The 72,089-nt window shown below is 44.9% G+C and overlaps 2 pseudogenes; both read right to left on the bottom strand.

Annotated features, from left to right (window-relative positions):
* Positions 1-6,481, bottom strand: part of LOC147116251 (uncharacterized) — a 13,069-nt pseudogene extending 6,588 nt beyond the window's left edge.
* Positions 6,482-37,504: 31,023 nt separating this feature from the next.
* On the bottom strand, positions 37,505-48,916 carry LOC147116250 (tyrosine-protein phosphatase non-receptor type substrate 1-like; annotated as a pseudogene).
* Positions 48,917-72,089: the final 23,173 nt, after the last annotated feature.

The following is a 72,089-nucleotide window of genomic DNA, read 5'->3' as shown; positions in this document are numbered from 1 at the left end:
AAAGCTTTTTCATAAGTAAGCCCAATCTTGGATAATAATCTATGCTGCATTCGGTCGTCCATTATTCCGCAAACTAGCCTATCTCTCAGCATTTCCTTCAGATCGTTCCCATACTTGCAATCTTGTGCCAATTTACGCAACACCACTACATAGTCCATTACACTCTCTTCCTCTTTTCTGTTCCTTGAATTAAACTTGAACTGCTGTACAATCTCACTAGGCTTGGGGTTGAAATGTTCTTTGAGCAAGGCCACTAATTAAACGTTGATTTGTCTCCAGGCTTTTCAGGACTGAGCAGATTCTTCATCAAACTCTAGGTTTGGCTTCCCACCGAACTAAGCAGAATGGCTTTCCTTTTTCCGGCATCATTTATTTCATTTGCTTCAAAGAAATAACCCACACTTCACAGTATTCCTCCCAGGTTTGTGCTCGAATATCAAAAGCGGAGACTGTTCCTACCGTGGCAGCCATGCTTCCGTCCAATTTGCAGCTAACTTTAGCTCATGAGTTTGTCCTTTAAAAGTCCCGGCAGACTTCACTTTTTCATGCAGTGTTCTTTTACCTTGTCGCCAAATGTGATAAATCCATGTAGTGAAACAAGAACTCAAAGCGGCAAGATATTAGAATTAGTCTGTGTACTTTATTAACAACTGCGTAGCAAACATATAGGCCTGCATCCTGGCATTCCACCTTTGCTGACCTTGGCAGGAAGCAATCCCCTGACCTTAGCTAGCAGCAGCACTAGCTACAGCACCACCTGGTGGATAACCTTAATCATAACATCCCAGGTTAATGGGCCAGAAATTCCAGAACGGGGCTTGCAGCGCGTGCAAGCCCCGTATTTGCACTTGCCCCGCGCTCCTGCCGATCAGCTTCTGGGACGCCTGAACTTGGAGAAATAGAAAGCACATTCCCGGGCAGCGTATGACGTCACGCCGCCCAGGAGTGCAGCCAGCGCGGACCCAGGAGCGTGCAGTGTAAGTGAGACACGCCCCTTGAGGTCTCAGTTTCACTGGACACGCCCCCAATGTTTCTGTCAAGCTGCTTTGCTTTTTTACATGCAAAGCAGCAGTTTAAATAGGTTTTTGGAAGTTTTTTGAAGATTTTGGTAACTTTTATAAACTTTTTAAAATGTTTACATTATTTTGAGTAATCTGAAGTAGTTTTAAAGAGAATTAAAGCAATTTGAAGACTTTTAAAAGCCCTAAAAGAATTTTTTTAATTCCATTTATTTATTTAGCAATGTCGTCGTCATACGGGTCTTCACACTGTTCCCTTTGGGGAACTGTATGAAGTGGTGGAAGGATTTATGTCCATGATTAACGCTCATTCCGTGACCGTAACCATCTTTGAACCAGCCATTAGGGCGGTTAGTCCTATGGCGGGAGGGTTTTACGGGCTCCCACAAGCTATACAAGGAGGGGGGCCACCCACACCCACGGACGCAAATATCCCACTGGATGTCAACCCAGAATTTAGGGCCGGAGCTCCGACTCCACTTGCCGGGACTGTCTGGAGCGGGGTTCGAAACCCTACCCTGATCTGGCCCAGCGGCGGGGATCCTACCGCTATGACAAAGGCCCAATCCGATTAGCAACGTGAAATGGCAGCATAGGGCTCCAGTCACGGGGAGGGAAAAGGCGCAGGAAACGTATGGGTGTCACCTTTTGTGCGGAGTGGGCCTTTTGCGTAGCAGTAAGCATCCCTGCCGCTGGGCCAGAAGGAGTAGGGTTTTGAACCCCACTCCAGACAGTCCCGGCAAGTGGAGTCGGAGTTCCAACTTTAAATTCTGGGTGGACATCCAGCGGGATACTTGCATCCGTGGGTGTTGGTGGCCCCCCCCCCTCAGATGGGTTGTGGGAGCCCGTAAAACCCTCCCGCCATAGGACTAACCACCCTAATGGCTGGTTCAAAGATGGTTACGGTCACGGAATGAGCGTTAATCACGGCCATAAATCCTTCCACCACTTCATACAGTTCCCCAAAGGGAACAGTGTGAGGATACGTACGATGATGACCTCTTGCGCAATGCACCTCCTTGGACCCTCAGTCGCAGATGCGAGGGGGCAAGTCGTGCAAGTGTTAAATTTTTTATTTTATTGACATGTAAAATGTTGGCCCAATAATTCCCTTCCAAATGCGCTAGTACGGTCGGGGTACTTACGCATCTGGCCGGATGAAATGCCGGTTTTCAGCATGCACAGTGCATGTGGGGAAAACCGGCATTTCCTGTCCTCTGAACGAAGCGGTTCAGAGGCAGAACGCGTGCGACTGCACATGCAGCGCGTGCGCAGTATAATTCGCCGCTTTCATTAATGCTTTCAGTGAGGTCCGGTCATTACAACTTACACATGAAAAAAGCATGGGTACAGTTGCTACAGAGGCTGCGGAGGAAGATATTTCTTATCGTGGAGCTTCTGTATGTCTGTATATATTCCTTTGCGTGTTATGTATATATTCCTTTACTTATGTGTATGAATGTATTATTTAATTATGACTTTCAGAGAAAGTAACTTATTGGAAAATCATAATTAAAAACATACATTCATAGTAAAGGAATATAAAACATACATACATATACGTAAAGGAATATATGTGGACATACATACATAACTCATTCTCACATTCCATTCACACAGCCACAATTGCTCCTTCTACCTACCGTTCTGAAAACCCTTTAAAAAAAAAAAAATTTTTACTTTAAAACTTACTTAAAATTTCTTAAAATAACTTCCCTCCCTTTCCCAAACAAAAATATTGCATTTCAAAAGCTCCACGATAAAATATATCTTCCTCCGCAGCCAATGAACCACTTTACACTTGCTTTTTTTCAGTGTAACTTCTAAGGACTTAACCTCACGGATTTCATGAATGAAATCCACGAAGTTTACTGCGCAAGCGCTGCCTGTGCAGTCGCACGCGCTCGAGGTCTGGAAATGCCGGCGTTCCCCGCATGCGCTGTTCCTGCTGAACGCCGGCATTTCCAACGTCCAGAAGCGTGAGTAAGCCGACCGTACTCACGCTTCTGGCCTGGAATTTCTGGTTACCTTTATTCTTCAAACTGTATCTCCTCCCAATGATGATCATTAGCACCAGAAACGCCAATCCACCCAGGGCACATCCAAAACCCCAGATGTAACAACATTTACCATCAGATTCTGCAAGATTAAAAGGATAGATATTGATTTCTAATTTGTGACTGTCGTTACCTGAAAAGAGACATCGGGATAACGTGTTGGCTAAACTGCTGCTCACATTTACAGCAACTACCCAGTATAGCACGAGATGATGGTCGTTTTGAAAATAACCTTACTTTATCTTTTTAGATTTGATATCAAAAGGAACTTCTCACTAAAGGGTGATACACGGCCGGAATAATCTGCGCGGGAGGGTATTCGTTTAGGATGTTCTGAGAGTTAGAGCTTGGGAGAGTTAAAATTCCAGATGAATGTTTTTCGATGGACAGCAAAGCTTGTTCTTATACTTGACTTTTCTTTTGCTCTTAAACTATTGTTTGATGAAATCGCGGCAATTCAGTGATTGGTGACTCGTTATTGCCGAAGGAAAAGGCGGATTGTATCAAATGGGGTATTAAATGCAAATTCAATTTTCTGCAGTGTATTTACTGAAATAAAATTGTCACTGAATAGGAAAGGAAACCCGCACACGGTTATTTGTTAATTACAGAAAAATAATTGTTAATAAACCGACGTCTTGCAAGTAATTGTAGTGCAAACAGATCTGGGTCACAGTCTGAATGAAATGTATGAAACGGGTTCCCGCTCCAAACCTCTGTATCACGGATCGGTTGCGTTACGGCCAGTCCACAAGGCTAATTTCTGACCAATTCAGAGTGAATCGCCCAACAGAGGCCGGAATCAGGAGCCGCACTGGGAGACTCGCGAGGCCAGACAAAAGAACTGCCGTTTCTAGTCCTGCAACTCATGGAAGGAAACCAGATAATGGGAAAGAATAAAATCAATTAAACAAGAGCACAAATTTGAATGTTTAATAATAAGCAAGAGATGTAAAATAATTGGATGGAAGTGCTACACCATCTGCTCATTTTTTTTTACAATTTGGCAGCTGCCGAGTTTCAACACGCAGTTTCTGGGTGGCCGGCGATAATATTACTTCCAGTTTTACAATAGCTTCGGGTTAATAGTATTTTACTTTGAAACATTGATTTTCTCTTTGTTTTGATATTTCCCGGGAGCTTTGTTCCAACTATCTTTATGGTTCTCAATATGAACAAACTCTATGAAATACCCTTTCATAATATAACAGTAGCTCATCTTACTTCTTGGCCTGTTGGCCTCGTACCTGGGTCGAAATTGGCAACTGTGTGGATGGCAATGGCGGGTGTCCGAGGGAGGTATGAGATACCAAACAGACGTAAAACAGTCCCGTTCGGCACAGGTTGCGTCTCTTCCAAAGAGCTGGAAACGTCATACAGTCCTTCAGTGTTCTGCCGTTTAGTGGAATTTATCCCAGTTGCGGTTTGAATGCCATTTTTATATCAAACGAGGGTTAATTCGCCCGGATAAAACTCAGCCGTTTCACACACAAGAATCAAAGACGCAGCTGGATTGCTCTCGGGTGTCCTGGAGAGAATCTTCAATTGAGTTGGGGTAGCTGCGGAACAGAGCATGGGGAAAGTCAGGGTACTGGGGAGATAATGAACATAAAATATGGGATAAGAATGGTATCCTCAGTCGCTCTCTGTTAGTTAATAATTCTAGGTCTGTCTGTCTGTAACTCCAAGAGAGAAATAAATAATCAGTCTATTACCGATAATAAAGCAGAGCCGAAGTGAATATCGGACACCTCACACAGCTGGAGCAGGAGAACGGCTGAGCGAATTTACTTTCCCTTCAACGCCAAAAGGCTGCAACAAAACAGTCTCTGGGAAATGTTTTATTTATTGGAGGCGAATGAGGCGCAACATTACGGCTCGTGCTCCAGTTTGTTGAGTGAATCCACTGACTAACAGATCATTTAAACTGATCTGAAGTCCGTCACCCGAATCAGCCTGTCAGTATGTGAGCATTAATTTCATAAGAGAGAATGTTAAACCTCACTTACAGCGACAGGGACAAACAGAGTAGCTGAAATGGATCAAGAACCGTGTATATACCGGGAGCGGAGCATTAACATAAAAGATTTTCAATTAGTTATCAATATATTTGGAATTTGTTCCGCAACTTCCATCATCAGAAGTCTGATGTAAAAATACATTTTGAGATGAATCGAGTAACATGTTACTGGCGACAAGTCATCGACCTGAAACGTTGACTCTGCTCCTCTCTCCACAGCTGCTGCCTGAACAGCTGAGGATTTCCAACATTTTACATAGAAACATAGAAACATAGAAGATAGGAGCAGGAGTAGACCATTCGGCCCCTCGAGCCTGCTCCGCAATTCAATGAGATCATGGCTGATCATCCAAGTTCAGTATCCTGTCCCTGCCTTCTCTCCATATCCCTTGATCCCTTTAGCCTTAAGAAATATATCTAACTCCTTCTTGAATATATTTAATGAATTGGCCTCTACTGCCTTCTGTGGTAGTGAATTCCACAGGTTCACCACTCTTTGGTGAAGAAATTCCTCCTCATCTCTGTCCTAAATGGCTTACCCCTTATCCTTAGGCTGTGACCCCTGTTTATATTTCAGATTTCCAACATCAGCAGTATATTGACTCAGCAACATGTTAATTACTCTGGTTAATATTGATGGTATTTTAAACAACTCAGCAAATGAAACGTCATATTGTGTCGTATAATTAGCAATTGTCTGCAGAGTTTCAGTGTAAATGTCTTAATATAATTGTTTTACAACATCAAAGACGGTGCAATAAAGCAATGATAAAGCATCATCCTTGTTACATTTGATACATTTGGACGCTCCCGCTCACTCCGGCCACTTAACGCATACAGTTAGATGTGATCCTGTTCCATTTCCAATAATTCTTCCCCGACGGACCACTGCGCAGCGATACATTCCAGAGCCCTGGAAAGTTACGTTCAGAAACCGCCTCCTTTATTTTTCAGAACAAATCGTTTTCTGTTATCGGCTCCTGTTTGCAGATATTCGTTTTCACCCTGTTTCCACCAACGCATTTCTACTCCTGAATTGTCTTGAGAAAGGGGGATTAGGCAGTGGAAGGTGATGTTTGTCTCCCTTTATTTAATTACTTGTTCGGGAGTTTGAGACACGCTGATCGTAGCAGCTGTTTGAAAATATATTCAAAGTTTGGTTAATTGTATTCTATGCGGAACCAGATACTTTAAAATCCATTTCTATATGGAAATGAAAAAGAGAAAGAAGAATACAGACGGACTAACTGTATTTCATTCATTTTGTGTGGTATCTACTTTAGATTTTTTATTGCGACGGTTGGGATAGATAATAAACAGGTACCTCTGTAAATGATCCCCGGGAGAGACAGGAACAGGAAAGGAAACATCACACTCGACAACATTGCGAGCAAAAGATTCAACTGATCAGTGGCTGCACCGACCGTGTGTTTACCACTGAAAGAAGTGATTGCTGATTGTTTAATCTGAAATGCGCCACAGTGACGTTTGACATCCTGTGACTGTTGTTTCACAAAATAGCTTTCGTTTGTGAAGTGACATTAGATGCCAGTTCTGCTCTTCGGCAGCCATCACGGCCAACAAAGAATTAGAATAATATATTGCCCTCATTTCAAATGGAGAATTTACCATCAATCGCTGAGCCAGTATTGGTTTCTCTTAGATTAAAATGTGGAATGTGCACATTCCTTGTGGTGAATCTCCTGAGGCAAATATTCTTGCAGTTCCCTTCGGTTGTTCGCTACTGTTAGCGTCACACAATATATTAGAAATGTAAAATCTGAACAAACTGGGAACATTTATAGATTGTTTATAATTCGTTCTTAAATAACAGTAGCAATATTTTATGAGGAAGGCTAAAGGTAAGAAATGAAAATGCTGGAAATACTCAGCAGGCCAGGCAGCATCCGTGGAGAGAGAAACAGTGTTAACGTTTCAGGTCTGGGACCTTTCATCAGAAAAGTTCATGTTGAACATTTAGGGAATAGGGATTTGATGATCCCATTAAGAGGTAGTGATATGTGCTTCGGGCCAGGGAATCTTTGCAAATACAATTTCCCGCTTCGAGCGGGTCCTGACTAAAATAATTGGGGTGAGAAAATCGTTACAGTCCCGTTTGGGGCGCTAATTTTGAAAGCGTGGAAAATTAGCTCCAGGTGCTAATGATTTTGAGATTCCCCTAAATTGGCTTTTAGCTCTCCAGGAAAGAGCTGGAGCGCGAACTCAAGCGCTAATGGCCTCAGTAGAGCGCTACAGTGGCGCTACCAGCAGATCGATCATGAATTTCAGGTGCAGTACAATCGGGGATAATAGTTCACGCTGGCTCCTTCCAGCTCTGAAAGGGACGGTTGCATCATTGTGCAGATCCTCATTATCAGCAGTGCTGGCTGTGAGAACGAACTTCAAGAAAATCAATCCCCTGCTCCTGTTGGCTCATCCAACTTCCAGGGAGAGAGCTCATCACATTGCGGACGAGGCATTGGAAGCATTTGTTGTGGGAGTGGAGCAAAGGAGGGCAGTGCTGTTCCTGAACACTGGAAGGAAGCTATTGTCCCAGGTCTTCAGGGCAATGTGGAGGGAAGTGGTCTCGGCCAGTAGTGTGGTTACCCCCAGCCTGACACAGTGCCGGAACAAATTCAATGACCTAACTCGGGTGGTCAAGGTGAGTAGATGCTTCAAAAGGTCCTGCATGCTAGCATCACAACATCAGTCTGTACATACTGCATAGCACAAGCCACCACAGTTTCACCACTCACCCACCAAGCATCTGCGCCTACTTAAACTCACATCCACATCTCATGCCTTGCCTACAATCACAGCTATTCAACTACGACAGTCATATCTACCAAACACGTAGCTGGACTCGGCCGCACATACATTCGTTTATCTTTCAGGCCAAGATGGTCCACAATAGGAGGGCACACCAGAGAACAGACATGGGTGCTGCGCAGCTACAGCAGCTTTCAGACCTGGAGGAGCGCGCTGCTACTCAGTCGGCAGCAGGTGGTGTGCTCCATGGCCCTCGGCAACATCAAACCCCTTGGGGGCAACAACCGTATGTTCATCCCCGCTCCTTGTCTCATCCCACTTCTCACTTACAGCACAAGCCTTTCCCACTTTCCAGCTCCTGATACTGTCTGCATTCCTCGTTCCCTTCCTGCCCCCCTGCCGTCACCTTAAAGCGAGTCTTGTGCCTTTATGCTTTCAGAGAATCAGCAAGCAGATGACCAGCCTATCCCTGAGCCTCCCTCTAAAAGTGAGGACGGAGAGGAGGAGGAGGAGTAAAGCAGCACATCACTGCATCTCTCAGCCGCAGGCAGCAACTCAGATACTGGCACTATGCAATCTTTAGAGGCAAGTTTAGTAGAGGGGTCTGCACTGGGTGATGCACCGGGGATGAGCGGGCTTCAGCAAGGCTAGGGGAAAAGGATAGCTAGGGAGCCATCCTCCCGTAGGGCGAGTTTGTGCATGAGTTCTGCTGTGCAGGACTCAGATGAGGACATTGGTGTGGAGGCATTCACAAGAAGGGCGATGGGCATGCACACTGAGATGATAGGTGCAGTGGCAAGAGTGATGAGAGGTTGTCGGCAGTGTAAAGAGCATGGAGGAGTCCACCTCCAACATTGCACAGAGCTCTGCGCACACCATGGAGCCCATGCTTGGCAGTCTGCCAAGGATGGTGGACTCCCTGAGAGATCATGGAGACCCAGATGTCATGCCGCATGTCATGGGCGATATGGCATCATCCATTGCAGCACAGGCGGAAGCCACACAGCATCGTATTGCTGTAATGCAGTCAATGGTTGATGCCATCGATTCTCAGACTGCTCTCATGCAGCTTGACTGCTGCTAACATCGCTGGGTCCACCTCAGTCCGTTGGGGGGTTTCACGGTGTCGCAGCTGCCCAGTAAGTTGTGTTGCAGCAGATTTGTAGGGATGCTGAGGTGCTGCACTGAGGGTGTGTCAGTGGAACATGAACCTGCTGCCCTCTCTCAGGATGGCAGCCTTATTCCGCCCATCACTGCAATTCCAACATCGGTAGTGGGGGAAATGCTAGAGTCCATTATAAAAGATGGAGAGCACTTGGAAAACAGTGACAGGATCGGACAAAGTCAACATGGATTTACAAAAGGTAAATCGTGCTTGACTAATCTATTGGAATTTTTTGAGGATGTAACTGGTAGACTAGATAAGGGAGAACCAGTGGATGCGGTGTATTTGGATTTTCAGAAGGCTTTCGATAAGGTCCCGCATAAGAGATTCTCATGTAAAGTTAAGGCACATGAGATTGCGGGCAAGGTACTGACTTGGATAAAGAACTGGTTGGCAGACAGGAAGCAAAGAGTTGGAATAAATGGCTCTTTCTCCGAGTGGCAGGCAGTGACTGGTGTGGTACCGCAAGGATCGGTCCTAGGACCCCAGCTATTCACAATATATATAAATGATCTAGACAAGGGAACTAGATGTAATATCTCCAAATTTGCAGATGACACAAAGCTGGGTGTGCATGTGTGCTCTGAGGAGGATGCGGAGCAATTCCAGTATGATTTGGGCAGGTTGGGAGATTGGGCAGTAGCATGGCAGATGCAGTACAATGTGGATAAATGCCAGGTTATCCACTTTGGTGGCAAAAACAGGAAGGCAGATTATTATCTGAACGGCAATAGATTGGGAGAAGGGGAAGTGAAACGAGACCTGGGTGTTCTTGGCACCAGTCACTGAAGGTAAGCATGCAGGTGCAGCAGGCGGTTAAGCAGGCAAATGGTATGTTGTCCTTCGTAGCGAGAGGGTTCGAGTACAAGAACAAGGATGTCTTGCTGCAGTTGTACAGGGCCTTGGTTAGACCACACCTTGAGTATTGTGTGCAGTTTTGGTCGCCTTATCTGAGGAAGGATGTTCTTGCCATGGAGGGAGTGCAGCGAAGATTCACCAGACTGATACCTGGGATGGCAGGAATGACGTATGAGGAGAGATTAGGTCAATTGGGCTTATACTCGCTGGAGTTTAGAAGACTGACGGGGATGTCATTGAAACTTATAAAATTCTAACAGGACTGGACAGACTGGATGCAGGAAGGATGTTCCCGATGGCCGGGGAGTCCAGAACCAGGGGTCACATTCTAAGGATAAGGGGTAAGCCATTTAGGACAGAGATGAGGTGGAATTTCTTCACCCAGAGAGTGGTGAACCTGTGGAATGCTCTACCACAGAAGGCAGTGGAGGCCAATTCATTAAATATATTCAAGAAGGAGTTAGATATGTTTCTTAAGGCTAAAGGGATCAAGGGATATGGGGAGAAGGCAGGGACAGTGTACTGAATTTGGATGATCAGCCATCATCTCATTGAATGGCGGAGCAGTCTCGAGGGGCCGAATGGCCTACTCCTGCTCCTACCTTCTATGTTTCTATATTTTCTATTGCACTTGCTGCTGCCTGTCATCCAGCCAATCCTGAGGTGATGCAGTGTACAGTTGGGCCTTCCAGGCCAAGTGCTGGTCGAGGACGTCTTGCAAGGCCACCTGTAGTCTCTGGCACCGACACGCAGTAGCCTTCCACCTGCTCTGCTGCAGCCACTGGGGAGACACGAGGTAGGAGCAGCAGATTAGCGAAAGGTACTGCGAAGAGGGTAAATAACGGTTTGCACAAGGGTCTTTAATTAATATTGTTGTATATATGTGGTTATTGAATTGGATACATTTTTTATTGAAATCTCGCAGAGATGGTGCTGTGTCTCATTTCAGCTTTGGGGTGTGGTATGGAATGAGAAATTGATGGAATGATGGGGACTGGATGAGAAACTGTGAAGTGACCTCGAATTCATTGGAACTGAAGTCACGGATCACCCTTGCATAAGGTTGATGCATTGGCTGTCTCCTCCATCGCTGCTGTTCGTGTTCCTGTTCCTCCTCGTCCTCCTCCTCATCCACCTCCTCCTCATCTCCCTCTTCCTCTTCCTGGGGTGGTGCGGCTATGCCTGGTGGTAATGACTGCGCCCTCATGATGGCCAATTTGTGCAGCATGCAGCAGACGATGACGATAAGGGACACCCATTCAGCTGAGTATTGGAGGGCTGCTCCCGAATGGGCAAGGCAGCGGAACCATTGCTTGAGCTCTCCGGTGGTCTGCTCATTTATGTTCCTGGTGGCAGCATGGCTCACTGTATGAGTAATGGGCACAAGTGTTGGGATTGTGGTGGGGAGTGATGAGCCAGGTGGTGAGTGGATAGTACTTGTCTCCCAGCAGCCATCCACAAACTTGATGTGGTGGCTGGAACAGAGCAGGCACAGGATGAAGGCATCGTGGCTGCTGCCAGGATAGTCGGCATTGATGGTGAGTATGTGCTGTGTGTGGTCACACACCAACTGCACATTAAGTGAGTGGTAGCCTTTACGGCTACGGAATACCTCAGGATTGTTATGAGGTGTCCGCAAAGCCACGTGGGTGCAGTCCATGGTGCCCCACACCATCGGGAAGCCTGCTACCTTGGCAAAGCCAGATGAATGCTCATGCTGCTTCTCTCTGGTCATGGGAAAGGAAATGTAATCACTTCTCCTTCTGTAGAGAGCATCTGTGACCTCACGGATGCAGCAATGAATGGCAAACTGTGCCATGTTAGATATGTCTCCTGTTATACACTGGAATGATCTGCTGGTGTAGAAATTGAGGGCCACAGTCACCTTGACTGCCACTGAGAGAGCCGTGGTGATCCTGAAGTGAGGCTCGAGGTCTGGCTGCAGGAGGTGACAGAGATCCATGACCAGGTCCTTGGTGAAGTGAAGCCTTCTAAGACACTGCTCCTCAGTGAGATTGATGTATGAGAAATGCTGCCGGAATACCATGGGAGGGTAAGTCCTCCTGTTTAGTGCCCTGTTGGCTCCTCCCTCTGGTCACATTTTGCAATCTTTCTCTCTGCCTCCGCTGCCTCCAACATTAACGCTGGAGGGCGAGGGCCAGTGCCAGAACAGCCTCCATTACATTATGGAAATGTTGCACTTATAAATCTCAACGAAATGGAAGTGATAACGTTTCCTGAGGCAGAAGACTCCTTCAAGTGGAAAACGCTGAAATCGCTCAAAATGCCTGTTTCCCTATGTCAAACTGACAAGGCAGCATTCGTTGCCGACTAAAGAAAAACCTGATGTTGACACCTTTATATAGGCTCGTGCAGCGCTCATCTGACTGCATATCACCTCCTCTACCTGTCCTTGCTAACGGCAGTTGCTCAGGCAGGGGCCGAGAGTGAATTTCAGAGCTGGGGCGCTACCGAGATGCTGCATGCCTGGATGACGTTGCGATCTCAGAACGCAGGATATCGTGGCGCTATTGGCTACCACCGCCGCAAACCTCCACCTCAACTTGGTGGGCGTCGGTACTACTGCCTCCCCCATTTGCACCACATTAGTGCCCCCCGGAGGAGCTAAGGCAATGAATTTCTCCCAGTTGGAGCCAAATAGTGGAAGCCATGATTAAACTGTGCAAATTGTTTTGATAGCGGGTATATTGGCCCAGAAATTTGGGTCGAGGGCTTCCCGCCGGTGCAAGCCCCCGACCTGCATTTACCTTGCACGCCGACCGTTGAGCTGTGGGCCCTTGTGGGATTCCGATCCAGGGCCTGGTCCAGCTGCCGGCGCGCAGTGCTTGCACATCCCAGGGGCACAGTTAGTTCGATGCGTCCCCTGGGATCACGTGGGCCATGGGGAGCCAATCAGAGCAGGGAATGCTCCATTCATAAGTCTGACAGGAAGTGCTGTCAAGACTTATAAATACTACGGCCCCAAAATAGCACTAAATCTTCAAATAAATTTTTAAAAAACAACAAATTTTTACAATAAACTATAAATTACATGAAGTAACTATTTTAAACAATAATTTAAATTTTTGAATAAAATAATTTTATTTTCTAAAGGGGCTAAAAATAAACTTACCTTGCTTTAAAGTATTTAAAAATAATAAACCTGTGGAAAAATGTTTTAATTTTAATTAATTTACAACTTACCTAGTATAAAGCAGGCCTGAACTCACATCTTTCTCCAGTTTCTCTCCGATCTCCCCTCATGCCCTCTCCGTGATCATCTTGTTCATGAGACCCACTTCTGCTGCCTCGAACCTATTCCCAACAAACTGTTGACCACCCAAATTCAGTTTCCGGCTCCCAAGTTAGCTGACATTGTTAATGGTACTCTCTACTCAGGTACTGTCCCCCCTTCCCCTCAAATCATCCCTCTCCTCGAAAAAACAACTCTTGAACCCTCCATCCTTGCAAACCACCACCCCATCACCAACCTCCCTTTCCTCTCCAAAGCCCTTGAATGTTTCTCCCAAATCCGTGATCATTTTTCCCGCAACCCCTTGTTTGAATCCCTCCAATCAGGTTATCGCCCCTGCCACGGTACCGAAACGGCTGTCATCAAAGTAAAAAATTACATCCTTTGTGACTCTGACTGTGACAAAGGTAAACTCTCCCTCCTCGTTCTTTTTGGCTTGTCTGCAGCCTTTGACACGATTCACAACTCCATCCTTCCCCACCATCCTCCAGCTGGGTGAGACTGCACTCCCCTGGTTCCAATCTTATCTATGTTATCATCGCCAAATAATCACCTGCAAAAGCTTTTTTCCCAGTCCTGCATAGTTACCCCTGATGTTCCCAAGGATCTATCCTTAGTATCCTTTGATTTTTCATCTACATTCTGCCACTTGGCGACATCATCGGAAAACACAGCATCAGTGTCCACATGTACGCTGATGACACCCAGCACTACCTCACTGCCACTTCCCTCGACACCTCCACGTTCTCGAAATTGTCAGACTGCTTTTCCAATATCCAGTTCTGGATGAGCAGAAATTTTCTCCAGTTAAATATTTGGAAGACTGAAGCCATTGTTTTCGGTCCCCCCACAAACTCCGTTCCTGAGCCACTGACTCCATTCCTCTCCCTAACTTATGCCTGAGGCTGAACCACACTGTTCGCAACCTTGGTGTCATATTTGACCAGGAATTGAGCTTCCGACCACATATCCATTGCGTAACTGAGACCGCCTATTTCCACCTCCATAACATGGCTATCTCCGCCCTTACCTCAGCTCATCTGCTGCTGAAAATCTCATCCATGTCTTTGGTACCTCTAGATTTTACTATTCCAACGCTGCCCTGGCTGGCCTCCCACATTCTACCCTATGTAAACTTGAGGCCATCAAAAACTCGGCTGCCCATGTCCTAACTCGCACCAGTCCCATTCACCCATCACCTCTGTGCTCGTTGACAAACATTGGCTCCCAGTTAAGCAGCACCCAAATTTCAAAATTCTCATCCTGTTTCCAAATCCCTCCATGGCCACGCTCCCCCTATCTCTGTAATCTCCTCCAGCCCCACAAACCCCCGAGATATCTGCGCTGCTCATAATTCGAACCTCTTGAACATCCCTGATTTTAATCGCTCATCCATTGTTGGTCGTGCCTTCTGTTGCCTAGGCCCTAAGCTCTGGAACTCCCTACCAAAACCCCTCTGCCTAGCTACCTCTCTTTCCTCCTGTAAGAATCTCCTTAAAACCTACCTCTTTGACCAAGCTTTTGGTCACCTGCCCTAATTTCACCTTATGTTGCTCGGTGTCAAATGTTTTGTCCTATATAACTCCTATGAAGCGCCTTGGGACGTTTTACTACGTTAAAGGTGCTATATAAGTTGAAATAGTTTTTGTTGTAGCGCATCGTATCAGAGGTCACTGGCTCTGCTTATGTTATGTATGTCTTCATCAACCATTTTTTAAAAGTTAAGGTAAATGTTAAAAAATATAGTCAATCTCCCATAGTGCTGCACAAGGCGAGACTAACTGGGCTGTGGTCATCAGGTGTAGCAGGGTTAGAGGCTGGGTGGTATTTGGACTAGTCCATCCATACCTATCTCGATACCCATTTAAAGTCATATAGATTGTGTCCTGTGAATTTATTTTATAATGAACATTTCCCGTCTTAAACCCGTTAGGGTGCAGTTACGCCCGCCTGCCAGTGATGGCGCTGCAATGTGCCCAATGCGGAGAGGGTGTAATAACAGCTTGACAAACTTACAGAAGCAATTGCCATATTAAATGCGGGTAAATAAATTGATAATGGTAAAGTTGACAGGTAGTATGCACGGATGTAATATATTGTAGTGAGGGAATTTTGCACGGTTTTAAGTGCTGTCTTTAAGATTAACTAAGGACCCATCAGCCTGTATAGGTAGAAGTAAAATATCCCATGGCATTTTTGAAGAAGAACGCACAGTTCCCCCAGTTTCCTCATTAGCAAACCATACAAAATTAACAGGTCATTCAACTTATTTGGTGTTTGCGCACCGTTCATTCAGTGTTATTGAATATATGACGCCACAGTTAATACCTGCACATCGCTAAATTATATCCATGATGTGGAGATGCCGGTGTTGGACTGGGGTGGACAAATGTAAGAAGTCACACAACACCAAGTTATAGTCCAACAGCTTTATTTGAAATCACAAGCTTTCCGAGCGCTGCTCCTTCATCAGGTGAAGTGGAGAGATGAATACTGCCAGATGATTACAGGTAATCTTTCTAACTGCCCTTTATCACACCTCGGCAGAGAGATAATCACTGCAATCAAAGGTGTGAATGGTGTCCAAACAGGTCAGTCAGGAAAACATTACATCAAAGAACAATGAGGTGGTGTCCCAAGGGGTCAAATGTTGCAGATGCTGGGGTCTGTATGAAAAACAAAAAACAGACAAAAAACTTTTTTTGCTGGAAATCACAGCAGGTCTGGCCACATCTGTGTAGAGAGAACAAACCAAGTCTGGATGAATCTACATCAGGTGGGGTTACATGTAGCGTGACATGAACCCAAGATCCCAGTTGAGGCTGTCCTCATGAGTGCGGAACTTGGCGATTAGTTTCTGCTCGATGATTTTGCATTGTCGTGTGTCTCAAAGGCCGCCTTGGAGAATGCTTACCCGAAGATCAGAGGCTGAATGTCCTTGACTGCTGAAGTGTTCCCCGATTGGGAGGGAACATTCCTGCCTGGCAATTGTTGTGTGGTGTCCGTTCATCCGTTGTCACAGTATCTGCATGGTTTCGCCAATGTACCATGCTCCGGGGCATCCTTTCCTGCAACATATGAGGTAGACAACGTTGGTCGATACACATGAGTATGTACCATGTACCTGGTGGGTGGTGTCCACACGTGTGATGATGGTACTTGTGTTGATGATCTGTCATGTCTTGCAGAGGTTGCCGTGGCAGGGTTGTGTGGTGTCGTGGTCACTGTTCTCCTGAAAGCTGGGTAATTTGCTGCGAACGATGGTCTGTTTGAGGTTAGGCGGCTGTTTGAAGGCAAGTAGTGAAGGTGTGGGGATGGCCTTAGCAAGGTGTTCGTCATCATCGATGACATGTTGAAGGCTGTGAAGAACATGGCGTAGTTTCTCCGCTCCGGGGAAGTACTGGACAACGAAGGGTGCTCTGTTGGTTGAGTCCCATGTTTGTCTTCTGAGGAGGTCTATGCGATTTTTCACTGTGGCCCGTCGGAACTGTCAATCACCGAGTCGAACATCATATCCCGCTCTTATGAGGGCGTCTTTCAGCGTCTGTGGGTGTCCATCACGTTCCTCCTCATCTAAGCAGATCCTGTGTATTTGCAGGGCTTGTCCATAGGGGATGGCTTCTTTAACGTGGTTAGGGTGGAAGCTGGAGAAGTGGTGCATTGTGAGATTGTCCGTGGGCTTGCGGTAGAGTGAAGTGCTGAGGTGTTCGTCTTTGATGGAGATTCGTGTGTCCAAGAATGAAACCGATTCTGAGAAGTAGTCCATGGTGAGCTTGATGGTGGGATGGAACTTGTTGATGTTATCGTGTAGCCTTTTCAGTGATTCTTTGCCGTGGGCCCATAGGAAGAAAATGTCGTTGATGTATCTAGCGTATAGCGTTGGTTGGAGGTCCTGTGCAGTGAAGAAGTCTTACTCGAACTTGTGCATGAAATGTTGGCCATTGGGGTGTGAATTTGGTCCCCATGGCTGTTCCATGAGTTTGGGTAAAGAACTGGTTGTCGGAAGTGAAGACAATGGCCCAGAAATTGGTGTTGGGGGCTTCCCGTGGGTGCAAGCCCCCGACCTACACTTACATAGCGTGCCGACAGTTGAAGCATGGCCCTGCGTGGATTTCCTGTCAGTGGCCCGGCTCAGCTCCCGGCACGCTGTGCTTGCGTGATCCAGCGCCGTAGTTAGTTCGATGAGGCAGCTGGGATCACGTGAGCACTGGGCAACCAAAAGTTCATTCATGAGTTTGATAGTAAGAACTGTCAAACTCATGAAAACTCCTATCGCCCAAAACAGTACGTAAACTTCAAATAAAATTTTTAAAAAATCCCACTAATTAAATGAACTATTAATAAGTGTAAAAAACTAATTTAAACAATTATTCAAAATTTTAAAAAAACTAATTTTTTAACAAATCGGGTCTAAAAATACACTTACCTTACTGTAAAGTCTTTAAAAATAATAAACCTGTGGAAAAAATGTTCTAACTTTAATTAATAGACCACTTACCTTTTGAAACTAAGTACTTACATCTGCTTTTTTCTCGCATAAAAACTGGAGGCCTTATCGCATGGGCAACCCTGTACAAAAAAAGGAATTTCAGCGCACACGCACAGACTCCTGCGTGCACGCGTTCGACCTCTGAACCTCTTGGTTCAGAGGAAAGGAAATGCCAGTTTTCCACGCATGCGCTGTGCATGCTGAAAACCGGCAATTCCATCGGGCCCACGCGTGAGTACATGGTGCTTACTCATGTGTTGGGACCCGAATTACTGGGCAATTGTTGTCAAGGATGAAGCGGATGAGTTGTAGGATGGCGTCTGGAGATTGGCTGTTGTTGGTGTTGAGTACTGAGGCTGTCACAGTGATGCCGTTATCGTGAGGGATACTGATGTAGAGTGCCGAGACGTCCATTGTGGTGAGGAGTGTTCCTGTTTCAACTGGTCTGTGGGTGCTGAGTTTCTGTAAGAAGTCTGTAGTGTCGCGACAGAAGCTGTGGGTTCCCTGTACGATGGGTTTCAGGATGCCCTCAACGTATCCAGAGAGGTTCTCACACAGGGTTCCATTGCATGATACGATAGGACGCCTGGGTGTTTTGGCTTTGTGTATCTTTGGGAGGCAGTAGAAGTCTCCCACGTGGGGAGTACGTGGGATGAGAGCATGTAGGATACTTTGAAGGTCTGGATCGAAGGTCTTGATCAGTCTGTTGAGTTGGCGGGTGTGTTCTTTGGTCGATTCTGCGGGTAACCGTCTGTAGTGTTCCTGGTTGTCCAGTTGTCAGTATGCTTCTTTGCAATAGTCCATTCTGTTCTGTATAACGATGGCTCCTCCTTTGTCTGCTGGTTTGATGATGATGTTGCGGTTGGTTTTGAGAGCGTGGATGGCGTTGCATTGTGCTCGGGTGACATTCTGGACTGTCTTGTGAGTGCGGCTTATGAATCTGGCATTGATGCATCTCCTGACAGCTTGAGCATACTTGTCCAGCTTAGGGCAGCGACCCTACGGAGGGGTCCAATTTGACTCTTTCTTTTTCGGTTGCTGCACTGCGGATCCCTCTGTCTGCTGTTCCAGATCATTGATTGCCTCATTGAGTTCACTGCTGACATCTTGGGATTTGTGGAAGAATTCCCGGAGCCTCATTCTCCTGATGAATTCCACTGTGTCTGCCGCGAGACCGATGGGGTCCATTTTGGTGGTGGGGCAGAAATTGAGCCCTTGGCTGAGAACTTCGATTTCGTCTGGTTGAAGGGTGTGGTCGGACAAGTTGACAATGGACTTCCCTGTGGTTTCAAATGGTACCGGGGGAGGCTTGGTGGCTGCTGGTGCTGATGCCGAGTTTCTCAAGCTTCCTGTTCTTGGTGTGCATGTAGGCAGCGTAGTTCCATTGCCTTGTCTGTTTGGCAGTGTCTCGTAGCTGGCCTGCTGTGTCCTGAGCACAGGCTGAGAACATGGACTCTATCTTGGTTTTGAGGTTGTGGCGTCTGCTGTAGAGCAGGTGTACGAGATGGTTGAGGAGTGTGCGAGAAGTACGATGGCAGAGTCTCTCAGCCTAGTCTGTGTTGTAAGTCGACTTGAGTGGGTTTGTGATCTGTAGTCCTTTCGGGATTTTGTCTGCTTTCCTGCATCTCTGTAGAAGCTTGATGTCTGTGTCGATGTGCACGATCTTCTTGGAGATCCTCTCCACTTTGAGCCGGCAGTTTGTGGTGTCAATAGTAGCCATGATGTGGAGATGCCGGTGTTGGACTGGGGTGGACAAATGTAAGAAGTCACACAACACCAGGTTATAGTCGAACAGCTTTAGTTGAAGTCACAAGCTTTCGGAGTGCTGCTCCTTCATCATCCTTGACCACAATGCCTTCACCTTCGACAACCAGTTCTTTACCCAAACACACAGAACAGCAATGGGGACCAAATTCGCACCCCAATACGCCAACATCTTCATGCACAAGTTCGAGCAAGACTTCTTCGCTGCACAGGACCTCCAACCAAAGCTATACACCAGGTATATCGATGACATTTCCTTCCTATGGACCCACGGCGAAGAATCACTGAAAAGACTACATGATAACATCAACAAGTTCCATCCCACGATCAAACTCACCATGGACTACTCCTCAGAATCGGTTTCATTCTTTGACACACGAATCTCCATCAAAGACAGACACCTCAGCACTTCACTCTACCACAAGCCCACAGACAACCTCACGATGCTCCACTTCTCCAGCTTCCACCCTAACCATGTTAAAGAAGCCATCCCCTATGGACAAGCCCTGCGAATACACAGGATCTGCTCAGACGAGGAGGAACGTGATGGACACCTACAGATGCTGAAAGACGCCTTCGTAAGAACGGGATATGACGCTCGACTCGTCGATCAACAATTCCGACGGGCCATAGTGAAAAATCGCATAGACCTCCTCAGAAGACAAACTTGGGACACAACCAACAGAGTACACTTCATCATCCAGTACTTCCCAGAGCAGAGAAACTACGACATGTTCATTGCAGCCTTCAACATGTCATCGATGACAATGAACACCTCGCTAAGGCCATCCCCACACCTTCACTACTTGCCTTCAAACAGCCACCTAACCTCAAACAGACCATCGTTCGCAGCAAATTACCCAGCTTTCAGGAGAACAGTGACCACGACACCACACAACCCTGCCACGGCAACCTCTGCAAGACATGCCAGATCATCAACACAGGTACCATCATTACACGTGTGGACACCACCCACCAGGTACATGGTACATACTCATGTGTATCGACCAAGGTTGTCTACCTCATATGTTGCAGGAAAGGTTGCCCCAGAGCATGGTACATCAACAAAACCATGCAGACACTGCGATAATGGATGAACAGACACCGCACAACAATCACCAGGCAGGAATGTTCCCTCCCAGTCGGGGAACACTTCAGCAGTCAAAGACATTGAGCCTCCGATCTTCGGGTAAGCATTCTCCAAGGCGGCCTTCGAGACACACGACAATGCAAAATCATCGAGCAGAAACTGATAGCCAAGTTCCGCACTCATGAGGGCGGCCTCAACCGGGATCTTGGGTTCATGTCACGCTACATGTAACCCCACCTGATGGAGAGTCATCCAGACTCGAGTCGTCGTTGGTTTGTTCTCTCTACACAGATGCGGCCGGACCTGCTGTGATTTCCAGCAAAAAATAGTTTTTTGTTTGTTTTTTGTTTTTCATACAGACCCCAACATCTGCAACATTTGACCCCTTGTGACCCCACCTCATTGTTCTTTGATGTCATTTTTTCCTGACTGACATGTTTCGACACCATTCACACCTTTGAGGTGTGATAAAGGGCAGTTAGAAAGATTACCTGTAATCATCTTGCAATATTCTCTGACTATATATGCTGTGCCTATATGTATCTCTCCAATTCACCTGACGAAGGAGCAGCGCTCCGAAAGCTTGTGATTTCAAATAAAGCTGTTGGACTATAATCTGGTGTTGTGTGACTTCCTAAATTATATCAGCAGTTGTTTCTGTGTCTACTTATACTCAACACATTAAGTGAAATCCGAAATATAACCTGATTTTCAATATTTCTGAATTTAATATAACTTAACTTCAAACGCCATTTCCCCCTTTTCATAATCGGTTGCGTGAATTTTGTGTTAATCGCTGTGAATGGTGTGAGGGCTGAGGAGCCGGATGATTTCCTGCTTTCCTTATGTAGTTGTCCACTGCGTGCGATGTATAACAAAATTCCGACCCCGTTTATAACGAATCGGTTTTCAATTTGTTCCATTAATAGAGGCAATTTCATGATGTCAGCATGACCCTGAAGCAAGGCAGGCATGAGTTCACCACATGGCTCAACCCCAACCTGAGTAGAAATCTTGCATGTAGACCAGTAAGATGTTTTTCATTCCCATACTAATTACCCTGTGGTTTTTCTCAGTGAGAGTGACAATTACTTCCAAAATCGGCGATTTTGTTCTGTGACCCATGCCCAACAGGGACAGGCCAAAACTGTTTCGGACGTTTACTGACAGGGTGAAAATAACCTCTGCCACGAAATTTCAATATCACAGAAGTGCATGTTGCTACTGAACGGAATTGAAATAAATTTCGTGAGAGCTTTTGAAGCAATTGTTTTAATTGGTTTCGGAACATGATTAATTGAACTAACAAATTAATCAATCAATCAAATGGCGTTTTTCTCACCAATTGCGTGGATATAAATAAATCACGTTGTTTCAATCACATAGCACAGTAACATAAATCATTAAATAAGTGTATGAAATATCTGTAGTTACATAAATCACTAGCCGGTTGAAACTTGTTCCTTAAGGACGTGTTCAAAACTTCATTCTTTGCATTGCCATTATGTTCCATGCAAAAAAAATGCAACCATAGTTAACGTATTCAATGAGGCAAATAAAGGCTTATTTACCTTTCTGTTGTCATGATTGCGCAGCAATGTCTCTTTCTTTGTTGTACAGATTTGGTGGCGGGGGTGGGGAGAGGGAGGATTTTTTTTTATAAAACACCAGGTCTGGCGTCTTCTGAGAAAGGTTCAGTTCACTGAACTCAGAAACGTGCAGCAGAAAGTGCATGCTCGCTATTCTCTACACAGACTATTACGGGCAGTCACAGTGGCGCATGTTGGGAGCTGTCGGCTCCTGCCTTTTTGGGCTTGTTTTCCGCTGACAGAGTGATATCGCTGGAAAGCCCTTACACTGTAAGCGCGGGCTTTCTAGAGAGGTGCAAAATTCCGTCGTAAAATGTTCTCCAAAATCTGATGAAAACACAGAAAGTTCTATTGTAACAATTGGGTAAAATATTTTCCTGTAAATTTTGGAATTCGGATGTTACAAGCCTTGTTTCCAGCTGTAAACCTCAGCTTAATGGTGAAACGAAAAACAAAGGATTTTCAAATAATTGAGTAATTTGATTGTTTCCACTTTATTTAATTTGCACTATGTGTTGCTTTTTAGAAATGAAAACCTAATTTAAACACGTCAGATGTAAGTGTTATACAGCGATGCAATCTTCGAGATAGCGTGTGATGGTATTCTCCTACCAGAATGGTGAGGTTTTAACTTCCCAAAGTCATTAAAACCGACAGCCTGAGAATTCGTTAAATTCTGGAATTTACCAACTCTCTCGTGTTTCTGTCAGTTCTGAGTGCATTTGGTCCAGGTATTGAGTATGTGGGTGAACCAATGTTGTCACGTATGAGAAACTAAGATCCACCTTCAAGTTTGAATAGAATGATGGAACAGACGAGGTAAATTAGAAATCAGGATACTAAAGTGTATTTGTAACATTAATAGGTAACTGTCTACATTCTGCAACGCTGGTTCTGGATACAGAGATGAAATTACAATGAATACAGGCTGTTACTATAACTCACGCCTTACATAAGAACAAAAGAAATAGGAGCAGGAGAAGGCCAATTGGCCCCTCGAGCCTGCTCCGCCATTCAATAAGATCATGGCTGATCTGATCCTAACCGCCAATCCACTATGACAGGACTATCTCCTGAATCTAACAGAATTAGACACACGAAACAGGAGCAGGATCAGGCTACACGGCCCCTGGGCCCGCTCCGCTACCCACAGGGCCATGACCGATCCGCACCTAAACTCATGTCCAAATTCCTGCCCGCTCCCCGTAACCCTTAATTCCCTTTCCTTCTAGGAAACTGTCTATTTCTGTTTTAAATTTATGTAATGATGTAGCTTCGACAGCTTTTTGGGGCAGCATATTCCATGGACCTACCACCCTCTGAGTGAAGTAGTTCCTCCTCATCTCAGTTTTGAAAGAGCAGCCCCTTATTCTAAGACTATGCCCCCTAGTTCTAGTTTCTCCCATCATCTGGAACATCCTCCCCGCATCCACCCGATCCAACCCCTTCACAATCTTATATGTTTCAATAAGATCGCCTCTCATTCTTCTGAACTCCAATGAGTAGAGTCCCAATCTACTCAACCTCTCCTCATATGTCCATCCCCTCATCCCCGGGATAAACTGAGTGAGCCTTCTTTGTACTGACTCGAGAGCAAGTATGTCTTTTCTTAAGTATGGACACCAAAACTGTATGCAGTATTCCAGGTGCGGTCTCACCAATACCATGTACAACTGAAGCAATACCTCCCTATTTTTATATTCTATCCCCCTAGCAATGAAAGCCAACATTCCATTGGCCTTCTTAATCACTTGCTGCACCTGCATACTAACCTTTTGCGTTTCGTACACCAGGACCCCCAGACCCCTTTGTACTTCAGTACTTTCCAATTTCTTGCCATTAAGATAATAACTTGCTCTACGATTTTTCCTGCCAAAGTGCATAGCCTCACACTTTCCAGTATTGTATTCCATCTGCCAAGTCTCTGCCCACTTACTTAGCCTGTCTATGTCCCCTTGCAGGTTTTTTATGTCCTCCTCTCTCACTACTTTCCCTCCCATCTTAGTATCATCTGCAAACTTTGATATGTTACACTCGGTCCCCTCCTCCAAATCGTTAATATAGGTTGTAAAGAGTTGGGGACCCAGCACCGACCCCTGCGGAACACCACTGGTTACTGATTGCCAGTCTGAGAATGAACCATTTATCCCAACTCTCTGCCTTCTGTTAGATAGCCAATCCTCTATCCATGCCAGAATATTACCCCCAATCCCGTGATTTTTTATCTTAAGCAATAATCTTTTGTGTGGCACCTTGTCAAATGCCTTTTGGAAGTCTAAATACACTACGTCCACTGGTTCACCTTTATCCACCCTGTATGTTACTTCCTCAAAGAACTCCAGCAAATTTGTCAAACATGACTTCCCCTTCATAAAACCATGCTGACTTTGTCTTATTAAACTATGATTATCCAAATGTCCTGTTACTGTCTCCTTAATAATGGATTCCAAAATTTTACCTACCACAGATGTTAGGCTAACCGGTCTATAGTTTCCAGCCTTCTGTCTACTGCCCTTTTTAAATAAGGGTGTTACATTAGCAGTTTTCCAGTCTGCTGGGACCTTTGCTGAGTCCAGGGAGTTTTGGAAGATTATTACCAATGCATCCACAATCCCTACCGCCACTTCCCTCAAGACCCTTGGATGTAAGCCATCAGGTCCAGGTGATTTATCCGCCTTGAGTCCCATTATTTTACCGAGTACCACTTCCTTAGTGATTTTGATCATGTTTATCTCCTCCCCCCCTATAGCCCCCTGCTTGTCCAGTGTTGGGATATTCTTGGTGTCCTCTACTGTAAAGACTGATACAAAATATTCATTCAGTGTTTTTGCCATCTCCATATTTCCCACCATTAATTTCCCGGTCTCATCCTCTAAGGGACCAACATTTACCTTAGCCACCCTTTTTCTTTTTATATAACTATAAAAACTCTTACTATCTGATTTTATATTTTTTGCTAATTTACTTTCATAATCTATCTTCCCTTTCCTAATCAATCTTTTTGTTATTTTTTGCTGTCTTTTAAAGTTTTCCCAATCCTCTATCCTCCCACTAGATTTGGCTACCTTATATGCCCTTGTTTTTAGTCGAATACTATCCTTAGTTTCTTTACTTAGCCACGGATGGCTGTCTTTTCTTTTACACCCTTTTCTTCTCAGTGGAATAAACTTTTTTTGGAAGTTGTAAAATAACTCCTTAAATGTACACTACTGATCATGTCCTCTTAACATCTTGAGTATTCACAATGATACTAGATACACCGATTATAGGATGATTTTATAATTCATAATAAAACACTTAAAATGATTAGTTCTGTACAGTACCTTCCAGCTGTGAACGTGTGATGAAACTGGATGTAAATGGGAAATAATTAATATTGGTACAACATAGTCATTGTCCAATCATTTATTTTGATAACCCCTCACTGACACGTACTTTTTGAAATTGCGCATTACTATGTTAGACCGAGTATCAACGCTACTGATTCTGTTTCTTCTAACTCAAATATTGACGTCATTGTCCCAAACTTGCTCTTGATTGGTTGTCAATGAGTTAGTCATCACGCCCTGGTGCCAATCCATTAACTTCGTATCTCCGAATTCAGATTTTTTGCCCTGTAATTCCGCGGTGCTCCCACCAGCCGCTGGCGAGAGAAAGATTGCAGCCCCAGGGACTCTATTCTCTGGGGATTCCAGCGTCTCCGACCAGTGTGACATACAGCACTGCTGCTAGTGCCGTGGAATATCGGTAATGCTTGGTAGAATTTCTGCGGGGGATCTCCAGAACCAACATCGGCAGCATATCACAATCTCTGTCACCTCTTCCAGCCCTACAACCCTCTGAGAACTCATCGTTCCTCCAATTCCGGCCCCTTGTGCACCACTGGATTAAGCTGCCTATGCTCTAAACTCTGGAATTCAATCCCTAAGCCTCTCTGCCTCTCTACCCCTCTCTCCCCCTTTAAGATATAGGACCTATCACTTTGACAAAGCTTTTGGTCATGTGTCGTAATATCTCCTTATATGGTTGTGTGTCAAGTTTTGCTTGATAGCTCATCTGCGAAGCCATTTGCGGCGTTTTACTACATAAAACGCTCTATATAAATGCAAGTTGTTGTTAATGTGGCAGAATTCATGGAGCAATGATGCGAACGCCTTAAAACGCATACATTTGGAGCATAACTGGAACTAGTGGATAAATACTGGGGTGCAGACTTTGATTGTGGTTCAAATTGGAACTTTAATGAAATCCCTTATGTTTGTTCCTGGTGATGTGTTTTTGATTCATCAATATTTTGCCGCCGAAGTACTGCTAGGGGTTTATCCGGTTGACCACCTTCACTTACCGATCGACAGAAACTTCAGGAAAATGGCATGATAGGTAATGTGGAGAGGGTAAAAGTACATAATGGTGGACGTGAACTATTCGGAGGTAGCCAGGGTGAAAAGAATCGTTTCCGTTCAAAATATGTAGAATTTCTTAGAATCCACCCTATATTATTTCCTTTGCGAGTCCAAAACGGAAGGGTGTAGTGCAAGTTTCGGTTAGGGGCAGTAAAGCAGGATTAGTTACTGAGCTGAAACCAGAACCTTATCTGCTCGGTGCAACTATTGGGAATTTGGGACGGGATGCTGCCAATTACTGCCCAAATCATGTTAATGGATAAAAAGCATGGACTGCACATGTTAAAGTTTCTGATTTTCCCAGTCTTTCGTTAAAGCTCGAAAATTGGATGCATGAACTCTGAAAATTAGATCCTTCTGTATCAAAGGGAATGGATAGAGAGATGGCTTGGTCATAGAAAGCAAAGAATAGGGGTTAATTGGCAGTTTTTGAACTAGGAAGGTACGGATAATGGTGTTTCTTGGAATCTTGTCTAGGTATCTTTAGTTTCACATTTGCATAAATAAATTCAGCACATGCATGTCCACAGCTATTGTAACCATGCCCCTATTGTTTTAAAACTGAGCAGTGTTTAAATAGTGTGTTAGGAATATAGAATGATACATCCTACGGAGCTCGTTACAAACTCGGTTTTCCTGTCGTTTGGTTACTGCGGCGAAATCAACTACAACAAGGAAGCCAATGGCTTGTGTGGGTCAGAGGTCCCGATTGTAAACTGTGGAAACCATTTGCTGGATATAATGATTGCTCAATTTTTCCCGACTCAGAATTATAACGATAATCTGCAACAAGCGAATAATAGGAAATCGGCGAATTAAATGCCTTTCTGAGTGGGGTGGAGGGTGGTGAGGAAGTAAAACGTGTTGGCACGGAGTCACTGTAGCGACCATGCAAAGAATTTCAATCTGTTTGAGTCCGTTAAGTGTATTATCCATTCTTGTACACGCATTAATGCATAGAAATACTCAGAATTTACAGCACAGAAACAGTCCATTCGACCCACCTGCTCTATGCCGGTGCTTATGCTCCGCACGAACCTCCTCCCACCCTAATTCTTTTAACCCTATCAACATATCACCAGACTTCGTCCTTAATTTTTTTATGTGCTCATTGTAATATAAAGCAAAACTCTTTAATTGCAGCAATGATTATTAAACATTGCACCAGCAGCAAAAAAAAATTATCTGCAAATCTACCAGGACGGAGAAAGCCAAGCGGTCCTCCCACAGCCACTATAAATTTGGGTCGTGCATGTTAACAGTTCAACCCTCTTGTATATAATCGCAAACAGTGTATTCAGTAAGAGGAAGTGCAATCTTCTGACCTGTCCTGTATTCATTCAACAAAAGCAAAACTTTGCGGATGCTGGAAATCTGAAATAACAACAGAAAATGCTGTAAAACCCTCAACAGGGCAGGCAGAATCTGAAGAGAGAGAAACAGAATTGATGAATGGTCATCGGCCTGAAACGTTAACTCTGGTTTTCTCTCCATAGATGCTGCCTGGCCTGCTGAGTTTTTTCCAGCAATTTCCGTATCGTTATTCCTTTAAAGTTACAACGGGGAACACCTGTCCACTTATTACCGTCTGCCAGTCACTCTTGTTATGATGCTGAACTGCTGGTTACAGGCAGTCTGGGAACATGATTTCCGTCTGGAAATGCCGGTTCTATGACATCCCGAATGATGGTGTCTTGCCTCTGCCAACTGTCCTGATGTGGTTGAAGCTGAACGGCTTGATACCGCATTAGAAATGCTTTGTAAAACATGCTCCTTCATCGCCTCCAACTTTTAGTTCTGAAATGTAAAATGCTGTGATAGGAACATCTTGAAATAGTGACATTCCTCACAAAATTGTAGGTTCTGAACAAATGTCTAAAATGCAACAGAGTTCGGGCAGCAAAGCACAAATTATGGAGACATTTCTGCTTCACTGTTCGAGCTCTTTTGGATTTTAGACATTTGTCCAGAACCTACAGTTTTCTGAGCCGCTGTAATCAATGTTGCAGTATTGTAGTACATGAAGAAATTACATCGAGTGTCAGGGATTTAAACAATGTTACCATATTGAAACTGTATTTTGGTGAATAAATAAAACGTGCAGCATGAATCTAAGTCATAACCTGACCTGGAGAAGTTAGTCTCACAGATGCCGCATTAGAAATTCTTTGCAAGTAACATTCCTCTAAAAATGATTACAATTATGGAGCGATTAAATAAGATGCGCACCATTTTATATTTCTCTATTTATATTTTGGAAAATATACACAGCTGCAATTTGGGAGCCAATGTGATCAATATTATACTATTGCAATGCATAAAGAAATTGCACCGAATGGCAGCGATTTAACCAATTTGAGTGACCAGAACTTCTGTGTGGACGAATAAATAAAACGCCAGAAAATGCATTCAAGAATAATTTCTGCGGCTTGCCTTGCACTTAATATATGATATGAAAATGGAAACAATGGAACACGCATAGACGCCTTAAAGCGGATCGAATAAATATTGCAGACTGTTTCATTTGTGAGGTTGATATGTTACAAAGGCAAATATGAAACGGAATCGCTGTTAGATCTGAATAGCATATGTTGTTACAATTACATTAATAACCACCATTATTCGACACTCAATTCGTTTTCATGATGTTGCAATTAACAGAGCTAAATTTAAACTTTGAACAGTTGGTGCTTCGAGCTGAGCTACTGAGCCATGTTGTTTACTTAGCTTCAGAAAACAATACGCTCGTCTCAATAGTTAGCAAAACATCTCGTGCAGCTAAAAAAAGATTGGTCAATGCTTCCTTTGATATGTTACATTCTATTAGAATCCAGGACTGATAGGATGCCCATATGTTCATGTTTTTACTGCTGTACGTGAATGTGTTACTTTCGTTTACGTAACTATCAAAATAATTGATTTAATCTCCATCTCGAAGCAAACAAATTGGTATTAGATGAGAAAATAGCACGTTACATATATTACAACATAATGCGAGGTAAACAGTTGCACATTTACTTGCATCCCGCAGGCCCATTGTCATAAAACTGCTAATCTCTTGCAGAATGCTGAACTAATCAAGCTCAGTCAGCACGAATTTCTAAAAGGCAGCTCGTGCTTTAATTACAGAATTCACTGAAGAAATAACAGAGGGAATAGGTAAATGAAATGCATCAGATGGAAGTCAAGTGGATTTTCAAAACGCATTTAATACGGTACCACCTACGATAAAAGCACACGGAAATAAGTGCTCCATGGCCAGATGGATAGGGAGATGGTTGGAAGAGATAAAGCAAAAAAGTTTAAGGACAAAAGGACGTTTATATTAGTGGCTAGATGTGCCGAGTGGTGTCCCACGGACACTGTGTTAGGCTTTGAACATCAATGATCTTGTTGGGGAATTGAGGGAGCAACAATAGCATTTGCAGATGATAATTAAAGGGAAGTCGGGAAGGCAATTATGATGCAGATCCTGAAATGGTGCAGGCGACATCGATAATTAACTCGAAGGGCAGGTGGATGTTTGATGTAGAATGCAGAGAAATGCAAACACTAATACAATTTGGAGGTAAAAGTAGGAACAGGAAATGCATTTGAATGGTGCGATTTTTAAAGATGCAGAGGAGCAGAGAGACCTCAATGAATGATGGCAACATAAGTTTATTATGCAATAAAAGTGCAAAAGGAATGTCTTGGTTTAGTGTTGGATTGTATAGAATACAGCAGCAAGAAATAATGCCCAACTGATGAAAGAGTCTGTGTAGAACTCATAGAATCATAGAGTCATAGAGTCATTACGGCACAGAAGGAGGCCATTCTACCCATCCAGTCCGTGCCGGCTCTCTGTAGAGCAATTCAGCCAGTCCCATTCCCCCGCTCTATCCCCGTCATCCCTGCAAGTTTATTTCCCTCAAGTGCCTATCCATTCTCCCCTTGAAAACATTGAGTGTTTCACCTTCCACCACTTCCGTCGGCAACGAGTTCCAGGTCCTCACCACTCACTGCGCAAAAAAGTGTTTCCTCACATCCCCGCTGTATCTCTTGCCCAACACTTTAGCTCTGTGTCCCCTCGTCCCTGTACCATCAACTAGCGAGAACAGCATTTCCCGTCTAGCCTACCAAATATGTTATAATCTTGCACACCTCTATCAAATTACGCATCAACCTCCTTTGCTCTAATGAAAACAAATCCAGCTTCTCCAACTTATCCTTGTAGCTAAGATCCCCCATCTCTGGAACCATTCTGGTAAATCTCCGCTGCACCCTCTCAAGTGCATTCACATCCTTCCTAAAGTGTGGTAACCAGAACTGGACGTAATGATCCAGTTGTGGCCTAACCAGCGCTTTATAAAGGTCCAGCATAACTTTTCTACTTTTGTACTCAATACCTCTATTTATTAAGCCCAAGGTCCCATATGCTTTGCTAACCACTCTATCAATATATCCCGCCACCTTCAGGGACCTATGCACATTAACTCGCAGGTCCCACTGTTTAAGACTCTTTAAGATGGTGACATTAAGTGTATATTGCCTTTCCCTGTTCCTTCTGCCAAAATGCATCACTGCACACTTCTCTGTAGTAAATTCCATCTGCTACTTGTCTGCCCATTCTGCTAGTCTTTCTGTGTCCTGTTGTAGTCGTTTGGTATCATCCTCACTGTTTGCCACCCCCCAAGTTTGGTGTCATTGGCAAATTTAGAAATTTTAGTCAGTATTCCAATATCCAGGTCATTTATATATATCAAAAAAGCAGTGACCCCAGCACTGACCCTTGGGGAACACCACTGTGTACCATCCTCCAGTCTGAAAAAGAGCAATTTACCACAACTCGCTGTTTTCTGTCCTTTCACCAATTCCTTTTCCAAGCTGCCACTGACCCACCTATTCCATGAGCCTCAATTTTGTTTCCCAGCCTTCTATGTGGTATTTTGTCAAACACCTTCCTAAAATCCATGTAGACAACATCCATTGCATCCCCTTCATCAATCCTCCCTGTTACTTCATCAAAAAATTCAATTAGATTAGTCAAACACGATCTGCCTTTTACAAATCCCTGTTGGGTCTCCTTAATTAGCTTAAACCTCTACAAGTGCCCGTTAATTTTCTCCTTGATTATTGTTTATAAAACTTTACCCACCACTGATGTTAAATTGACTGGCCTGCAGTTACTAGGATTGTCCTTACACCCTTTCTTGAACAATGGTGTCACATTTGCCACTTTCCAATCCACAGGCACGGCCCCGCATCTAGGCAAAATTGGAAAATTATGGCAAGCCCTTCCGCTATCTCCTCCCTCAACTCCCTTAGAAATCTGGGATGCAAGCCTTCTGGACCAGGCGACTTTTCCACTCTACGCATACCCAATCTTTCTAATACACCCTGTCTAGCAACTTTCACCCCTTCAATTGCTTCTACCGGTTCCAGTTCTACCGATATTTTGTCAGCATCCACCTCCTTAGTAAACACCGATACAAAGTACTCATTGATTATTCTAGCCTTGCCCTGCACCTGTAAGAATATATCACCTTCTTTATCCCTAATACGTCCCACCCCGCCTCTTACTATCCGCTTACTGTTTACATGCTGGTAGAAGATCTTTGGGTTCCCTTTTATGTTATCACCATTCTACTCGCATATTCTCTCTTTGCCAATCCTGTTATCATCTTCACTTCCCCTCTCAACTTGTTGTATTTGGTCTGCTTCTCCTTTGAAGAATTCACCTGACATTCATCATACATCCTCTTTTTTTGGTTCATTATCTTCTCAATCTCCCTCGTCATCCAAGGAGCCCTTGCTTTAATTCCCTTACCCATCCCTCTTGTTTGAATGTACGTAGACTCTACTTGGAACATCTCCTCCTTGAAGATCACCGATTGTTCCATTACAGTTTTTCCTGTCAGTCTTTGGTTCCATTTTACCCTGGCTAGTTCCTTTTGCATCCTATTGAAGTTAGCCCTATTCCAGTTTAGAAGTTTCACTCTAGATTGTTCCTTGCTCCTGTCCATTGCTAATCTAAATCTTATGATATGATGATCACTCGTACCCAAGTGTTCTCCCACAGACACTTGGTCGACCTGGACCACCTCATTCCCCAGCAGCAGATGCAGCAATGCCTCCTTCCTAGTTGGGCCAAGAGCAAACTGATCAAGAAATTCTCCTGAAAACATTTCAGAAATTCCTCCTCCTTCTTTCCAAATACCCTAGCATTATCCCAATCGATATTTGGGTAATTAAAGTTCCCCAATATCACCACTCTATAGCTCTTGCATGTCTCTGCGGTTTCCCTGCAGATTACCTCCTCTACCTCCCTCTCACGATTTGGAGGCCTGTAGAATAACCCCAATAGCGTGATCATACCCTTTTTGCTCCTTAACTCTAACCAAATGGATTCTGTCCTTGTCCCCTCAAAAACATCCTTCCTTTCTAACACTACAATGTCTTCCTTAATCAGCACTGCCACCCCACCTCCCTTTATTCATTCCCTATCTTTTCTGAACACCATGTACCCTTGAATATTAAGTGCCCAGTCCTCACCGTTTTTAAGCCACGTTTCCGTTATTGCCACAACATCATATTGTCACACGGCTAATTGTGCTTGTAGCTCACCAACCTTATTCACCACATTTTGTACGTTTATGTACATGCATTCTAAACCCATTTTTGAATTTTTCGTAGTCTTTCTTAGTCTGCTCCTTTCTAATATGGTACTATTTCCGCCTCCAGCACTACCTTCCCCTCCAGTACCATCCAACACACTCACTCTTCCATGCAACCCATTCCTCCCCTCCACTCCTACACGGTGGCGTCCATCCCCCTGCCAAGCTCGTTTAAACCCTCCCCAACAGCACCAGCAAATCTTCCCATGAGAATATTGGACCTGGCTCTGTTGAGCTGTAATTCGTCTCGCTTTTACAGGTCCCACCTTCTCCTGAAATGATTCCAATGCTTTGGGAATCTAAAACCCTCCCTCCTGCACCATCTCTCCAGCCACGCATTCATCTGTTCTATCCTCCTATTCCTGTACTCATTAGCATGTGGCACCAGGAGTAATCCAGAGATTACTAACTTTGAGGTCCTGCTTTTTAATCTCTTTCCTAGCTCCCTATACACTGCCTGCAGGACTTCATCTCTCTCTCTGCCTATATCGTTGGTACCAATATGGACAACGACCCCTGGCTGCCCAACCTCCTCCCTCAGAGTGTCCTGCAGCTGCTCAGTGACATCCTTGACCCTGGCACCAGAGAAGCAACATAACACTCTGGAGTCACTAATGCATCCACAGAAACGCCTATCTGTTCCCCTAAACAATGAATCCCCTAGCACTATTGCACTTCGACTCTTCTTCCTCCCCCCGCCCCCAATGTGCAGCTGAGCCACCCATGGTGCCATGGCCTTGGCTCTGGCTACTCTCCCCAGAGCAGCCATCACCCCCGCCAGTTTCCAGAACTGTGAACCGGTTAGCGAGCGAAATGCACTCTAGGTTTCCTGCCCTAGCTGCCTGGACCTCCTTCTCTGTCTGGTTGTCACCATTCCATCGCTGCCTGCACATTCTGAGGCTGCGGGGTGACCACTTCTAGAAACCTGCTTTCCAAGTATTTCCCAGCCTCGCGGATGCACTGTCGTGACTCCAGCTGCCACTCAAGCTCCAAAACCCAGAGCTCCAGTTGCTGCAGTTGGCGACACTTCCTGCACATGTGGTCGTCCAGGCCACAAGAAGCGTCCATGATATCCCACATGGCACAGAATGTGCAAATCACGGGACTGAGCTGCCCTGCCATGCCTCTATTTACCAGATTTTGGAGGTAATTTAGCAGAAATAAACTTAACAAGAAACATTCAACAGCTACCCACCAATCAGCACCTCCGCTATTAGATATGCTATGAACTATTTAGCAGAAGTATACTGAAAACAGAACAAGAAAAAAACAAATAATTACCCTATACTCATCTCTCAGCTCCCTTGTGCCAGGGACACCTTTGCATTCTGACGACACTCCTTCGTTGTGTCACTTCCCGACTGTTTCCCTCGCAGGTAGTCTGCTCGCTCAGACTCCACCTCTCTATTCCTCGCTGCCTTTATTCCCGGTCTCCGACTCCGTTCCTCCTGCAGGTCCGCTCGCACAGACTCCCAGGTCTCTGCTCCGCATTACCTTTAATCCCCGGTCTCCGACTCCGTTCCTCCCGCAGGTCCGCTCGCTCAGACTCGAAACTATGAAAGAATACAAAGGCAAATTACAAGGGGCGGTCTAAATAACTTAGAATGGAGAGTTATTACTAGGGAAGCACGGACTTTTTTCACTGGAGCTGAAAAAGTTGATGAGTGACCCGATAAAGGTTTTCAAGACTATGAGACGTTATGATAAGCAAACAGTGATAGAATATTTCCAATGGCCAGTAGACGGTGACGCGTGAGCATATTTTGAACATAATCGCAGAAATGAAGAGGTAAAATACTCTTTGCACAGAGGCTGGTTAGAATATGAGCTGTGGACATTCTCTGCCACAAAATATTGTTGAATCACTGCCCAGGAATTCTTTTGGAGTGAATTAGATGCTTGAAAAAGATGAATATTAAATATATTAGAAATCTAAAAGGAAAATGGAACTAACTATTTCATATGGGGAGCACAAAAAGTACAGATTTTTAGAGCTGCGTGATCTGAATCTGTGCTGTAACATTCTACGATTCTAAAATGCTTGTTAATGCCCACAGACATCAAACAGAACAGTTAGGCCGAGCAAGAGGCAATGACCTGGGCTAGAGGCAAAGTAAAAAAACCATAATGATTATCTTTAAATTTGGAGCTAAAGGCTAAGTCACTGAAACGGTTGGGCTGCCTTTCTTCCAGTAACTAGCCGTAAATATTCTATCCCTATAATTCAAGTGATCTACTTCCTCAATACTCACAGTTTAATCGTGGAAACGGCTAGTTAACTTTCAGCTGACGAGGCAGCCACGCTACAATAGAGAAGTGGTTGTAGTTCTGTTCTCTTTCTTAAGGCTTGTGAATTCTGAACCTCTAGTTGCGTGCCAAACCTCACAACCTGCTAATCTCGACATTATCCACGTCTCTGAACTTTTTAAACCCTGCATCACCGTTAATTCGGACCCTCCCCCAATAAAAATGCATTCAGCTCTGTAGGGATTTTCTCAAAACTTCAGTACTATATCCCGGATTCATAATTGTTGCTCGTCTGAGAAATCTATAGAAGCACTACCCTTTTGAAGACAAAATCTAATAAGAATAATCGAGGCTATTCCTTTGGTAGCACCTTGAAATTGTCTGGGCGCATCGCTTCAAATAGGAATGGACAGTCGTACAGAATTTAAAGAAAGGCACCTCATGCTCCATCACCTGCACGCTGTGTTCAGAGGGTTTATGGATGGGTCCAAATCAAGCGAATCCCCTGCACTTGAAGTCAGGACGGAGTAACGCAACACAAAAATCAAAACACCCAAAGAAAATCACGAATCGTTGATTGATAAGAAAAGAGAGAGCTAATAATCTTTATTTTTATTGAATTGATGTATGACGATAACTCGATATAGGAAAACAATTAGCGTATCATTGCAGATATTTGTCATCTATTACATATAACAGATTCATCAAAAATGTATAAGCAATGTTCATTTTACCACAAGTATTAAATGAAAATTCCTCAAATATTTAAGCAATAACAAACAATTACACCTACATTCTATGATATAATACTGGAATACGTTACGCTGTGTTCATTTGTTATTTTTGGATATCCTCGATTTTTTTGGAGCCTGACAATTCTAGCGTCGCGTAAGTCCTTTGTTCGGTACATCCGTGTTTGGAAAGACTGTTTATGGGCCGGTTTGCCAGTTCCTTGGCTGCTGCTCAAAGTAGTCATCGGAATAACACACAAACTGCCTGAGCTACAATACACGACTAGAGTCAGCCAACCTTATATTCTCCATTATCGCATGAATGTTGGTGCTACTGTGGTGATCTCTGTCTGTTTCATCCGCTTCTCAGCCCCGCCTGAGGGTACGCGGCCCTCTCCTGTTGAAGCTCAAGTCTTGGAGTTTACAAAGTGCTGTTCAAATCTATTGCAGCATGTTAGCGATTTGAGCCTTTGCTTCCTATATGGCCCAGAAACAAAATATGTTGTTATGTGTCTGTTTCACTGCTTTCACCAGTTCACGTACTGCTGGGGAAACATTGAACAGAATGACCTGGGCTAGAGATAAAGCAGAAAAACCATAATGAATATCTTTAAATAAGTACGAATATATAGGCCGATAATTACTGTAACTAATATTTAAACATGTCGATGTTCTCTCTACAACACAGTTACAGACATCTTTAAATGTGCAGCAGTTCTAGAACACGAATTCATTAAGCATTTCTCCCCCCCAAAAAACCAAATAATATTGATTCTATAAACAATTATTACCGAGGTACAGTTTCAACGAAACTGACAGTTTTATTTTGTGCTTTTTAGCCATTTATAACAATACGCATCGGGAGCGGGGGAGAAATTGGTCTTCGGCGGTAGCGCGAAACGGGCGCTAGCGAATCGGCAACCCGTTTTACACCGCGCCCGACTTTGTTTTCGGAAGACCAACTTCATCCCCGAGATCCCGGTGTTAAATATTTTTTTTAAAAACGATTTGAATGACCCTTTACGCGGGACAAATAGTTTTAGAAAATAGACAAACTGTTCTGACATGATTATGATAAAATCTCTCCATTACAGCATTCCTTCTTCATATTTCAACCCTTTGCGGAGGTGCATGAATGAACGTTTCGGCTCTTCACTGCGTAGCGGTCCCTTTACACCTTTTTCACCTGTGAATTAATGACGTTTAATCATAATGAATGATTGAAGTATTTACTCAGTTTCAATATCAGCGTTTTCAAAGACATTTCTAGAGAAGGTGCAACGCCGAACATGATTCTCAATTTCAGATTTTGCCGACAGTGTTTCAAATCCCAGCCCCTGTAGCGAGAAGCAGTCGTCTTCAGACATTTCTGGCCGGAGGCTCACCGCTTCACTCTAACTAATTCCGGAATCCCAACGGACTGGTTTGGAAAGTGATTGTTTGTCACAGCAAATTTCATTTACCACTTGCATTAAAGTGGAAATTTCTGTTGCATATATACAAATAATCAGATCCATTTTTAATTTGATTGTTGGAGTATTTCTGCGCTTTGAGGTGTAGAATGTATTACTGTCTTGGACAATCAGTGGACCCTGAAAACAGAAAACACTGACTTCAAGTTTAAGTCTTAAAATAAGTCACCTTACTCTGTTACTCGTAGACTCTCAGTCCCCCTCTCCCGTCAGCTCTCTGGAGTGTTGTACTAAAATCAAAGGCTTACAGCAGATCTTACCTTTATTAATCTGAAATTGGCAGTGCGTCCCAATGATGATCAGGAGAACTAGAAGCGCCAATCCAGCCACCGTATATCTAAAACATGAGTAGTAAGGGGGCATACCGACATTATCTGCAAGATTAATAGCAGCATATATATTAAGTTGTATATTATGGTGGGTGTTTTGTAAACAGAAGCCTAAGCAGAGTTCATTGGTTAAACTAATGGTGTTTTCAGTAACTCCACAGTATAGAACGGAAAATGAAGTTTAAATTAATAATTGTTTACATAAAATATTATAGCGAACTTCATCATCGAATGGATGAGACGCTTCTGCAATAATATGCGAAGCGGGTCCCGAATTTAAGGCTTTCGAACACTGTGGCACAGGAGGTAGAATACGAGAGGGACAAGTTTCCCTTTGACGGTGAAAATTGTTTCGCCGTTGCCAGCATAAATGCCGAATTGCAGAAATCGGTTAAACTCCTAAATCACACTGCATGTATTGAAGTAAGAATGTCACTGAATAGTAAACGAGATCAATGCGCGGTGGTTTATTAAGCATTGTCTGGTGAGGCAAACAGTTGTTATTAAAACCATGTAAGCGGCTGTACTGCAGCCAGGCTGTTAGCACAGTTTAAATGAAATATATGAAACAGGTCCAACCTGCAATGCCATGGAGGGGTAAGGGGTACGTGTTGGCCAGTGGGTTAACTTCAGAACTCTTTACGAGGGTTCGACGGAAGGGAGATCATGATCTGGAACTGCATTGGGAGAAGCCCGGGCGCAGGCAGCTTCAATACAACTCCTGATAACAGACTTGATGCAGGAAACCAGATAATTTAAACGAATAAAACCATTTTAACATGGAAAGAAACAAAAAAATATTACTAACGGGCAGAATGTGAAATATAATGGAGCAACAAAGATAAAGATCTTGGTGGTATTTAGCTGAAGTATCCGAAAGTGGGGTCAGGATCAGGAACTGCATTGGGAGTAATCTCAGCGCAAACAACATGACTCTTGGTAACAGTCTTGCAAGGAGGTCAGACAATGGTAAAGAATAAAACAATATTAACATAGAAACAGACGAAACTGGAAATTATTATTAATAATAAGTAGGTGAGGAAATGTGATCGGACAAAATATACAGTGCTGCTTATGTTTCCTTTCCAAGAGGTTGGAGTATAAGGGTAAGAAAGACTTGCTGCAATTATATAGGGCTTTGGTGAGACAGCACCTGGGGTACCTTTTACCGTTTTGGCCTCCTTACCTAAGAGAATAGCTGATGTTGAGGGGCTGAGAATAGAAATTGGGAAAATAAAATGGGCAATGATATTGGCAAACAATGAAATGAAACAGCAATGGGAATCATTTAAAACTGTGTTCAACAGAGTCCAGGAAAAATATATTCTGCTAAAAAACAAGAACAAACTATACAGTAATGAGACACCATGGATGAATAAAGATATAATGGAAAATTGAGCGTAAGGAAAGAGGCATACAGTAAGTACATGGACAGCAGAGGAGAGCATGATAAGGGAAAATACAAAGAGGTTAAGAGATAAGTCAAAAAAAGATAGGCATAGAGGAACTATGAAATTAAATTTTCAAGGAACATAAAACAAAATAATAAAATATTTCACAGGCACATCAATAAAGAGGAGGTCGGGATGTGAATAGGGCCACGAAGGGATGGAAAGGATAATACCACAGGCAGTGATAGAGAGACGGCAGAAATATTAAATAATTAATGTGCCGCTGTATTTAACAGGGAGATAGAACTGGTCGACATAAGAATAAAAGAACATAAGAAATAGGAGCAGGAGTAGGCCATTCACCCTTCGAGACTGCTCCACCATTCAACGAGATCATGGCTGATCTTCTGCCTCAATTCCATTCACCGGCCCTATCGCCATATCCCTTGATGCCATTACTAGTCAGAAATCTATCGACTTCTATTTTGAATATACTCAATGACTGAGCCTCCACAGCCCTCTGGGGTAGAGAAGTCCAAAGATTCACCACTGTCTGTGTGAAGGCATTTCTTTTCATCTCAGTCCTGAATGGCCTACCCTTTATCTTGAGGCTGTGGCCCCTGGTTCTAGACTCCCCAGCCAAGGGAAACATTCTCCCAGCATCTGTGACATTGGATCATGAGATTAGTAATTAAATTGCTGCATTAAAAATAACAAGAGGAGATATATTAAATAAACTGACCAAACTCAAAGAGGAAAAAAACCCTGTTCCAGATGGATTACATCTGTGCATTTTAAAAGAATCCAGGGAAGAGATACCAACATTCTATAGCCTATGGAACAGTTCCCATGGATTGGAGGGTACCTAATGTAACCCCACTATATAAAAAAGGTGGTAGAGAAAAAACAGGGAATTATAGACCAGTAAGCCTCACATCGGTAGTGGGAAAAATGCTAGAGTCCGTTTTAAAAGATGTAATAGCAGAGCACTTGGAAAACAGTGACAGGCTCAGACAAAGTCAACCTGGATTTTAAAAAGATAAATCATTTCTGACCAATCTACTGGAATTTTTTGAGGATGTAACTGGTAGAATAGATAAGGGAGAACCAGTGGATGTGGTGTGTCATAAATCTCATGCTCATAAAGAAACTACTCATGAAATAACGCTGGACAGCCAGCTGGTGGCGCGGTCCAAGGAATATAGGGACATTTTGTAAGACAGGAAGTAGTGAAGCACAACTAGACCTCCATGTTCTGAAGCAAGTTGATTAAAGCCTTGCATTATACTCAAACCAAGTGCGTAGTGAGTTTTATTACGTCAATTTAAGCAACTTGTTTCAGAACATGGAGGTCTAGTTGTACTTTACTAGTTCCTGTCTTACAAAATGTCCCTGGTAAGCTGGGCCGACACCCGAGCATTTATTCTCCTTGCACCACGCCACCAGCTGGCCGTCCAGCGTTATTTCAGGAGTAGTTTCTTTATGAGGATGAGATTTATGACATGGTATAGTTGGACTTTCAGAAGGCTTTTGATAAGGTCCCGCATAAGAGACTAGTGTGCAAAGTTAAAGCACATGGATTGGGGGTGAGGTACTGACTTGGTAGAACACTGGTTGGCAGACAGGAAGCAAAGAGTTGGAATAAACGGGTCCTTTTCCGAGTGGAAGGCAGTGACTGGTGGGGTACCACGGGGATCGGTGCTAGGATCCCAGTTATTCACAATATATATTAATGATCTAGACGAGGGAACTAGATGTAATATCTCCAAGTTTGCAGATGACACAAAGCTGGGTTGGCGTGTGTGCAGTGAGGAGGATGCAGAGGAACTCCAGTACGATATGGACAGGTTGGGTGATTGGGCAGATGCATGGCAGATGCAGTTTAATGTGTGTAAATGCGAGGTTATCCACTTTGGTGGCAAAAACAGGAAGGCAGATTATTATCTGAACGGCAATAGATTGGGAAAAGGGGAAGTGCAACGAGACCTGGGTGTCCTTGTGCACCAGTCGCTGAAGGTAAGCATGCAGGTGCAGCAGGTGGTTAAGAAGGCAAATGGTATGCTGGCATTCATAGCGAGAGGATTGGAGTACAGGTGCAAGGATGTCTTGCTGCAGTTGTACAGGGCCTTCCTGCGACCCCACCTTGAGTATTTTGTGCAGTTTTGTTCACCTTATCTGAGGAAGGATGTTCTTGCCATGGAGGGAGTGCAGTGAAGATTCACCAGACTGATACCTGGGATGGCAGGAATGACGAATGAAGAGAGATTGGGTCGATTAGGCTTATATTCGCTAGAGTTTAGAAGAACGAGAGGGGATCTCATTGAAACTTATAAAATTCTAACAGGACTAGCCAGACTAGATGCAGGAAGGCTGTTCCCGATGGCGGGGTAATCCAGAACCAGGGGTCACAGTCTACGGATAGGTGGTAAGCCATTTAAGACTGAGATGAGGAGCAATTTCTTCACCCAGAGAGTGGTGAGCCTGTGGAATTCTCTAGCACAGAAGACAGTTGAGGCCAATTCATTAAATATATTCAAGAAGGAGTTAGGCATATTTCTCAAGGCTACGGGGATCAAGGGATATTGGGAGAAATCAGGGACAGGGTACTGAAGTTGGATGATCAGCCATGACCGCATTAAATGGTGTAGCAGGCTCGATGGGCCAAATGGCCTACTCCTGCCCCTATCCTCTATGTTTCTATGTAAAAGCATTACTGCACATATTTAATAATCCATTAGAAAAAGGTGTAGTGCCAGAGGACTGGCAGATAGCTAACAGAATACCTATATTTATGAAGGGAGATAGAACATGTCCAGAAACTATGGTCCAGTCAGCTCAACTTCGCTGGTAGGAAAAATAAAGGAATCGCTACTAACGGAGAAAATAGAAGAAAATCTAGAAGCCAAAAATATAATAATGAATAGTCAGCACGGATTTCAAAAGGGAAAGTCTTGTTTGAACTACCTCATTGAATTTTTTTGAAGAGTTAACAGGGAGAATGGACAAGGGAAATGCAATAGAATTAATTTATCTAGATTTTCAAAAGGCCTTCTATAAGGTACCACATAATAGACTAATGAATAAGGTCAGAGAATGCGTGGTCAGGGGACAAGTAGCAGAATGGACAGCGAACTGGCTTCAAGAGAAAAAAGCAGAGAGTAGGGGTAAAGGGTAGCTATTCACCGTGGCAGAAGGTGGGTAGTGGTGTTCCACAAGGATCAGTATTGGGACCACTGTTGTTCACAATTTATATTAACGATTTAGACTTTGGAATCAAAAACACAATTTCTAAATTTGCGGATGACACACATTGGGTTGATAGTTAATACTTAGGAGGACTGCAACAAATTACAGTAAGACCTTAATAATCTTGCAGAATGGACATATAATTGGCAAATGAAATTCAGCACAGAGAAATGTGAGGGGTTACATTTTGGTAGGAAGAATAGGGAGGTCACTTATCACTTAGAGCGTGCGAGTCTGGGTGGGGTACAGGAACAAAGGGATCTCGGAGTACAAATACACAAATCACTTAAAGTAGCGACACAGGTTAACAAGGCCATAACAAATAAAGCAGGCACTAGGATTTATTTCTAGAGGTCTTGAATTGAAAAGTATGGAAGTTATGCTAAACCAGTATCCAACCTTGGTTAGACCACACTTGGAGTACTGTGTACAATTCTGGTCACCAAAGGCTATAGAGAGACTGGAAAGGGAGCAGAGAAGATTTACAAGGATGATACCAGAAATGCGAGGGTATAGCTATCAGGAAAGGATGAAGCGGCTGGGTCTCTTTTCACCTGAAAACGTAAGGCTGAGGGGTGAACTAATTGAGGTCTTTAAAATTATGAAAGGTTTTGATACAGTAGATAGAGAGAGAATGTTTCCATGTGGTGGAACGTGGAACTCGCTACCACAGGGACGAGTTAAGGCAAATAGTATAGAAGCATTTAAGGGGAGACTAGATAAACATATGAGGGAGTAGGGAATAGAGGGTAATGCTGACGGTGTTAGTTGAAGAAAGTTGAGGAAAGACGGGAGGAGGCTCGAGTGGAGCATAAACGCCGGCATGGACTGTTTGGGCCGAATGGCCTGTTTTTGTGCCGTATATCCTATGTAATCCTATGTAATTATATTATACATTAAAACATGAATTTAATGCTTTCGTTGATATCTCCCACGGGATTTCTGTGGACTAACTTCATGATTGTTAGCATGTACAAACTCTACGATATATCTCTTTACGAATTTAACAGAAGCTGTTTTTGGACTGTAGGCCTCGTACCTTGGTTAGATTTAAAAACAATATAGGTGACAACAGCTGATGTCTCGAGAGAGATATGAGAAACCAAACAGGTATAATTGGCGTTGCTTTGGACAGACTGCGTCTCAGTCAAAGAGCTGCAAACTTCATACAGCCCCTCCGTGTTCTACACTTTCCTGGTATGTATTCCTGATGCAGTTTCGACGCCATTTTTATACCAAGTGAGGGTGAAATTCTCCGGATAAAACGCAGCCGTTTTACACACAAGAGTCAGAGACGCAGGTGAATTCCCTTCAGTTGTCCTGGAGACAATCGTCAGTGGGGTTGGGGCCGCTGCGGAGCAGAGAATGAACAAAGTCGGTTTACTGGGCGCCATTGCGAGAAATGGGCCAAGATGTATATGTTGGGTGAGACGCATTAGTATGAACGATTTTCAGTCAGTTATATGCTTGGAATTTGTATCGAACTTCCGTTATTAGACATCAGGTGTATAAATTGTTGAGTTATGATTCTGATTTGCCTTCGGTGCATTATATTATCATAGCACCATTACAAAGCACAGCCTCTTGTCATGTTAATGCTATGCATCCCATCGACACACACTCTATCCATATCTCTCGTAGACTCCGGCATCTGTTCAAATTTACTTGCGCCATCCAGTCCAAGACTTTGAGTTACTCAGCAGTTACTCAGACATCGCAATGACTGCTAATCTATGTTTGCGTTTCATAGTCCCCAAGTATTAAATAATTAAACCCTGGGGGTAAGTTAGCGCACCGAGACCCTCCGTGTTTGTTACTAATAGATTGACATTGAGGTGTAATCTACATTTTGTAGATGATAAAACGAGGGCTAGGTAGATATCGGACAGATCTCACAGCCGAAGCATGACAGTTCTGAAATAAATTATGCTCGGTTGAACCTCACCTGGTTTCGGTAACACAGTTCCTCTGTATTGTTTTATTTATTGGAGGTTAGTGAGGTGACAACGTTGTGTGTTCCAAGCTGCAGTTTGTCATGTGAAGCCGTTGATCAACAGTTAGTTTCACGCTCGGTTTGTAATCCCTGATGCTAACATTATGTGAGAATTAATTTCAGATATGTTAAACCGCAAAGACAGCGATGGGGGCAGACAGAGCTTCAGAAATGTGCCAAGATGTATATGTTGGGTGAGATGCATTAGTATGGTGCAAGGGGGAGGGATTCAAATTCCTGGGACATTGGAACCGTCTCTGGGGGAGGTGGGACCAGTACAAACCGGACGGTTTGCACCTGGGCAGGACCGGGACCAATGTCCGAGGGGGAGTGCTTGCTAGTGCTCTGGGGGAGGGTTTAAAGTAAAATGGCACGGGGTTGGAATCTGAGCAGGGAGACAGAGGAAAGGGAAACAAGGATAGAAGCAAACGACAGGAAGGAGAAAAACAAAGGTGGCAGTCAGAGAAATCAAGGGATTAAATCAAACATGGCCACAGTAAATAATAATTCTAAAAGGTCTAAGAGCATTAAAAAATCAAGCCTGAAGGCTTTGTGTCTTAATGTGAGGAGCATTCATAATAAGGTGGATGAATTAGCTGCACAAATAGAGGTAAACAAATATGATATGATTGGGATTACGGAAACATGGCTCCAGGGTGGCCAAGGCTGGGAACTCAACATCCAGGGGTATTCAAAATTCAGGAAAGATAGGCAAAAAGGAAAAGGAGGTGGGGTAGCATTGCTGGTTAAAGAGGGAATTACCACAATAGTAAGGAAGGATATTAGCTCTGATGATGTGGAATCTGTATGGGTAGAACTGAGAAATACCAAAGGGGCAGAAAACGTTAGTGGGTATATAGAGCTCCAAACAGTAATGCAGAGGCTGGGGATGGCATTAAAAGGGAAATTAGAGAAGCGTGCATTAAGGGCACAGTAGTTATCATGGATGACTTTAGTTTATGCATAGATTGGGCTAACCAAATTAGTAACAATATTGTGGAGGAGGAATTCGTGGAGTGTATACGGGTTGGTTTCCTGAACCAATATGCCGAGGAAGCAACTAGAGATCAGGCCTTCTTAGACTGGGTATTATGTAATGAGAAAGGATTAATTAGCAATTTTGTTGTGCGAGGCCCCTTGGGTCAGAGTGATCATAATATGATAGAATTCTTCATTAAGATGGAGAGTGAAGTAGTTGACTCTGAGACTAGGGTCCTGAACTTAAATAAAGGAAAGTACAATGGTATGAGGCGAGAGTTGGATAGGACTGATTGGGGAATGTCACTCAAAGGGTTTATGGTCGATAGTCAATGTCAAACATTCAAAGATCGCATGGATGAACTACAGAATTTGTTCATTCCAGTTTTGCATAAAAATAAAACAAAAAAGATGACTCAACCGTGGCTAACAAGGGAAATTAGCGATAGCATAAGATCCAAGGAGAGGACATATAAATTGACCAGAAAAAGCAGTAAACCTGAGGATTGGGAGAAGTTTAGCATTCAAGAAAGGAGGACAAAGTGATTAATTAAGAGGGGGAAAATAGAGTATGAGAGTAAGCTTGCTAGGAACATAAAAACTGACTGTAAAAGCTTTTATAGATATGTGAAAAGAAAAAGATTGGTGAAGTCAAGCGTAGGTCCCTTTCAGTCAGAATCAGAGGAATTTATAATGGGGAACAAATAAATAGTGGACCAATTACATACATACTTAGGTTCTGTCTTCACAAAGGAGGACACAAATCACCTCCCAGAGATGTCAGGGAACATATGGTCTAATGAGAGGGAGGAACTGAAAGAAATCAGTATTTGTAGGGAATGGTGTTAGGGAAATTGACGGGATTGAAGGCTGATAAATCCCCAGGGCCTGATACTCTGCATCGTAGGGTGTTAAGGAAGTGGCCCTAGAAATAGTAGATACATTGCTGGTCATCTTTCAACATTCAATAAACTCTGGAACAGTACCCCTAGATTGGAGGGTAGCTAATGTTACCCCACTATTCAAAAAAGTTGGTAGAGAGAAATGGGGAATTATAGACCGGTAAGCCTGACATTGGTATTGGGGAAAATGCTAGAGTCCATTGTAAAAGATGTAATAGCAGAGCACTTGGAAAACAGTGACAGGATCGGAAAAAGCCAACATGGATTTACAAAAGGTAAATCGTGCTTGACTAATCTACTGGAATTTTTAGAGGATGTAACTGGTAAAATAGATAAGGGAGAACCAGTGGATGTGGTATATTTGGACTTCCAGAAGGCTTTCGATAAGGTCCCGCATAAGAGATTAGCGTGTAAAGTTAAGGCACATGGGGTTGGGGGCAAGGTATTGACTTGGATAGAGAACTGGTTGGCAGACAGAAAGCAAAGAGTTGGAATAAACGGCTCTTTTTCCGAGTGGCAGGCAGTGTCTAGTGGGGGGGGGTGGGTACCGCAGGGATCACTCCTAGGATCCCAGCTATTCGCAATATATATTAATGATCTAGACGAGGGTACTACATGTAATATCTCCAAGTTTGCAGATGGCACAAAGCTGGGTGGGCGTGTGTGCTGTGAGGAGGATGCTGAGAAACTCCAGTATGATTTGGTCAGGTTGGGTGATTGGGCAGAAGCATGGCAGATGCAATATAACGTGGATAAATGCGAGGTTATCCACTTTGGTGTCAATAACAGGAAGGCAGATTATTATCTGAATGGCAATAGATTGGGAGAAGGGGAAGTGCAACGAGACCTGGGTGTCCTTGTGCACCAGTCGCTGAAGGTAAGCATGCAGGTGCAGCAGGCGGTTAAGAAGGCAAATGGTATGTTGGCCTTCGTAGCGAGAGGGTTCGAGTACAGGAACAAGGATGTCTTGCTGCAATTGTACAGGGCCTTGGTGAGACCACATCTTGAGTATTGTGTGCAGTTTTGTTCGTCTTATCTGACGAAGGATGTTCTTGCCATGGAGGGAGTGCAGCAAAGATTCACCAGGCTGATACCTGGTATGGCAGGAATGACATATGTGGAGAGATTGGGTCGATTGGGCTTATACTCGCTGGAGTTTAGAAGAATGAGAGGGGATCTCATTGAAACTTATAAAATTCTAACAGGACTTGACAGACTAGATGCAGCAAGGATGTTCCCGATGGCCAGGGAGTTCAGAACCAGGGGTCAGAGTCCAAGGATAAGGGTAAGCCATTTAGGACAGAGATGAGGAGGAATTTCTTCACCCAGAGAGTGCTGAACCTGTGGAATTCTCCAGCACAGAAGGTAGTAGAGGCCAATTCATTAAATATATTCAAGAAGGAGTTAGATATATTTCTTAAGGCTAAAGGGATCAAGGGATACGGAGAGAAGGCAGGGACAGGGTACTGAATTTGGATGATCAGCCATGATCTCATTGAATGGCGGAGCAGGCTCGAAGGGCCGAATGGCCTACTCCTCCTCCTATCTTCTATGTTTCTATGTTTCTATGAACTATTTTCAGTCAGTTATATGCTTGGAATTTGTACCGAACTTCCGCTATTAAACATCAGGTGCATAAATTGTTGAGTTATAGTCTAATTGGTTAATATTGATAAATTTTGCAAAACTCAGCCTGTGACATTGAATAACTAATTAGCAGTTCTACACAGAGCACAAGAACATACAACTTTACTTATTTTGCATTACTCTGCCTTTGACATTGAATATCTAATTAGCAGTTCTACACAGAGAACACGAACATACAACTTTGCTTACCTAGAAATGTATAAATAAGCATGTGTATACTGCCAAAGGCGGTGCAATAAAGCAATCACAAAACATCCCCGTTTGTTATGTTCGATATATTTTCGACTGTACCGCTCTCCTGTGTTTCACACTTACCATGCACAATTAGATGTGATCCGGATCCATTTCCTCGAATTATTCCTTGACGGAGCACGGCGCACTGATAGACTCCAGAGTCTTCGAAAGTCGCGCTCAGCAACTGAAAGAACCCGCTCGCTTTATTTGTCAGACCAAATCGTTTTCTGTTGTCGGCGCTTGTGCGTAGGTATTCATTCTCCCCCTGTTTCCACCAATGCACTCTTACCCAGGAATGGTCCTGCGAGATGGGGAATATGCAGTAGAAGGTGATGTTCCCTCCTCTGGATACAGTCGCTTGTTTGGGCGCTTGAGTCACGCTGAACGAAATCTGGTCCGCTGCTGTCAGAAAATATAGACAAGTGCACGTTAATTGTATTAGACACGTCATGGAGTTGGAAGAGAGAGAAATAATCAAAATAGAGTGAGCACATTTCACTAAATTAATGTGAAAACTACCTCGGAATCATTTTATAAATTAAAGGAGCTGCGAGGGTACCTGTGTAAATAATCCCCCGGAGAGTCAGGCACAGGAAAAACAAAGTCGCCGACATTCTGAGCAACAGATTCAACTGATGACTCTCTGCAGTAACTGCGAGTTTGCATCTGTTAAGAAAGGTTTGCGGTTAGTTTTCAATGAGATACGTCGCAATGACGTTTAATATCATGCAATTGCGGGTTCAGAATATTCGGCTTCGTTTGTGAAGTAGTATTTTTTAACTTCTGCACTTAAATCGACTGCTGGAATCACATGTGTGACAGACAGCAAAGAGTAAAGCAATATATTTGATTTTCAAGTGCAGAATTTACAAACACTCGTGGAGTGTTTCCTGACAAGTGACGGCAGTCTAAGCTTGTTGGATACAGAGGAAAAGTGTTGGAGAATGGTGGTTTGGTTGACCATGTCAAAAGAGAGTTGAAACGAACATAGATGAGATTACGCACCATGGTCACTGTGACACTTACTGTAATTAATGGCCGTTTTGGTGTTGCGTGAAAGGTAGAAAACTGAGTGGAGAGGTTAATACAGGAACTGATGGGCACCTAGGCACGCATCTGGGAGGTGACAACAGGTTCACTATTTTAAGGGAAGTTGGAAATTTGGTGGCAGTTTGCAAGGAGAGAGCGGTCGAGTGTGAGCATATTGAGAATGGGTGATCACAGCTGTTCCAAACGAAAGGGGACGGTCTCTATTTATCATTTATAATTTTAGCTATCATGGAGGTCAGAAAAGGAAGATGGCTGGTCAGCGGTTAATTCCGATTGGGGTCTATGAATCCGGAGGTGTTTCATGTGGATTACGTGTGGGGAAGAAGGAACAAAACTACACGGAAACAGGGATTCAGAGGTACGGTATGACGGGGAAGAGAGATTTGGCCTGGTTTGCAAGGGGAAAGGAGGTAGCAGTAGATGTAGCTGAGCGGATGGTCACTGTTTGATGACAAATAAACTCATGAAGTCTGTGAACTTAATGGATAAAGTTTCAACATGTGGTTGGTAGAGGGGGAAAGAAACGGTGGGTTACTATTGATCTCCAGTACAATGGCAGAGCAGTGGGCAGTTGCGGCAGAGAACAATGAGACTCTGCAACGCTTCACATTGTCCAGCCAGATCTGGCCTAGTCTGTGTTATAAGAATCCCTTGTGTCAGCGACTCTCGGCCCTAGGTTACCCTACCAATGATTTTGCTAGGAAATACAAATTGGATTTAACAAGGTTTTATTTTAACACTTACCAGTATGAATCATACACGCAGTATTAAACAGCAATTACAGATTCAAGGTTGGCATTTCCCAATCTTCTGGTCAGCAGCGCAGCATGGAAGGTCTTGTTCAAAAACCTGCTGTGTTTGGTTCTGTTAGTGCTCTTGCACTTAGACCCCTTTTCTTATGCCTCTGTGGTGCTTGAATATTGAGAGTGATTATTTCCTCGGTGTTCTGAGTCCCTCTGTGCTTGCGCCCCCGTTTGGTACAGCGGATGCACTCTTGATCCGGTCGCACATGCGCACCCGATATTGCGGCGGCTGCGGCTCGCGGCCTCAACCAGCAGCTTTCCTCGGCTCTCTATGGAGAGATTCAAGGGATTGCATAAGGTTGGAGAGGTGAGGGGACCGAAGCGGGATGAATGAGATAGCAGCTCGGAGGCGGGGGAGTGAGGAGTTCGGAGAGGGGGAGAAAGAGGAGCTTGGAAAGGGGAGGGAGGAGAGGGGAGATGGGAGAGGGGAGCTGGGAGAGTTGAAGGAGGAGCACAGAGAGGGGAGAGAGGAGCTCGGAGGCGGGGGAGAGAAGAGCTCGGAGAGGGGAAGGGAGAGTGGAGCTTGGAGAGTGGAGACAGGAGCTCGAAGAGGGGAGAGTGGAGAGAGTAGCTCTGAGAGAGAGGAGCTCTAGAGGGGTTGGGGAGAGAGGAGCTCGGAGCAGGTAGAGGGAGACAGAGAGGAACTCGGAGAGGGGAGATGGGAGAGAGCAGCCCACGGCGAGGGAGAAGGTCAGTAACTCGGGGGTGGGGGGGACGGGTGGTGGAGAATCTTAGGAATTCGCGGGGGAGAATGTCAGTAACTCACTGGGGAGAAGGTCAGTAGCTCGGGAGGAGGGCAGAAGGTCAGGAACTCGGCGGGAGAAGGTCAGGTACTCGGGCAGAGACGGTCAGGAGCTTGGGGGAATGGCAGAAGGTCAGTAACTCGGGGCGGGGCGAAGGGCAGGAGCTTTGGGGTGGGGAAAAGATCAGGAATTTGGGGAGAAGGTCGGGAGCACGGGGAAGGGGAGAAGGTCAGAGTCTCGGGGGTGATGGTCTGGAGCGAGGAGGAGGGGAGCAGTTCAGGAGCTGGGTGGCAGAGGAGATAGTCAGGACCCTGAGCGGAGAAAGTCAGGAGCTGGAGGGGTGAGGGGGGGAGGCATTGGTGGTGTGGCGGGCGGAGATCAGGAGCTTGGGCGGGGTGTGGTCAGGAACTCCGGTGGTGGGGAGAGCGGTTGCGGTGGTGGTTAGAGCATGGGGAGAAGAGTAGGGATAGGGAAGAATGTGATCCAGTTCTAAAGTGGGGACTTGAGAGAAAAAAGATGATCCAGATGGGAAGATGAATCACGTTCTCCCCCTCTGTTAGACGTGGATCATGTACTTCCAAACGGAAGAATCAGTGAATCCCTTCTCAAACACGGAGCATGTAAATGGCCTCTCCCCAGTGTGAACTCACTGGTGTGTCAGAAGGTTGGATGCATACGAGTATGACGGACAGGTAAAGACCATCTTGGCCATCCAGCCTGTCCCACACAATTGCGAAACATTGTGTATCACAACATATACACCTAGCAGTACCTAGCTTATGTAAGAGGTGATCCCCGCCCCAAACCGACCCAAATCCAGCCCTCGCTTGAAGGAATTCAGTGAGTCTGCATCCACTACGTGAGACGGCATGAGAACCACCTCCTGACATCTAACTTAGATCTAGCCTTATACAACTTAGTTTTTGTTGACCCCATTTCCTGCCTCGCCTATTTAATTGAAATAAACTGTATTCTGGAACATAATCTATTCCCTTCGTTATCTTATAAACCTCAACCAAATACCCCTCCCAAGTCTACATTTCTCTTAGGTATAGAGTCCCAACTCTTTTAGCCTATCGTGATAACTAAGATGCTTTAGACTGGGAATTAGTCTAGTGGCCCTCCTCTGCACCCTTTTCATAGCGTCAATATCACCCACAGTATGCCTCGTCTTGCACTCAATTGTCCTATGGAGACACCTCAACAACCTATTTGCTCTAGCTATGGTTATGTCGCATTGCTTCTGTACCTTTAAGGATTTATGCACTAGAATGCACAAATCTCTTTCTATCTCCACTATCTTTAATGCCTTTCCCTGAAGAGTGTATGAATGTTGAGCATTTGTACTGCCCACATGTACAACACTGCACTTATCTAAGTTATACATGATTTTCCAGCCTTGAGCCCAATCTCCCAACACATTGAGATCTGCCTGAAGCAGGTGAGCATCATCTAACACTCGCACAGATCATGTTATCATCTGAAAAATTTCAGATTGTGCCCCCAACTCCTATATTCATATCATGAATAAAATATGTAAAGAGAATGGTCCCAACACTGATCTCTGCGGGACACCACTGGTGAGCAGTCCCAAAAAGATCCAAATCCATCTATAACTACTTTTTTTCTACGTCTTGCCAGCCAGTCCTGAATCCAGCTCAATATATTACCACTAATACCAGAGGTTTTGATCTTATAGGGAAGCCTCTTATGCGGTACCTTATCAAAAGCTTTTTGGAAATCAGCATCGATAAATACCACTGGAATTCCCTCATCCACCAACTTTGTAACTTCCTCAAAAATAGAATTAGATTTGTAAGACATGACCTCCTTTTTATGAAGCCATGTTGGTTGTCCCTAATATGTGCCTCTCTATCCATGTATTCATATATTGCATCCCTAACCATTTCATCATGCATCTTACCTATTACTGACGTTAAACTAATAAGCCTATACTTATCCGGGTCTGTTTTGTCACCTTTTTTAAAGATGGGGACTACACCAGACTCCTTCCAGTCTATTGGAACCATTCCAAAGTCCATTGTGCTATTAAAAATATCAGCCAGCGACTCACACCTATGCCCCATCTTCCTGTGGATGCTCGGGTGGATATCATCTGGCCCGGCTGCTCTATCTATTTTCAAGTTCTTAATTCTTTCTAAAACAATACATTCATCTATGCTGGTACTAGTTTTGTTAGTAACGTTATTAAATTCTAATAGTTGAGCATCAGTTTCAAAGGTGAAGACCGGTGCAAAATACTCATTTAATATTTCCGCCAGACCCAGTGAGTTCTTTGTAACCTGTCCTAGAACACCCTTCAGTGGCCCAATACAGTGTTTGATAGCTCTCTGACTCTTCACATAACTGAAAAAGCTTTTCCCATTACTGCCACAGTTGCCTACTATCCTTTTTTTCACTAGCCTTTTTGCTGATCTAATAGTAGCCTCCGTTTTCTTTAGTTGTTCCTTGTAATCAACTCTGTTTAGTTGTGTATTAAGTGTCTTTAATTTAGAGAAACATTTGTTTACATCTTATTTGTCTTTATACATAACCAATCAGCCACCTTGGCCTTTCTTACAACATTTACTTCTTTTGATTTCGGGTATATATTTGTTTACCATCTTTTTTTATCTTGTTCTTAAAAACTTTTCATTTATATTCTACATCAGTCTCATCACCACCCAGGACGGCTAGCCAATTTACCTGTTCCTTTTAGGTTCTGAGTACCTTTAGGTCTACTAGCCAATTGGAAACGTATACTGTTGTGGTCACTGTTGGCCAGATGTTCCCCCACATGGAGGCCCGATCCGAGGTCAGGCTCACTACTAAACACATGATCCAATATGTGATTATCCCTAGTTACTTCATTAAAATTTTGAGTCAGGAAACAGTCTTGTATATTTTCGGCAAATTTTTCACTTGCACTTCCCAACATCAGCAGGTAAACCATCATGCCAATGAATGCCAGGAAAATTAAATAATTCATCAGACAAAAGTGCCATTTTATATTAAAAGCATTTTCAATCAGTTTCCATAATAACTCATTAAGCAATACCAAGGCATTTTGAAAATCATAATGCAGTCAAGCAGAGTCAGCATGGTTTTATGAAAGGGCAATTATGCTTAACAAACTTGCTGGTGTTCTTTGAGGATGTAACGAGTAGGGTGGACAAAGGTGAACCAGTGGATGTGGTGTATTTAGATTTTCAGAAGGCATTCGATAAGTTGCCACATAAAAGGTTACTTCTTAGATAAGAGCTCACAGAATTGGGAGTAATATATCAGCATGGATAGAATATTGGTTAACTAACAGAAAGCAGAGAGTCGGGATAAATGGGTCATTTTCCAGTTGGCAAACGGTAACTAGTGAGGTGCCGTAAAGATCGGTGCTGGGGCCGGAACTATTTACAATCTACATTAATGACTTGGAATAAGGGACCGAGAGTAATGTAGCCAAGTTTGCGGATGATACAAAGATGGGTGGGAAAGCAAGTTGTGCAGAGGACTCAAAAACCTGCAAAGGAATATAGACAGGCTAAGTGAGTGGGTAAACATTTGGCAGATGGAGTATAATGTGGGAAAATGCGTGGTTATACACTTTGGCAGGAAAAATAAAAACGCAAATTATTATTTAAATGGAGAGAGATTACAAAATGCTACAGTTGAGAGGGACCTGGGGGTCCTTGTGCATGAAACACAAAAAGTTATCATGCAGGTACAGCAAGTAATCAAAAAGGCAAATGGAATGTTGGCCTTTATTTCAAAGGGGTTGGAGTATAAAATCAGGGAAGTCCTGCTAAAATTGTACAGGGTATTGGTGAAACCACACCTTGAGTACTGCATACAGATTTGGTCTCCTTATTTAAGGGAGGATATACTTGCATTTGAGTCCGTTCAGAGATGATTCACTTGGTTAATTCCAGAGATGAGGAGTTGACTTATGAGGAATGGTTGAGCAGGCTGGGCCTATACTCATTGGAATTTAGAAGCATGAGCGGCGATCTTATTGAAACATATAAGATACTGAGGGGGCACAACAAGTTAGATGCAGAGATGATGTTTCCCCTCATGGGGAAATCTAGAACGCAGCGGCACAGTTTTAGAATAAAGGGTCGCCCTTTTAGAACTGAGATGAGGAGGAATTTCTTCTCTCAGAGGGTGGTAAATCTGTGGAATTCTCTTCCCCAGAGACCTGAGCAGGCTGGGTAATTAAATACATTTAAGGTGTAGATAAACAAACCTTTGCACGATAAGGGAGTGAAGGGTTATGGGGAGCGGGCGGGGAAGTGACTTTGAGCCCAAGATCAGCCATGATCTTATTGAATGGCGGAGCAGGCTCGAGCGGCCAAGTGCCCTATTCCTGTTCCTATTTCTTATGTTCTTATGTTCTTATGATCTTACGTTCAGGAGTCTGACCCGGGGGACTATAATAATTACTGATAAATAGTCCCTGCCCGTGAGCTTGGTATACTTGAACCCAGAGAGCCTCAGCTGGAAGGCTGTAAATCCCCAGGCCCGGATGAAATGTATCCCAGGCTGTTAAGCGAAGCAAAAGAGGAAATAACAGAGGCCCTGAGCATCATTTTTCAATCCTCTCTGGCTTCAGGTGTAGTGCCAGAAGACTGGAGGACTGTTAATGTGGTACCCTTATTTAAAAAGGGAGAAAAGGATAGACCGAGTAATTACAGACCAGTGAGCCTAACCTCGGTGGTGGGAAAATTATTGGAAAGAATTCTGAAAGACAGGATAAATCTTCATTTAGTAAGACACGAATTAATCAAGGATAGTCAGCATGGATTTGTTGAGGTAAGGTCGTGTCTGACAAACTTTATTGAATTGTTTGAGGAGGTAACATGGAGGGTAGATGAGGGTAGTGTGTTTGATATATATGGACTTTAGCAAGGCTTTTGATAACGTTCCACATGGTAGACTCATAGAGTCATAGAGTTATACAACACAGAAAGAGGCCCTTCGGCCCATCGCGTCCACGCCGGCCATCAAGCCCTGTCTAATCTAATCCCATTTTCCAGCATTTGGTGCGTAGCCTTGTATGCTATGGCATTTCAAGTGCTCATCCAAATGCTTCTTGAATGTTGTAAGGTTCCTGCCTCTACCCCCTTTCAGGCAGTGAGTTCCAGATTCCAACCACACTCTGGGTGAAAAAGTTTTTCCTCCAATCCCCTCTAAATCTCCTGCCCCATATCTTGAATCTATGCCCCCTTATTATTGACAACTCTACTAAGGGGAAAAGTTCCTTTCTATCTACCCTATCTATGCCCCTCATAATTTTGTACACCTCAATCAGATCCCCCCTCAGCCTTCTCTGCTCCAAGGAGAACAACCCCAGCCTGTCCAGTCTTTCTTCATAGCTGAAGCACTCCAGCCCAGGTAACATCCTGGTAAATCTCCTCTGTACCCTCTCTAAAGCAATCACATCCTTCCTATAGTGTGGCGACCAGAACTGCACACAGTACTCCAGCTGTGGCCTTACCAGCGTTTTGTACAGCTCCATCATAACCTCCCTGCTCTTATATTCTATGCCTCAGCTAATGAAGGCAAGTATCCCATATGCCTTTTTAACCACCACATCCCCCTGTTCTGCTGCCTTCAGGGATCTATGTACATGCACACCAAGGTCCCTCTGATCCTCTGTCTTTCCTAGGGTCTTACCATTCATTGTGTATTCCCTTGCCTTGTTAGTCCCTCCAAAATGCATCACCTCACACTTTTCAGGGTTAAATTCCATTTGCCACTGTTCCGTCCATCTGACCAACCCATCTATATCGTCCTATAGCCTGAGGATTCCCTCCTCACTATTTACCACCCCACCAATTTTCGTGTCATCTGCGAACTTACTGATCATACCTTTTACATTCACATCCAAATCATTAATGTAGACCACAAACAGCAAGGGACCCAGCACCGATCCCTGCGGTACCCCACTGGACACAGGCGTCCAGTCACAAAAACAACCTTCGACCATCACCCTCTGCCTTCTGCCACTAAGCCAGTTTTGGATCCAATGTGCCAAGGCACCCTGGATCCCATGGGCTCTTACCTTCCTGACCAGTCTCCTATGTGGGACTTTATCAAAAGCCTTACTGAAATCCATGTAAACCACATCCACTGCACTACCCTCATCCACACACCTAGTCACCCCCTCGAAAATTTCAATCAAGTTGGTCAGACATGATCTTCCCTTGACAAATCCATGCTGGCTATCCCTAATTAATCCTTGCCTCTCCAAGTGGAGACTAATTCTGTCCCTCAGAATTTTTTCCAACAATTTCCCTACCACTGATGTTAGGCTCACTGGCCTGTAATTCCCTGGTTTATCCCTACTACCCTGCTTGAATAATGGTACTACGTTAGCGGTTCTCCAGTCCTCTGATCCCCTGTGGCCAGAGAGGTTCTGAAAATTTGTGTCAAAGCCCCTGCAATCTCTTCCTTTGCCTCACATAGCAGCCTAGGATACATCTCGTCCGGGCCTGGGGATTTATCCACTTTTAAGCCTGCTAAAACCTCCTCCCTCTCGATGCTAATATGTTCAAGTATGTCACAGTCCCCCTGCCCGATTTCTATGTCCACATCGTCCTTCTCCATAGTGAGCACAGATGCAAAAAATTCATTTAAAACCCCACCTACATCTTCTGGCTCTACACACAGCTTGCCACTTTGGTCCCTAATGGGCCCTACTTTTTACCTAATTATCCTCTTGCCCTTAATATACCTATAAAACACCTTAGGATTTTCCTTTATTTTGCTCGCCAGTGTTATTTCATGGCCCCTCCTCGCTCTCCAAATTTCTTTTTTAATTATCCCCCTGCACTTTTTATACTCCTCTAGGGCTTCCTCCGTCTTAAGTCTTTTGTATCTGCCAAAAGCCCCCCTTTTTTTTCTAATCCATTCTCGTATATCCCTTGACATCCAAGGTTCCCTGGGCTTGTTGGTCCCACCCTTGACCTTTACAGGAACATGTTGCCATTGTACTCTCTCAATTTCCTTTCTGAAAGACTCCCATTGCTCCGATGTGGATTTTCCTTCAAGTAGCTGATCCCAGTCCACATTGGCCAGATCCTGCCTTATCATATTAAAATCGGCCTTCCCCCAATTTAGAACCTTTATTTCCGGTCCATCCTTGTCCTCTTCCATGAGTACCTTATTTTCTCACCGTAATATGGTCACTGTCACCAAAGTGCTCACCTACTAACACTTCTACCACTTGCCCGGCCACATTCCCTAGAATTAGGTCCAGTAGCGCCCCCTCTCTTGTAGGAATTTCTACATGCTGGCTCGAAAAGCTCTTTAAGAATTCTGCACCCTCTAGGCCTTTCACACTCTGACTATTCCAGTTAATATTGGGGGAGTTGAAATCCCCCACTATTATTACCCTAATATTTGCACACTTCTCTGAGATTTGCCTACATATCTGTTCCACTATCTCGCCCTGACTGTTTGGGGGCCTATAGTACACTCCCAGCAAAGTGCTTGCCCCCTTTTTGTTTTTAAATTCAACCCATATGGCCTCATTAGAGGAACCTGTTAATATATCATCCGTCCTTACAGCAATAATTGACTCCTTAATTAATATTGCGACACCCCCTCCTCTTTTACCCCCCGTCTCGCCTGAAGATTCTATACCCCAGAATATTGAGCTGTCAGTCGTGCCCCTCCCTCAACCATGTCTGTGTGATAGCCACAATATCATACTCCTATGTGTTCATCAACAACTTCAGTTCATCCACCTTATTCGCAAGACTCCTTGCATTAAAATAAATGCCATTCAGCCTTGCCCTACTCCCTTGTGCCGTTACATATTTGCTCTGCCTTCCAAGCTGACTTGTTTTTCCTCTATATGTGGCTGTACATCACCCCCTATTATAGCTCCACTCTGTATCCCATCCCCCTGCCAAGTTAGTTTAACCCCCCCCCCCCCACAACAGTGCTAGAAAAGACTGGTCACGAAGTTAAAAGCCCATGGCATCCAGCCTAAACTGTCAAGTTGGCTTCAAAACTGGCTCGGGGACAGGAAGTAGAGTGTAATGTTGGAAGGGTGTTTTTGTGACTGGAAGTCTGTTTCCAGTGGAGTTCCGCAGGGCTCAGTACTAAGTCCTTTGCTTTTTGTGGTATATATCAATGATCTAGACTTGAATATAGAAGGTATGATTAAGACGTTTGCAGATGATATTGAAATCGGCTGCGTGGTTGATACTGAAGAAGGAAGCTGTAGACTGCAGGAAGATATCAATAAATTGGTCAGGTGGGTAGAACAGTGGCAAATGGAATTCAATCCGAAGAAGTGTGAGGTAATGCATTTGGGGAGGGCTAACAAGGAAAGGGAATACACATTAAATGGTAGGACACTGGGTACTGTAGAGGAACAAAGGAACCTTGGAGTGCATGTCCACAGATCCCTGAAGGTAGCAGGTCAGGTAGATAAGGTGGTTAAGAAGTCATATGGAATGCTTGCCTTTATTAGCCGTGGCATAGAATAAAAGAGCCGGTGGGATATGCTTCAACTGTATAAAGCATTAATTAGGCCTCAGCTAGAGTACTGTGTGCAGTTCTGGTCACCACATTACAGGAAAGGTGTGACTACGATAGGGAGGGTACAGAGGAGATTTACAAGGATGTTGCTGGGAGTGGAGAATCTTAGCTATGAGGAAAGACTGGATAGGTTGGGCCTGTTTTCTTGGAACAGAGGAAGCTGAGGGGAGATCTTATTGAGGTGTATAAAATTATGAGGTACATAGATAAATTGGATAGAAAGGACCAATTCCCCTTAGCAGAAGGGTCAGTAACCAGGGGGCACAGGTTTAAAGTAATTGGCGAAATGTTTAGAGGGGATTTGAAGTGGAATGTGTTCACCCAGAGGGTTGTGGGTGTCTGGAACTCACTGGCTGAAAGGATGGTAGAGGCAGGAACCCTGACCACATTTAAAAAGTACTTGGATGTGCATTTGGGATGTTGTAACCTGCAGGGCTACGGACCAAGAACTGGAAAGTGTGATTAGGCAGGATAGCTCTTTGTTGGCCAGCGCAGACATGATGGACCGAAATGGCCTCCTTCCATGCTGTAACTTTCTATGATTCTATGATTCTACACTTGATGAGGCAATATCAACTCTTTCTTTAGCTGAGATTCTCACTGATAAAAATAGCAACCCCGGCTCCCCTTTGACCTACTCTATACATTGCAAAACCCTTGTAGCCCTTTAGCTGAATTTCTGCCCCGTCACTTTCATCTAGCTATGTCTCAGACATACATAATGGCCTAGAAATTCAGTGTAGCCACTTTTGGGGCGGTAAAGTCGGGCGGGCGCTAAAGTTAGCGCCCGCCGGAAAGTGGAGGCCACTTCACCGATATTCAGTAGCTTTGGCCAAGGAGTTTGGGCGAGCGCTGAAACTGGCGTTGCACTCCTATCTTTAGGCGCTAAGCCGGCGGTGCAGACTGATAACGCCGAGGCCGGGCGCAGCGCAGGTGCGGTCATGTTTTGATTGACAGCAGACACCCTGACGCCGGCCAGCTCTTAAAGGGGGAAGGGTCGACTTTGTCTGCTGCCACGCCCTGGATAGTGGAGCCCTGCAGCTAGGCCTGAACACTGCTGGTGGACCCAAATAGCGCCTGAAGCCATGCAGAAGGCCCGTGAACGAGCGCAGCGCTTCTCAGAGCATGCTTTGAGGGTGCTGCTTAGGGGTTTGGAAAAGAAAAGAGAGATCTTGTGCCCGGACAGTGGCAAGAAGGCTCCCAGGAGGCAGTACAGGAGAGCCTGGAGGGAAATCGCCCAGAGGGTCTCAGCCAACAGCGATGTCCCCAGGACTGGTGACCAATGCCGCAAGAAGTACAACGACCTCACTCGGTTGGTCAGGGTGAGTAGCCTTTCCAGTGTCCTCCTCATCCTTGCATGTGCACCTCACATTATGGGCAAAGGGACCTCAAAGGCCTAATGGCCAGCCCTCCTCCCGCAGCTATGGCACTGGCATGATCATCAATAGCACTTTCTGCAATTTACACACTGGCCAAGCTATTCGACCATGGGAGGCAGTGCACACAACAACAGGGCACCACACTGGCCAAGCTATTCGACCATGGGAGGCAGTGCACACAACAACAGGGCACCACACTGTGCTTAGAGGCCGTCCTTTCTCTTGCAGGCCAAGCTGGCGCAGAATCTGAAGAGCCGGACTGTCACCGGGGGAGGCCGTGTCCAGTTCCAGGAGCTCAGTGACCTGGAGGAGTGCGTGGCTCGACTCATGCATGCCCGGGTGGTTGGCCCCATAGCTATTGGAGATGCCAACCCTGTGCTGGGCCCCAATGGTCAGGACATGACCGTTTGGACCTCTCTCATTCCCCTTGCGCTTCAGATCTACATCCTTTGCCACTGTCCCACCAATGCGCATAATGCCAACACTCATGCCTCCCACGCTGACGCCCTGTCCTCACTCTAAAGCTACTCTTGTGCCTTCCTGCTTTCAGCTGGTGAGGAGGAGGTCCCTGAAGCTGAGAGTGCCAGTCCCTCAGAAGAGGAGGATGACGAGGACCAAGAGGAAGGCGGCACATCGGGGGAACCCTCATCCGCGCCAGGGGATGGCAATGGAGGGGACACGTCTTGCCTGGAGGAGAACCAGGGGGAAGTGTTGCAGGGGGGTGTAGCTCCTGGGCCCAGTGGCGTCCAGGCACGCAGGAAGGGTCGGGCAGCACGGCTGCCTTCTCCCCAGAGGGGGTAAGTGTTGCAGGGGAGGGCAGTTGCTGGGCCCAGTGGCGTCCAGGCACGCGGGAAGGGTCGGGCAGCACAGCTGCCTTCTCCCCAGAGGGGGGAAGTGTTGCAGGGGACGGCAGTTGCTGGGCCCAGTGGCGTCCAGGCACGCGGGAAGGGTCGGGCAGCTCGGCGGCCTTCTCCCCAGAGGGAGAGTCTGGCCTCCAGTCCGGAGACGGTCCTCGCCCAGGAGGTGCGCCTCCTTGATGAAATGTCCGCGGACTCGGAGCGGCACCACACCGAGTTCATGGGGGTTGTGGGACAGTTGCCTCAGGCCATTGAGTCCCTGGCTCATAGTGTGGCCGATTTCGGGGACTCACAGGCCAGGGATGTCGACCAACTCGCGGCAGCACAGGACGCGAGTCGAGAGTTCCTGAGTGGTGCCGTGCAGACACTGGCTGGTCTGATGCAGGCACAGATCAGGGCAGTTCGGGCACTCACTTCTGCCACACTCGCTGTGTCACGGACGCATCGCCAGGGCACCCGCCGCCCTGCTGCAGCACAGCGGTCTGGCCTTCACCAGATTGCTGCGCTTGCTGCAGTGCCAGCCCGGCCGAGTGCCAGTGTCTCTGGCGACCAGCGAGCACCTGGCATCAGCCAGCTTGCCCCCATTGCTGCAGCCGCCACTGCCACTCCCCCAGCCAAGCTGCGATGAGCTGCTGGTGAGACTGATGCAGCCCAGCCACAGCTGCAGCAGTCAGCAGCCGGCCCCTCCAGGGCCGGACCTCGTCTAGGCCGACCCCCAAGGGCATCTGCCATCACGCATTGTGCCCCTCAGGAGCCTTCCCCCAGCCTTGCAACACCCACAGGGCCCAGGTTGAGGTGGAGCAACAGGTCGGGCAGGGGCCGGAGAAGCCTGCACAAGGACTCGCCCTCTCGGCACACCAAGTAGAGTGTGTTGCCAACTGTTTTTTTATATGGGGGTGTTTGTGTTCTGTATGGGGGGGTTTGTCTTGGTTAGGCCGAGGATGAAGGCCAATTGGATGGACAAGCTTTGTTATTCCTCCCCAGGTTGTGGGAGTGAGATATGTTTTTGACTGTTTTTTGGGGGTCTTGTCTGTTTTTCTGTTTCATGTGGGAAGGGCCCTGTGTTTGTTAAATAAAGCTTTTTATTTATTCAGCTTGTCCAGGTGTCATGTTTCAAGTGGTTGTTGCGTTAACCGGCTGAGGGCTTGCGGAGCGGCTGCATTCAGGTGCGTTCATTGCCACAAGCCATTCCCTGACAGGGGGCCTAGAATTGTCGTTCAATAAGCCGCCGGCGGACGGCCCTTGGACCTTGTGGCTCCCTCCTGGGCTGGTACTCCTCCTCCTCCTCCTCCTCCTCATGGTCCTCCTGCTCGTCCTCCTGAGGTGGTGGTCCAACGTGAGGTGGCAGTGCCTGAGTCCTGCGGATAGCCAGGCTGTGCAGCATGCAGCAAACGACGATGAACTTGGAGACTCTCTCCGGCGAATACTGTAGAGATCCGCCGGAACGATCCAGGCAGCGGAACCGTTGCTTGAGGACGCCAATCGTTTGCTCTATGATGTTCCTTGTGGCTTGATGGCTTTCGTTGTATGCCTCCTCAGCAGGGGTCCTGGGCGCGCGGAGCGGGGTCATGAGCCATGTACACAAAGGGTAGCCCTTGTCCCCAATAAGCCATCCCCTTGGTGGAGGCTGTGCCTCGAACATGTCAGCCACTGTAGTCTGGCGCAGGATAAATGCATCGTGGCTGCTTCCTGGAAAGCGGGCATTGACAGCTAGGATGCGCTGCCTGTGGTCACACACCAGCTGTACATTGAGGGAATGGTAGCCCTTCCGGTTGCAGTAATCCTCGGCATTGTCGATAGGTGCCCACATAGCCACATGCGTGCAGTCAATGGCGCCCTGCACCATGGGGAAGTCGGCGATCCTGGCAAATCCGACTGCACGCTGCTGCTGCCTCTCTAGGGTCATGGGGAAGGAGATGAATTGGTGTCTCCTTGCGAAAAGGGCATCGGTGACCTGCCGGATGCAGTGATGCACGGCGAACTGGGAGATGTTCGCTATGTCCCCAGCAGCGGCTTGGAAGGAGCCGCTTGCATAAAAGTTCAGAGCCACCGTGACCTTCACTTCCACCGACAGAGACGTCCTGCACATCAGCTGTGGACGCAGATCTCTGTGAAGCAGCTGGCAGATCTCTGCAACCACCTCCCTTCTGAAGCGCAGCCTCTTAACACAATGCGTGGCAGTCATGGTGAGATAGGACACCTGCTGCCGGTATTCCCTGAGTGGGTAAGGCCCATGTTGCCGACGCCTGATGGCCCCTCTGCGTCTAGTCATGGCTGGCCCTGTCACACGGCGTCTGCGAGCCCTTCGCACATAATGCTGGAACTGAGGGTTGGAACCCCATGCAGCCCCCATAATAAACTTGCAAACAGTGAAATCACAATGAGTCAAATTTCCAAGCTCTGGCCAGAAGCCAAAAACACCTCTCCTATGTTGTCCCAAATCAGTAAGGTCTGTTCCTTGGTCTCTGTCCAGAAATCCAAAGCACTAAAGTCATTGCAGCAAAATGGCTGGCCTTTATAGTTCAGTCTAAGTGCCCTTTAATTAGCGCTCCCCGAGGCCCGCAGGGCCTCTGCTGCGTTCCACTTCACAGTTCTTAACAGCGCCACGCCCACATTGGGCGGGCGCCACTGAATTTCTGGTTTGGGGCGCACAAACAGCGTTGCATGATGAAATGACGTCACAAGCTGCGCGCGCAGCTGAGCGGGTGCAAACACTTTGCGCCGGCGCTAAATGTCAACTGAAGTTGGGCGTAGGCGCAGATCGGCCTGCGCCCTGGCGCTAAGTGCCTAGCGCTCGAAATCTACCCCTCTTATGGCGCTAACGGCTGGCGAACGCAACTGAATTTCTAGGCCAATATGTCTAATTTCTCCAACACTACATAGGATTGCAGTTCCAACAATTTGTTTCCAACATTTTGATGCATACATATGAAGACGACACACATGATCCCCACGCATATGAACCCCACACCCATGGAACAAACACACACACATGGATCTCCCACATACCTGGACGCCACACACATGGAACCCACTCACACGGACCCCCCCCCCACATGGACTTTCCACACACGGACCCCCCACACAAGGAACCGTCATTCAGAATTAAAGAATTTTTATCACTTCCAGAAGAAAACAAAACACCCCATTAAACACCAAAGAATTAAATACCCACTTACTACAGTATAAAGTCTTATATTTTACCAGGCAAGGAGAACTATAAGTACAATTGCTGAATATTATTAACAGAGGATCTTCATAACGTTAGCTATACTTCCACGTTCTGTAGTCTGGCAAGACTGGAGCAAATTACTCATTGCAAGGTTGTTTACAGCAGGCAGGATAAAATTACACATTTCAGACAATCTGCCAAGAGGAGCAATCAGAAATATGGTCTTGTCCTCCAAAGGGGAACAATCAGAAATCTGGTGTTGCAAATAAATGCTGCCTTGATTATTATCAGCTGAAACTCATTGGCTGCACACTATCTAGTTTTAACCAATCATTCCCTTATACAGACTATGTATCGTTGTTTGCCTGTAATTAGTTGTGACTTCCCTCTAGTCAATTGTCAAATCATGCAATTGATAAGTTGCTAACAGTTGATGAACTTATATCCATCGAAGGCCATCTAACAGTTAATGAGGTATGGTACACATCCTAATTGGTTCCTCCCTGTCTAGCTTCAATCAACTTACAGCTAACTGGGTTACCTAACAATTCCCCACTTTGAGGTTGCAAAACATAGTTCTGATTCTGCAAAGGAAGGACCAGACGTCTCCACCCTCCCGCATAAGTGCAGCTCGCTCCAGATTATTAGCGTGTAATTTCACTATTTTGATGGACTGGTTGATATTTCAGCAATGACTGAACTATGAGTGAAAGCACTGACACCATGGCATGGAGGCTGTGCAAGCATCACTGTTATCCCCGTCCGTTCGACTGTGCAAGTGGCAAACGCCTTTGTTGTGGGAGACATTCCACTGGCCATTGACTCCTGTCCTTAGTAAACTGTTAGCATTCAACCTCCTTTCTCCTCTGGTTCACAATAGTTTCGAGTAAGCAAATTTAAGGACTGCAAAAAAACACACGGTCAATAGTTCCAGTACAGCTATAACACTGGCATGTACCCGACAAAGTGAAAATATGCCCATGTATTTCTTGCCCATACGAAGAAGGCCACATCCAATCTGGCAATTAGTGCCCCACCAGCCTTCTCTCAATCATCAGCAAAGTGATGGATCTGCTCACCGACAGTGCTATCAAGTGGCACTTACTTACCAATAACCTACTCATTGATGCTCAGTTTGGGTTACGCCAGGATCACTTAGCTCCACAAGTCATTACATTCTTGTTCCAAACATGGATAAAAGAGCTCAATTGCAGAGGTGAGGTGAGAGTGACTGCTCTTGACATCAAGGCATCATTTCACCGAGGGTGGTATCAAGGAGCCCTAGTAAAATTGAAGTCAATAGAAATTAGGGGGGAAATCTCCACTGGCTGGATTCATACCTAGCAGAAGGGAAGATGGTTGTCGTTGTTGGAGTCCTATCATGTCATCACCAGATCATCACTCAGTAGTTCCTCAGGCCAGTGTCCTAGGCCCAACCATCTTCTGCTGCTTCATCAATGACCTTTCCTCCATCATAAGGTCAGAAGTAGGGATGATCACTGATGATTGCACTGTATTAAGTTTCATTCGCAATTCCTCAGATAATGAAGTGGTCCATGCCCACATGCAGCATAACCTGGATAAAATTCAGGCTCGGGCTGATAAGTTGTAAGTAACATTCTCGACAAACATGTGCCAGGCAATGACGATCTCCAACAAGAGAGAGTCTAACCACCTCTCCTTGACTTTCAATGGCATCACCATCGCCGAATCCCCCACCATCAATCCTGGGGGTCACCATTGACCAGAAACTTAACTGCGCCAGCCACACAAATACTGTGGCTAAAAGAGCAGATTAGAGGCTGAGTATTCCGCCACGACTGTTTCCCCTCCTGACTACTCAAACACATTCCACCACCTGCAAGGCACAAGTTAGGAGTGTGATGGAATGCACTCCAATTGTTTAGATGTGTGCAGCTCCAATAACACTCAAGAAGCTCGATCCATGCAGGATAAAGCAGCCCACACCCCACACAGAACCATCATTTCACTCCCTCCACCACTGGTGCACCATTACTGCAGTGTGTACCATCTACAAAATGCACTGCAGCAACTCGCCAATGTTTCTTAGACAGCATATCCCAAAACCACAACCTCCACCAACTAGAAGGACAAGGGCAGCAGACGCATGGGAACTCCAGCACCTCTACGTTCCCTTCGAAATTACACACCATCCTGACTAGGAAACATTTTTCTGTTCCTTCATCATCACTGGGTCAAAATCCTGGAACTCCACCTCTATCAGCACTGTGGGAGTACCTTCACCACATGGACTGCAGCAGTTCAAGAAGGCGACTCACCACCCCCTTCTCAAGGACAACTAGGGATAGGCAATAAATGCTCACCTAGTAAACAACGACCACATTCCGTGAAAGAATTTAAAAATTGCATCGACTTGAAAGCAGCAGTTAAAATGTAAATGCAGCCGAAAATCGAAGTCAAGGCTACGGAATATAATTTCGACTTCTGCGGTAGCGGAAAAACGAGCGTCAGCGAAACGGCTGCCCGTTTTGCACTCTGTCCGATTTTTCTTTGTCTTCACTTTAGTGGAAAATGATCGGGTGGAGTGCAAAACGGAATGTCGGTTCACTATCGCCCTTTTGCCCAGCCGCAGAAGACGAATTTATACCCCAATACACCATGGGGGGAGATTTTTGCGTTTCTGCAATAAGCAAAATCGGGCTGTGTGTATAATCCGTGGCCGATGCACTAGGGCCCATTCTACTCCCCCACTAAGGTTGAATTTCACTCCCTCGGTTGCTGTTAGATCAAAGTGACTGCAACAGCCGATCGCAGACCACAGAGTAAATTCAGTCTTCTATGTTTCAAACGGCAAATTGAGCAAGGTTTAGGGTGGAAATAAATATTAGATCTAACATTTTGCCCCAATTGGCTGTTGTCCCTGAGGATGAGGTCAAAACCATTATAACCACTCCAGTTTTGCCGAACCTATTTTATGTGTATGTTTGGTGGTACCAAGAACTCAATAAATGAGTCCTCTGTACTGAAAGCCAACTCGGAGCTGATTGCCTCGTATTCCCATTGGTTCCGTTTGAATGCATAGCTTTACTCTGAATTTAAGGTGAATAGTACAGGCCCGGATTTTGTGGTCAGCGGCGAAATGATGCCGCTTGCCGCTGACTTCGAAGAAAGCTGCCCACTCAGATCTGGTGATCTCCGTGTCGTGGATTTCACCTGTGTTGACGTTAATCTCATTCTGTTGTCAAGTCAAGGGTATATCCATCGTTCAGCAACACTGATGTCACCAAGCTGCCTAAGCATCCAATCACAATAAAGACTCCTCACAGACAACAAACCAATTGAAATTAAATTGATTGCTGGTTGCGTGGAGTTCAACAGATCAGCCTGAGGAGTTGCAGGCAATGACTGACAACAACTTCTAGATGTCTGCGTTTAACTGCGCATATGCGAACGCCAGAAATTGCTGTCAGTTTCACAGTTATAATGAAGGCGGACGCTAACAGTTTCGCAGTCATTTCAACCGAGAATTCCGGGCCAATAGTTTTCCTAACTCTGGGTTGGATGACTATAGCCATTTCCAAGAAGGCTCATACTTGCAGTACCAAACGTTCCGCTTTGACACAGCCCGAAAAATTTAAGTGAATTTTCAACAACCAATTACCCATAGATATGTTACTTGTACATTCGATTTCCTCATTTAATAAGAATTATAAATCGTAGAGTCATAGAATCTTACAGCACAGAAGGAGGCTATTTCGCCCAATGTGCCTGTATCGGCTCTTTGAAAGAGCTGTCCAATTTAATCCCGCACTCCAGTCTTTTCCTATAACCCTGCTAATTACACTTGTCCAAGTACACCTCCAATAGCCTTTTGAAAGTTCCTATGGAATCTGCTTCCACCACCCTTTCAGGTGGTGTATTCCAGATCTTAACAAACCTCTTTGTGAAAACAATTATCCTAATTTACCCTCTAGTTTTTTTGGAAATTATTTTACCACAAACCTATGGCCTCTGGTTACCGACGCAATTGCTTCAAATTGAGGAATATACAATTGCACTAAGGATTAACTTGATAACACGGTAGCGGAGTCAAACGCAATTCAGTCATAGCAGCGTGAAATGTCAGTATGTTCGACTTATCACGTAGTCTGATGAAACCTAAGGAAAGAACGACGGTTTTGACCGTGTGGTTTTTGCAGTACTTAAATTTGTTTGGAAATAGTGACACAAGCCAGCACGTTCTCCAGCTAAATAAAGAATGTGGCTCATCAATTCACCTCTACACAGCAGCAGCTCAAGTGTTAAGTTTAGCTCTGTTGATTGCAACATCCTGCGAAAGCGCCGCATACGCGTAATGTTCAAATTCAACCGCGACTATACTGAATATTTGCCCTGTAACATTTCTTAACATCTACAACATACAATGGCTTCGCCCGAAGACGCTATATCTGATCCATTCTTTATATTTACCGGCTTTCTACAAAAATTAGAATAAACAGCAGGTGTGTCATTCTAAATACTGGCGCTTTATTTTTTTCGCCTGCACTTCTACTAAAGTGAAATTGGCCGAATCCCTTCCACGAAATGTCTCCATGTACTCCAACACTGTTCCGCTGATCATACGGGATCCCGAAATGTAATTTCCGGCCAGTTAGTTAAAACATAAACAACATTTACCTAAAGTGAAGCGTTTTTAAATTGAATTTTCCCGTAATAGTAACTATTTTAAGAGGAATGCTGCTCTTAAAATTAAAGTTGAGCCCTGTTACAGTGTGTTGCACCTTCGAACTGCAGGTGGGAGACGATCAGGTAGGAGATTGTGCGTCGTACCTCTCCTTTAGTGATGTTATGATGTCGCCGTCTAACCACCTCAGGAACAGGAGGCTGGGTAGAGAACAGAACTCCCATTGTAACTGAAGATGGAAAGCGCAACAAGTGTGGTCAATTGGACAATATTTTGATTTGTGGCAAAGGGCGAGGAAGTCGGCAGGTTGGATCCTGGGTTACGAGAAGTTTCACGAGGTTGATTCCGGAGATGAAGGGGTTGTCTTATGAAGACAGGTTAAGCAGTTTGGGCCTATACTCATTGGAGTTTAGAAGAATGAGAGGCGGTCTTATTGAAACATATAAGATTCTCAAGGTGCTTGACAGGGTAGATGCAGAGAGGATGTTTCCCCTCGTGGGGGAATCTAGAACTAGAGGGCATATTTTCAGAATAAAAGGGTACCCTTTTAAATCGGAAATGAGGAGGAATTTCTTCTCTCAGAGGCTCGTGAATCTTTGGAATTCTCTTCCCCATAGAGCTGTGGAGGATGGGTCATTGACTATATTTATTGTGGAGGTAGACAGATTTTCGAACGATAAGAGAGGCAAGTGTTATGGGGAGCGGGCAGGGAAGTGGAGTTGAGGCCAAGATCAGATCAGCCACGATCTTATTGAATGGCGGAGCAGGCTCGAGGGGCCAAATGACCTTCTCCTGTTCTTATGTTCTTTATGTACGATGTAGAAAAAAGTGATGTATCTGGCGCATAACTATGGAGGTACTTCCAGATAAGTCGTCTGCTCACAGGCTACCTGTTTTCAACAGTTCAACATCAAAACAAAGGTTGAAGGGAAGTCAACAGTTAATATTTCCCTTTATAACCTATGGGAATAAGACGCAGTTTATCATTTAAGAACACAACAAATTGCCTGTGGTTATGTTCATGTATACATACACAAGTATTTATTTACTTATTAAATAACAAAAAATGCAGAGCAACTGAGAAAGCACAAATAACCTCCCAGAGATGCCGGGGAACATAGGGTCTGATGAAAGGGTGGAACTGAAAGAAATCAGTATTTGTAGGGAAATGGTGTTAGGAAAATTGATGGGACTGAAGGCCGATAAATCCCCAGGGCCTGATAATCTACATCCCAGGGTACTTAAGGAAGTGGCCCTAGAAATAGTAGATGCATTGCTGGTCATCTTCCAGAACTCGATAGACTCTGGAATGGTACCCATGGATTGGCGGGTAGCTAATGTTACCCCACTATTCAAAAAAGGTGGTAGAGAAAAGGCGGGGAATTATAGACTGGTAAGCTTGACATCGGTAGTAGGGAAAATGCTAGAGTCCATTATAAAAGATGTAATAGCAGAGCACTTGGAAAGCAATGACTGGATTGGACAAAGTCAACATGGATTTACAAAAGGTAAATCATGCTTAACTAATCTACTGGAATTTTTTGAGGATGTAACTGGTAAAATAGATAAGGGAGAACGAGTGGATGTGGTGTATTTGGACTTTCAGAAGGCTTTCAATAAGGTCCCGCATAAGAGATTAGCGTGCAAAATTAAGGCACATGGGATTGGGTGCAAGGTATTGAATTGGATAGAGAACTGGTTGGCGGACAGAAAGCAAAGAGTTGGAATAAACGGGTCGTTTTCCGAGTGGCAGGCAGTGACTAGTGGGGTACCGCAAGGATTGGTCCTAGGACCCCAGCTGTTCACAATATATATTAATGATCTGGACGAGGGAATTGGATGTAATATCTCCAAATTTGCAGATGACACAAAGCTGGGGGGGAGGGTATGCTGTGAGGAGGATGTCGTGAAACTCCAGCACGATTTGGACAGGTTGGGTGATTGGGCAGAAACATGGAAAATGCACTATAATGTGGATAAATGTGAGGTTATCCACTTTGGTGGCAAAAACAGGAAGGCAGATTATTATTTGAATGGTAATAGTTTGGGAGAAGGGGAAGTGCAAAGAGACCTGGGTGTTCTTGTACAGCAGTCGCTGAAGGTAAGCATGCAGGTGCAGCAGGCAGTTAAGAAGGCAAATGGTATGTTGGCCTTCGTAGCAAGAGGGTTGGAGTACAAGAACAAGGATGTCTTGCTACATGATAGCAAAATACTGCAGATGTTGGAAATCCGAAATAACAACAGAAAATGCTGGAAAAACTCAGCAGGTCAGGCAACATCCGTGGAGAGAAATTTGAGTTGACGTTTCGGGTTGAACCCTTCTTCAAAACTGGAACGAAAAGAAACTGGATCAAAGGCAGGGCTGCGATTGGACAAAAGAATAAAAGAAACAAAAGAAGTAAAAGAGATTAGAAGCTCGACGAGATGGTAATAGGCTGAGATTAGGTGTAAAGTGTACTGGCAGGGCAAAAGATAGCTGCCAAGTGTGAGAGAGAAACAAAAGGAAAGGGGGGGGGAAAGGAGGGGAAAAATTACAAGAAAAAATGAAATGGGGGCCGAGCTTATGA

Source organism: Somniosus microcephalus, chromosome 6, assembly GCF_052327205.1.
Source record: "Somniosus microcephalus isolate GS21.2 chromosome 6, FLI_Smic_1.0, whole genome shotgun sequence".
NCBI lineage: Eukaryota > Metazoa > Chordata > Chondrichthyes > Squaliformes > Somniosidae > Somniosus > Somniosus microcephalus.
The sequence above is the reverse complement of the archived record's forward strand: the minus strand, read 5'-3'. Positions and strand labels throughout refer to the sequence as shown.